Raw genomic sequence first — 66,703 nt, forward strand, 5'->3', positions numbered from 1 at the left:
CTTCGCTCGGCACTGGCCACCCGGGGGTCAATGAAACCCTCTCGTTGCTAAGGGAACGCTTCTGGTGGCCGAGTATGGTATCCGATGTCAGGAGGTACGTGCAGGGCTGCAGGGAGTGCGCCATTTCCAAGAGCCCTCTCCATCTCCCATCCGGCAAGCTCCATCCTCTGCCCGTTCCTAACCGACCCTGGTCACACCTAGGAGTGGACTTTGTAACGGATCTACCCGCATCAGAGGGCTGCACCTGCATTCTAGTAATCATCGACCGTTTCTCCAAGTCATGTCGTTACCCACTGCCATGGAGACAGCTGAACTTATGTTCAATCACGTGTTCAGGTACTTCGGAATACCAGAAGATATCGTCTCAGACAGAGGACCTCAGTTCATCTCCCGAGTGTGGAAAGCCTTCCACTCGCTCCTAGGTGTGACCGTAAGTCTATCCTCCGGCTACCATCCACAGTCGAACGGGCAGACGGAAAGGAAGATCCAGGAAATTGGCCGCTTCCTCCATACCTTCTGCCACGACCACCAGGACTCTTGGAACCAGTATTTGGGTTGGGCCAAGTACGCACAGAACTCCCTACGTCAACCTGCCACTGGACTCACTCCATTCCAGTGCATGCTCGGTTACCAACCCCCAATGTTCCCGTGGACCGGGGACCGGGGAACCATCGGATATCCCAGCTGTGGATTACTGGTTCCGAGAGAGCGAGAGGGTCTGGGAGAGGGTCTGGGACTCAGCTAAACCGACCGTCTGCTAGCTGCCTCACGTTACAGAAGTCAGATAAATCCCAACACATAGAAACTCTTGCACCTAGATATTATCAAATAGAGACTGTGTCTGTACCCCGAATTAATAAAAACAAAAAACTTCCAAACCCATTTAATGGAAAAAATGTTATTGATGTTCAACAAATAAAAAATTGAGATAATAATGATAAACAAATGATAAAGCTTGGATTGTTAAATATTAGATCACTTTCTTCAAAAGCACTTATTGTAAATTATATTATCACAGACAATAATCTAGATGTGCTGTGTTTGACAGAAACCTGGCTAAAACCGGACGATTACATTACTTTAAATGAGTCTAGCCCTCAAGGTTATGATTATCGACACAATCCTCGACAGAAAGGCAAAGGGGGAGGTGTTGCTGTAATTTATAGTAATATTTACAGTATTAGTCAAAAGTCTTTCAAATATAATTCCTTCGAAGTGATGGTGCTTTACTTAACATTATGTAAGTTGACATTTGTGTTGGCTACTGTATACAGGCCACCAGGACACCATACAGACTTTATCAAAGAATTTGCTGATTTTCTATCAGAGTTAGTACTAGCTGCAGATAAAGTCCTTGTTGTTGGTGATTTTAATATCCATGTAGATAATAAAAAAGACTCATTGGGATTGGCATTTACGGACATTCTAAATTCTATTGGTGTTAGACAACACGTGTCAGGACCCACTCATTGTCGTAATCATACTTTAGATCTAATATTGCGTTTAAAAAAGATTAAGGAATTTAATCCAACACCATGGTACAGTGAGCAGACTCGGGCCCTAAAAACTGCAGCCAGAAAAATGGAGCGTAGCTGGAAGAAAACAAAACTAGAAGTATTTCGCATTTCATGGAGAGAGAAAATGATTGAATACAGAAAGGCCTTAAAAACTGACAGATCTGCCTAGAATACCTAGAATATCAAAATCAACTGCAGGCGGTAGATCCTTCTCCTATTTGGCACCTTCCTAGCATTGTTCGGGATGCAGACACACTCTGTCAGTTTAAATCTAGACTAAAAACGCATCTCTTTAACCTGGCATACACATAACACATTATATATTTATATTTTCAAATCCGTTAAAGGATTATTAGGCTGCATAAATTAGTTCAGCCGGAACCGGGAACACTTCCTATAACACCAGATGTACTTGTTACATCAGAAAAAGAATGGCATCTACGCTAATATTAGTCTTTCTGTTTATCCCGAGGTTTACCGTAGCCAACCGGATTCGGGGTCGTTTCCAGATGAGACCAAGGACCGGTGCCTTGACATGACCACAACGCAGCCCTGTATGAGCAGAGATCGAGTCGACTAGATCATTCATTGTGAAGACATCATCGACACGACAGCCAGTGCCACAGTTTCCTCAAAATTATAATCACGATTATTAATCATGTTTATTCTATCAAAAGAGTAATGTAACTATGGCTATTTTGCAAGTTCTTTACCAACCTACACTTCACCCAAAAGGCCTGTAGGTGGCACAAAGACTTAAATTTAACCAACTATGATAACTTCGTTAGATGGTAAATCAATACAAAACATGGTTTTGGTGAGCGCTTTGTAATATGTATTCACATTAGATTTTAAAGCAACACAATTCGTTTGCAATAAGACAAACCAGATTCAAATTGCCCGGAAAATTCGTAAAGCAAAGAAAAATCATTTCTAGCTGATCAACATTATGAAAATTGGTAAAACCTTTAGGAACTTCAAAAGATAAAACAGCGAAATTCCTAATATTACTTCCAATATTTCTAAATTATGTTCATTTTCATAGAGCGGGCCAATATCGTGACGATTATTTAAAATCAATCGAGAGAAGCAGATATCGTTATCGTGATAAAATACGATTAATCGTGCAGCCCTAATTTAATTTAATTTGACTTGACATTTGATATTCAACAGTATCCTTGACATTTATTCAACAGTGCTTTTGATCTGCCTGCATTGACACTATTCTTTAAAAGGAAAAATTATATACCAATTATCAATGTAAAGCTGCTTTGACACAATCTGCATTGTAAAAAGCACTATATAAATGAAGGTGACTTGACTTGACTCAGCACACCACCACCTGCAGAGAGCCCTGCACAGACGCAGGATGACGGCCGACCTTCGTTGCTCTCACGCTCCCACCTACCAGCCCGGACAGAAGGTATGGCTGTCGACAAGAGACATCCGCCTGCGTCTGCCCTGCAAGAAGCTGAGTCCCAGGTTCATTGGCCCGTTCAAGATCCTCAAGCAGATCAACCCGGTGACATACCAGCTACAACTCCCCTCAGAGTATCGTATACATCCCACATTTCACGTATCCCTCCTCAAGCCTCACCATCCCTCTGTTCCTTTCTCCACAGGGCCTGACGTGGCAGCCGCCGAACCCCCCCCTACCACTCATCGTGGAAGACGGAGCCACCTACGAAGTATGGGACATCTTGGACTCCCTGCGCCGTGGTGGCCAGTTGGAATACTTGGTGGACTGGGAGGGATATGGCCCTGAAGAACGCTCTTGGGTCCCCAGGAACGACATCCTCGATCCCAATTTGCTACTTACCTTCCACGCAAATCACCCGGACAGACCTGCCCCACATGCAAGAGGACGGCCACCTCGACGCCGGGGTCCTCGGCCCTCAGGAGCGGGCCGTGGAGGGGGGGGGTACTGTCACAGACACGTCAGGCTCCACCGCTCACCAATCACAGCGCACCCAATCACCAGAATACTGATCACCGGCACCTGCACCTCATCAGCACCTCATCACAGTCAGCAGAAAGAGCACTCACACACACCACTCGATGTCCGGTCTCGTTTGCATTAACATTACCTGTATGCTTACCTTAAGGACTCCTCGCGATCAACTTACCTGCTTCCAAGAATCTCTTTGTGTGTTCTCTTCCCTCCGTGTGCCTCCGAGTGCTCCCAACCTCCAGTGTCTCCAGCGTCTCCAGTGTCTCCAGCGTCTCCAGCTCCAAGGTCTCCGGTACCTGTTAACACTCTGAGGTCTGAAAACGCGCCGGCGCGTTTTGCAGGGTTTTTTTCACATTGCAGCAAAACAGACTTAAAATACTCCATCATTTTTTGTCATAGAGACATAAGTAATATATCAATTGAAACTATAGAATATCTTCTTTTATTTGTATACACTCAGAGTAAAAACACAATGTTGTGCTTTTTGTAAAATAAAGAAAACTAACATGATGCGTGATTTCTCCTCTCCCTCTGAACGAAGTCCAATCTGATAGTTCTCAGAAAATGAACTGTAACTTAGTGAATACTAATCACAGAAAAGTTAAACTTATGTCTAAAAAAACGTTAAGATGTCAGGTTTTAAATAATTTAAGTCAAATCGAAAACAAACCTTCTGTGTTTATGTAATCTGTATGAAAAGAGAGCCATGTCAGAAGTCCGTGATTCAGCTCATTATCTGCTAATGCGGCCACGCCCACGGAGGGAGCGCTATTCAGACGCAAATTCAGAGGCAATACATGCATTCATCGTCTCAATCGTGTATTTATTGTCTTGAAAAGTGTTTATCTGGATGTAAAAGTCATGGTTAGGGAGCTCTAGAAGACATGCAGTTAGTTCCTGTTTTCTTTTCTTCTATAGATGAATTTTTCTTTAGCGCCCTCCGGCTGCAGTATGAATTGGAAACTCCATTCATGGAATAGCCTCTTCTTCTTTTAGATGAATCTGTGGACTAAAAATGCACAGAGAGCACCCTCCGACTTCAAGGATGAATTGAAAACACCAGCGCTCATAGTAATGACAATGAATATTAAATAAATATAACTTCTCTGTATAGAAAATTGACATAAGCATATGAGAATCCAATATTTCTCCAAATGTGCATGCTTTTAAACTAAAAGCCTATATTCAGACTCTTTGCATCACAGAAATACATTATATTTTAAAGTATAATATAAAACCATTACTTTATATTGTAATAATATTTTTCTGTATGTTTCATATATCTTGATGAGCTTGAGACATCACAGAAGGTTTTTTTCACAGCCTACCTGACTGAAATGCCTCATTAATATGCAAGTCATTTCAGCTCATTACTATCCAATTCTTTTGTCTTCTCAGGTGAGAATGGCCCATTTTTCAGTGGTGATTCACGCCTCCATGCATACTGTGTTTCTTGGCAAAAAGTGTCTTACAAAAACTAAATCAATATATTGTTTTATATGAAGGAGTAGGCAGCATAATTTTTACATAATTTTGAAGCAAAAACTCTAGTTTACAACCTCCAATACCCTAAAGTCTTGTGAACACAGATTTAATATACTTATTTTGGCCTTATTTCAGTGACTTAAGTTTTTTGTTTTTTCAGTAACCACGCATAAACATTATTCCTTCAAAAACACAAACATGTACATACTTGTTCCTCACATATTATTGTAGCCTAGTTTGTGCTGAATACAGTGTAATGACACTTTTGTCATTTATATGTTTATGAACAACTGAAAAAAGCACAAATGTCAGAGCATGTCAAAACTTCTCCAGGCCCCAAATCAGCCTCAGACTCCAGAGGGTTAACTACAAAGAACTCTTTTATCATCCATTCATCTCAAGAAACCTCTCTACTGCACTGCTTACTCACCTGCACTTCTGCCACTGCTCATACTGGTTTTCAATAAAGCTCAAATACCTGTTCAAGTCGATCTTTGTCCCTTCTGTATTGTAACAATTGTGGAATACTTACCGAACTGTTTTTCTTGGAGTTTACTGCCGCCTCACTTGTGGAGTTTTGTCTGGGTGTTTTTTGGGACTTTGGACTACTTACCAGTGAGGATTTTTAACAGTTTGGTGATCACGTTGGATCTGCTCTCGGACATTCATTCATTCATTCATTCATGGACATTTTCCGGTGAGACTGATTCAATATCATACATACTACAGTTGGACTTTCACTTTCACATACACTTTTTTTTTTAACATTTTTTCTGGATGTATTGTGGGTCATGAATTTTTTTAAATTGTATAATACACTTGGGTGATTAAAACAAATTTTTGTCTGTCTTTTTTTCATATTTTTTCCTGAGGAACGAGCGGTTCCCTCAATTTAGTGTACTCTCTAGTCGGAGTGTTACAAAAGAAACGCAAAAGGTACATGCCAGCATGTTCCAAAAGGAGGCCCCGAGGGCCTACCCGTTACATGCAGCGTCAGCTAGCGGCCATTAAGAGATGGGCATCCTGGAGAGCAGAACTCAGCTAAGCGCTATGAACCCTCGTATTGAGGGGAGTAAAATCCACTCTTCCTAGGATCTACTCAGTGGTCTATAAAGCACTGAGGAGGCTGTGCGCTAGAAAAACCCTGGTATGGGGAGCACAAACCAGCCTGGGGCCAGTCTGAATGGGAGACTTCACAGAAGTCTACAACCAATGACCAGCTTAGGGAGCTAAGCACAATTACACAGTCAACCCAAAGGGAAGTACGAAGCTCAACCTAACAGACAGGCCGTACTGTGGGCACATAGTCATAGAGGCCGGAACAAAGGGCCTACAACATAACTAGAGTTCTTAATAATGAACTAAGCATTCCACAGAAACTCAACAAACGAGGTGACATTCCGGGATGGCCCATAAGGCCAAATACCTGGAACATAGCCTGCTGGAAGCATGACCACCTAGTAATTAAGTAGCTGTGAGTGCCCACGAAAACAGCCCATCCAACACAATCCAATGAGCAGTGTACTCCGTAAAAGCACCTTTCTACTCTTTAAGCAAGAGGAGTACAGCGTACGCCATCACGCGCTAAAGAAGGCCCCATGGGCCTACAACCTCAGCAGACACGTGGCATCAGCTCGTGGCAGTGTTATCCTAAGGAAGCAAATGCACTCGGAAATGTACTCGGTAAAAGCACCTTTTACTTTCCAAGCGAGAGGACTACAAAGCCAAACTCCAGCGTGATAGCAAAGGAGGCCTGTGAAAGCCTACGACTCATGAAACACGCGGCGTCAGCTAGTGCAACCACGATTCACCCATGGTGAAGAGACATACAAGAAGCCCACACAAAGCTGTGCCAACATGCAAACCGAAAGGAGGCCCTGATGAGGGCCTACGACCTCCATGAACACATGGCAACAACCAGTGGTAACTTATGACAAATGCCAGCCAACAGGCCAGTACTCAAAAGACCCATAGGTAGGAGAAGTACACACTACGCCACAGAACTCAACAAAAAGCCTGAACTAAGGCTTATTCGTATGGAGGGGGCGTGGCCAATGGTGGGATGTGACATAAGACATGACTCAACCATGGAAAGAATCTAGATATAACCAACCCAGCTGGGCTAACACAGAGGCTACAAAGGAGGCCTGGTAAGGCCTACTACTTTTAAGCACCATGTGGCGCCAGCCTGTGGTCATAACAGGGCCAATGCTCAAAGGGGACCAGTTCTAGACCCTACACGATAACTGTGGGGAACTAGCTACACAACCTGAGCTTAAGCCTACACATTCCAACAGGCAATGTACATATAAATATGCTATCACGGTCTAAGGAAGGCCTATAAGGCCTAACACCTCAAGTAACGTGAGCATAAGCCTGAGGCAGTGCTAAAAGCGTGACCAAACAAGTGATCGTAAACCAACAGCGCCCAAAAACAAGCTGTATTAAAGAGAGGCTATAATAAAGAGCCAACAATCTAACAGCAAGTGTAAAACAGCTGCTGTGGTCATGATCGACTGGGGGAAGTCGAGAATATACTATTCTAACCAGAATAGGACTCTCTACACTCACCCTGAGTGTGCAATCCAACAGGTGATGCACTCAGTGAAACATCAAACCCTAACCGGGGAGTACAACAAAACACCACGTTCATAGACAGAGGCTAGACACAGCCTGCTATCACAGAAACAGGTGTTAACCTGTGGCAGCACTAGAGTAAGCTCACATAAATATGTAGGGCTAAAGTCTAAGAACCCCAAAGCAAAAATGCTTTGAACACCCATGCCATCCTTACAAGGATAAATGTTTTTCACAAGACAAATCTGACATTTGTACTGAACCCAAGAAAAACGGAAGCTACGAAGCTTAGCACCGTTAAATCAAACTTGATAATACAAGGGGGTTCACGTGAAAACAAAGCATGAAGGGTTCTGAACAGCGAGGCCTAGCGTAACGCACAACTTATCTCCTCAGAGATAAGGGCCTGCCACCTGAGACAAACAGCACAAGGAAGGCTAATAGCAACCTAAACCTTAGCTGTTGATCTGACTAAAGCACCTACATACAAAGTATGAAGGGGATTATGGGCAAAAACGGCCACCAACTCCCTCAGGAGGAGGCCAGAACTAGGAACTATACAACCACAAGGGGATAGTAAATAACAGGGGAATGTAAACAAACAAACACCTAACAGGGGAATGTTAGGTGTTTGTTTGTTAGGCCTAGCTAGCTAAGGCCTACTGGGCCAAGCAAAGCTTGGGCTTCATCTAGAAACCTACAAATATGAGGAGAAATGAAGCACTGCAAGCTAACAGTGTCAGGCGGCCGATAAGCCATCCTGCACACAAATAACTGAAGCATGAGAGCCAACACAAACCAAACTAAAGTATTAGCTGAGAAGCTACTCTAACATAGGAGGCTACAAAATAGCAGCCATAAAGCGGCCTGCATGTTTTGAAACTAGCCAACCTAATGCTACAGTTATTTTGCCCAAAAAAAGTCCCCTCTAACTTTACTGACTACGTGCTCAGGAAAGCTATACAGGAAAAACAAAGTCCACACTCTTTTTTTAAACAAAAGTATGGACCCAGCTTATTTCCCTGCGGCTCGTAGAACAAAGCCTAAAAGGACTTTCACTATCAAGTCAGAAGGCGGCCTTAGAAAAAGGCCAGCCGACAGCTTAACTGTAAAACACCTGAGCAAGTAGATATATATATATATATATATATTTATGGGAGGTGAAAGAAGAAGAGGAGAGGGTAGATATAAATCGCCCTAAAATAGCTGGGGAATCGATTACAAACGCAACGGTGTTTACAATCGATCACCCATTACTCTCGTTTCTTCCTCCTCGCGTCTGTCTGGCTCAGATCCAAATCTGAACGGCCAGGGGTTTTTCCATGCCCTCCCGATCTCAAACGCGGAGATCAGGAGAGAATGGAAAGTCTATGGGAGCCGCAGTATTCATGGACAGAAAGGAACCGTTCGTCGAACTGTCCGTGTGCGGCTCCTTTCTTAACGCGCACTCACGGCAGCTGCAGCCTGCCGAAAAGCGCGTCCTAAAAACACAGCGGCTCACACACCCAGCAGCCAGAGGAGCGGTCATAGCACACACGGGGCTATAAACACAGATGCAGACACCTCCTCCCTCGGAAAGAGTGTCAAATGAGAACAGAGCGTCCAAACAGAAGAGACAAACACACATAGACGCTGCCCTCAAGCATCGTCTATGCGTCCGCTCCTCTCAGACAGAAAAACGCCAGAAACGTGTACATCAAGTGTCAAACCAGGGGACACGAATGAACACATTCTTCTGAACGTTTGCAGACAAAAAAGAAGTAATTTCCTACCGGGGTTTATGAAACAATGGCACCTACAAAAACAGTCCCGAAAAGACGAAAGGAAGTTGGCTGCTTCCCCAGGCGCTCCCTTTATACGTCACGGTTCACGCCGTTAGACGTGATAGGCTGTCGCCGGCCAATAGGATTGGAGTGTTGTGATTCTAGGCATTTCGAACATGAGTCACAAGTGACGTTCTCCATAGCGCGATCAGCGCAGAGTTGAAGTTCCCTTTCGAAAGGGAACGCACATTTAGGCATAATTTCCTTCGCTGTTGTAATAAACCTAGTAAATACTAAAGAAGACCATGTTCTCTGTGTGAACTGATTATTTTGTAGACATCTGTGGAGTATGAAACTGTGTGAGTGTGAGGGAATTAAAATAAATTGGTAAGGAAGTTAGAGTTATGTTAATATATTTAATGTTTTGTTTATTTTTTTTTTAAATAAATAATTATGAGAAGTGCCCCTATCCCCCACAGTGTCTGTGCACGTCCCTGTTAGGACATGTGGTCTTTACCAGTGGAAAATAATTGGGATAGGACTCGGGCAGAAATCATGTTCTGTTATGGACCGAAGGGGACAGAGCCACAGGTAAAACATGAATGATGTTTATTGAACAACCAGAGAGATATAGCAGAGTGCAGGTAATTGAATGTAGATACAGATCGTAGCAGGTGATAATCAGAGGGTTGATACTTGTCTTGATCTTTCCAGGAAACGTGGATGGCAGGCAGACGTGGAGCAGACGAGACACTGAGACACTCACAGAAGACACTGAGAACATTAGGGATCTTGGAGAACGCTGGAGACAGGTAAGTAGTCGTACAAGGAGTCCTTGAGGTAAGCATAACAGGTAGGTATGTGTTAACGAGACCAGACAGTGACTGTGTGTGTGTGCGTGTCTTTTGTGCTCGTGCTGATGAGGCTGATGCATGTCAGGTGTGTCTGATTAATACTCTGGTGAGGGAGTGCACTGTGATTGGGTGACTGTGGAGCCTGGCGTGTCTGTGACATTACCCCCCCTCCACGGTCCGCTCCTGAGGACCGTGGACCCCGATATCGTGGTGGTCGGCCCCTGCCAAGTGGAGCTGGTCTGTCGGGATGACTGGCATGGAAATCATCGAGAAGACTTGGATCGAGTATATCATTCCTGGGAACCCATGACCACTCTTCAGACCGTACCCCTCCCAGTCCACCAAATACTCCAGGTGACCACCACGGCGCCGGGAGTGCAAGATGTCTCATACCAGATAAGCCGCTTCATCGTCCACGATGAGAGGAAAGGGGGTTCCTCGGTTTCGCCAGGCTCTGTGGAGGGAATGACAGAGGGATGGTGAGGCTTTAGTAGAGAGACATGGAAAGTGGGGTGAATTCTATACTCAGGAGGGAGCTGAAGTTGATAGGTGACGGGGTTGATTCGCCGGATGATGTTGAAGGGGCCAGTGAATCTGGGACTCAGCTTCCTAAATGGCAGGTGCATCCTGATGTCCCTTGTTGACAGCCAGACCTTCTGTCCCGGTTGGTAGTTGGGTGCTTTGGAGCTGCGAAGGTCCGCTGTCATCCTGCGCCTGCGTAGGGCTCGCTGGAGTTGAAGATGGGCTGAGTTCCAAACCCTCTCGCTCTCCCGGAACCAGTAATCCACAGCAGGAACATCAGATGGTTCCCCGGTCCAGAGGAACAGTGGGGGTTGATAGCCGAGTACGCACTGGAAGGGAGTAAGACCAGTGGTGGGCTGTCGGAGAGAGTTCTGGGTGTACTCGGCCCAACCCAGAAACTGGTTCCAGGAGTCCTGGTGGCCGTGTTTACCTCCGCCGTGTTGAATTTACGGGAGAAGAAGGCACATGGGTGGAGTCTACGGGGATTCCCCTGCTGCTGGGATAGGACCGCTCCCGCTCCTGTGGTAGAGGCATCAATCTCAACGACGAAGGGGAGTTCTGGATCAGGGTGAACCAGGAGGGGAGCGGAGGTGAACGCTTTCTTGAGGGTGTCGAAGGCTTGCGTGGCGGTTGGAGTCCAGGAGAGAGACTTGGGCTTGTTCTTTAGTAGATCTGTGATGGGGGTGGTGATGATACTGTAACCTTAAATGAATCTTCGGTAGAAATTTGTGAAACACAGGAATCTTTGAAGTTCTTTGACGGAAATGGGAACGGGCCAGTCCTTGATAGCTGTGACCTTCCTCTCGTCCATGCGGACGCCACTGCGATCTATGATGTAACCCAGGAACTGCACTGAGGGCTGATGGAATGTGCACTTCTTGGCCTGAAATACGGAGGGGGCGTTGACGAGTCCATGCGACATCACAAGATATTCGTAGGGGTCACTAAAGCTGTCTTCCATTCGTCCCCCTCACGTATTCGAATGAGCTTGTAGGCGCTGCGGAGGTCCAACTTAGTGAACACAGTGGCGCTGCGGAGATGTTCCAGCGTTGATGGGACGAGAGGAAATGGATATCTGAATTTCACTGTGATTTTGTTTAAAGCTCTGTAGTCGATGCAGGGCCGCAAGCCTCCGTCCTTCTTCGCCACAAAGAAAAAACTGGAAGCAGCATGGGAAGTAGATGGTCGGATGTAGCCTTGAGACAGAGCTTTGTTGATGTATTCCTCCATGGCCTTCTCCTCCGGGATGGAGAGTGAATAGATTCTTCCTCTGGGCACTGACTCACCGGGAATGAGGTCTATGGCGCAGTCCCATGGCCAATGAGGAGGCAGCTTGGAGGCTTCTTTAGGACAGAAGACATCTCTGAAGTGGGAGTAACAGGCAGGGATTGCCGTTGAACGTTTCTCGAGTGGACTTTCCACAGAAGTAGCATAGATTTGGATTTCTTCGGAACTTGGAAGACTTGTAACTGGAAACTCAGGAAACCAGTCATTAAAACATTGGTTACCCCACTTCAGGATCTCTCCTGTCCTCCAGGAGATGATGGGGTTGTGCTGCTCAAGCCAGGGGCGCCCTAGAATCACGTCAGTCATTGACTCCTCCAGAACCAGCAGGTGGATCTCCTCCGTATGGAGAATACCGAATTGGAGGTGAAGATGTCCCACACTGTAGCGTACTTGACAAAGAGGTTTTCCCGTTACCGAGTGGATTTGGTAGACCTTCGGCGTGGCTGTTGTTTTGAGTCGAAGCTGGCGGCAGAGGGCTCCGGAGATTAAGTTTCCGGCTGACCCAGAGTCGAGGAGAGCATTAACTGGAAGACAGAAGTCGGCAGCAGTAAGGGTTACAACAGTAGTGAGTGGCTTCATCCTATTCAACGTAGGCATGATAACACTCACCATGGGTCGTACGGGGCGAGTGGGGCATTCAGAAATGTAATGTCCAACGCAACCACAATAGATACAGAGGTTCTGGGTCAGCCTCCTCTGCCGCTCAGCAGGGGTAAGACGGGAAATTTCAATCTGCATGGGTTCGTTGGCTGGTTCTGGAGGGCTGACGGATGCTGGGTGGCGGAGGCAGGATGGGAATAATAGTTGGTCCTGGTGCTCATCGAGACACAGCTGCATATGAGTGGCGAATCTGATGGACAACTGGATGAATTTCTCGAGCCTGATGATGTCCTCGTATGCAGCGAGATGCAACCGCACACGGGGATCCAGGCCATGACGATAGGTGGTAATAAGGGCTTGTTCGTTCCAACCACTCGCTGCAGCTAGGGTTCGAAACTGGAGAGCATAGTCAGTCACAGACATTGAACCTTGTTTTAGTTTACATAATCTCTCACCGATAGATGAATCCCAGGCAGGTTTTCCAAAGAATTCCTTGAAGTGAGCAGTGAAACTTGACAAAGACTGAACTTTGGGATTTTTCTGCGATCAGAGTGGTTCAGCCCAGCGAAGAGCTTTTCCATCGAGTTGAGAGATTATGAAGGCCACCTTTGCACTGTCATTGGGATACAGGTGCGGTTGCATCTCCAGGACCAGTGAACATTGAAGCAGTAATCCGTTGCAGTCCTCCGCCAAGCCAGAGAAGGGCGCCGGTTTGGCCATGGGACTGGCGACCGCAGATGGCGAAGGAGATGCAGCGGGGAATGCAGAAGTGGGCGCTGGTGAAGGTGTTGTTGTGGAGGTGCTGGTGAGCGTGCGGCGAAGTGCATCCACAAGGTCTTGGAATGGATCCTGAGTGCTTATTGTGGTTGTTCTGACGATTTGGGTCCGGTCTTCTGTTATGGACAGAAGGGGATGGAGCCACAGGTAAAACGTGAATGATGTTTATTGAACAACCAGAGAGATATAGCAGAGTGCAGGTAAGTGAATGCAGATACAGATAGTAGCAGGTGATAATCAGAGGGTTGATACTTGTCTTGATCTTTCCAGGAAACATGGATGGCAGGCAGACGTGGAGCAGACGAGACACTGAGACACTCACAGAAGACATGGAGAACATTAGGGATCTTGGAGAACGCTGGGGACAGGTAAGTAGTCGTACAAGGAGTCCTTGAGGTAAGCATAACAGGTAGGTATGCGTTAACGAGACCGAACAGCGACTGTGTGTGTGATGAGGATGATGTGTGTCAGGTGTGTCTTATTAATACTCTGGTGAGGGAGTGCACTGTGATTGGGTGGCTGTGGAGCCTGGCGTGTCTGTGACATGTTCATGGATGCGATTATTAACGTTACTGTAGTATGAAGCAGAGCAGGACCGAGTGTTGTGGGAGCTGAACGAGGCCACTGGAGCGATTGCGCAACATGCACCTCACGAGCAGTGGAACTTTTATTATGACACAGTCGCCGGCGCCGCTTCCACTTTTCCAGTCATGAGTATGCGGTAACGCAGCTCTGTTTATCATATTAGATCGATTTGACAGTGTTGAAAATGTTATAACGTTACTCTGTGTGTTCACTCTGTGGCTGCTGTGAGACACTTGTTGCACACTGCAGTAAGATAGATTGATTTTAGAATATCATATTAAATGCTGGATGGCTTGTGTTGGTAAATGGCATGCAATTGATTTTAAAACGTATTGTATGATGGAGAAATTGCTGTAGGCTGTTACTAAAAATAAAGCATAATCAGTCATCTGATTATGCTATGTAAGCTACTTAACAAAATAGTGTTTTTCTCTGAGGCATGTAAAGCATGGTACTCGCAAAAAATCAAGAAAACTAGATTTAAACAATAAGACTATGTTGAGCTATAACAACAATTACTTTTTCTGTCAATGAGTATATATAAACAGTTGTCCCTTGGCCATTGAAACATGTAACATATTAAAGTGTCTTTGGTGTTTCCATGGTTTCTACAGAATAAACCCTGAAACCGATGATAACGCGGGTATGACTCAATTGACAAGCGACTCCTCGCACGTCCCGGAGCCTTGGTTAAAATAGCAATTTTCTCACGATTTACAAATAGTTGCAAACATTTGGGATGTTGTCAGTACTCAAGTGAACAAAATATAACACCGGCCTAGTGGTTTTTGGATATTTTACTGCAAAATTCTTACATATTGTGCCTGTAATTTTGTCTATTTTAATAAAACTGGTCTTGATAGAGAACAATAATATGCCATAGTCAGTCAAACTTGCTGTCCGCCATTTTGGATTTAGTTTAAAATCTTTTTTTAACTGCTCCTAGACTGTTGATCCAATTTTCACCAAAACTGACTCAAATCATTGTGAAACCATGCTGGCAAAAAGTTAATAAAAGCTTTTTGATTGATGGCATATTGACACTAATCTCGGTATGTGTTATTGTCACCTTACTCTGACAACACCACATCAGTTTAGCGCCCGTCTACATGGAGACGAGTTTAGCTGTAGGGGAGAGTGGGGTAAGATGAGCCATTTTTTTTACTTGACCCCATCACCCCACGTGTCGACCCTAGTCAGACACCGCTACGTCACGTAACAGAAACAACAACAATAGTGGACTACATGCTTGTGTTCGTGCTGTAGAAATTACTGAGCCTATTAGCTTTACTAAAATAAAGATTTCTTAGCTTTACTAAAGTTTGTATACAGTGCGCAAGGTTTATGCGCATGCAACTCTGCAGTCGTATGATCCATGATATTAAAGCACTTGCTGCTTCTTTGGTGGATGTCCTAACATATCCTCTAATATGACTCAAGATACTTTTCAAAAAACATACCGCCAAACAAATTTCAGAGGCTAATAACATCAAATTTAATATTCATACATTGTCTGAAAATGTGTATTCCACATTTTTTGAAAATCGGTCACAGGGTGGCGCTATAACAAGCTAATAATTTTAGCTAATAAATCCGCAGCTGTGTGAATCCTTGCTTTAAGCCCGTTCAAGAATATGTCTAATTTTTTTTATGACTAAATTTTTATTTATGGGTGTGGAAATGCCCATTTGCACAAATCGTTCTATTGTTGCAGTGTCCAAACTTAACAAAAATGGATAGACATAGTCAACAAAACATTTTGAATAAACATGACAGTTTCATGAATTTCTGATGCTCGGGGTGCTAATAGCTATTTTTAAAATATCCTTTTATATCAGTGGGAATGATGAAGGTCAGGATACCAATGTTATCCACCAGAGGGAGACACATAATAACAATCCCTTTTAGGTCTCAAAGTTTAAATTTGTATAAATGGTTCACCAGATTAACTATGCATAAAACTCATTATAGATTCATAAAGTTTAATGAAGTCTAATCTAAAATCAAATGTCTAATCAGTTTGCAAAGAAAGTTTGCAAAGTGATCTCCAAAGTTGCCAGACATGACTGAATGTATGTCCAATTAAAATAAGTCAAGTCAAGTCAAGTCAAATTTATTTATATAGCGCTTTTACAATTGGTAATTGTTTCAAAGCAGCTTTACATATTAGAAGCACAGAAAAAAAGGGAAGTGGTTAAAAATAAGCTGTACAAACAAGCGTGGTAATATGTAACATATACAAGATGGTGCTACATTAAGCCAATGTCGGCTGACTCCCAGGGGTGGAAAAAACCCCCTAGGAGAAAACCCAGCGTGGGAAAAAAGTCCTAGGAGGGAAAAAACCCCTTGGAAGATATATATAATATATGTAAATGGATATGGAGATCAAAATCTGAATTATACATTTTTATTATAGAGATTAAAAATAGATTATATATATATATTTGTAAGCGGATACAGGGATTTAAAAATCTATGCAGCCAGAACTGGATCTGTAGGCCCATTGTCTCCTGGGCTGCGTTGTAGTCAGGTCCAGACACAGGTTCTCCATCTGATCTGGATACGGCCTGGATCCAGCACCCGGAAAACCTCGGGATAAGCAGAGAGACAGATATTAGCGTAGATGCCATTCTTATTCTGATGTACAGGTATATCTAGTGTTATAGGAAATGTTCTCGGTTCCGGCCGACCTAATTATTGCAGCGTAACAATCTTTTAACGGATTTGAAAAATGTTAATGTATTGATAATGTGTTATGTGTATGCAAGAGCAAAGAGATGTGTTTTTAGTCTAGATTTAAACTGACAGAGTGTGTCTGCTTCCCGAACAATGCTAGGAAGATTGTTCCAGAGTTTAGGTGCTAAATAGGAAAAGGATCTGCCGCCTTCAGTTGATTTTGATATTCTGGGTATTATCAACTGGCCTGAATTCTGAGATCGCAATAAACGTGAAGGACTATAATGCATTAAGAGCTCACTTAGGTACTGGGGAGCTAAACCATTTAGTGCTTTATAAGTAAGTAGCAAGATTTTAAAATCTATACGATGTTTAATAGGGAGCCAATGTAATGTTGACAGAACTGGGCTAATATGGTCATACTTTCTGGTTCTAGTAAGAACTCTAGCTGCCGCATTTTGGACCAACTGTAGTCTGTTTAAAAGCCGAGCAGAACAACCACCCAGTAGAGCGTTACAATAATCTAGTCTTGAGGTCATGAATGCATGAATCAACTGTTCCGCATTTGTCATTGAGAGCATATGTCGTAATTTAGATATATTTTTTAGATGGAAGAAGGCGGTTTTACAGATACTAGAAACATGACTTTCAAATGAAAGATTGGTATCGAAGAGCACACCCAAGTTCCTAACTGAGGACGAAGATTTAATGGAGCACCCGTCAAGTGTTAGAGAGTATTCAAGGTTTTTTCGTGAGGAAGTTTTTGGTCCAAAGATTAGGATATCAGTTTTTTCTGAATTTAATAATAAGAAATTTCTTGTCATCCAGTTTTTAATGTCAGCTATGCATTCTGTTAGTTTTGTGAATTTGTAGGTTTCGTCAGGGCGCGAGGAAATATAGAGCTGAGTATCGTCAGCGTAGCAGTGAAAACTAACACCATGCTTCCTAATTATCTCTCCTAAGGGCAGCATGTACAGAGTGAAAAGCAACGGTCCTAGTACTGAGCCTTGTGGTACTCCATACTGAACCTGTGATCGATACGACATCTCTTCATTAATTATTACAGACTGATAACGGTCAGATAAGTACGATTTGAACCATGCCAAAGCAATTCCACTAATGCCAATATAGTTTTCAAGTCTTTTTAAAAGAATGTTGTGATCGATAGTGTCAAAAGCAGCACTGAGATCTAATAACACTAATAGAGAAATACAGCCACGATCGGATGATAAAAGTAGATCGTTTGTAACTCTAACGAGAGCAGTCTCAGTACTATGGTACGGTCTAAATCCTGACTGGAAATCCTCACAGATTCCATTTCTTTCTAAAAAGGAACACAGTTGTGATGAAACTGCCTTTTCTAGTATCTTTGACAGAAAAGGTAGATTCGAGATTGGCCTGTAATTTACTAAATCTCTCGGATCTAGTTGAGGTTTTTTAATAAGAGGTTTAATAATAGCCTGCTTAAAGGTTTTTGGCACGTATCCTAGTGTTAACGATGAATTAATTATATCAAGAAGTGGACCTACGACCTCTGGAAGCATTTCTTTCAGTAGTTTAGTCGGCATTGGGTCTAACATACATGTCGTTGATTTTGATGATTTGATAAGTTTAGATAATTCTTCCTCTCCTATAGCGGCGAATGATTCTAGTTTTACCTCAGGGACACTACAGTGCACTGTCTGAAGCGAAACTGTAGACGGTTGCATGTTTTTAATTTTCTCTCTAATATTATCAATCTTGCAAGGTCTGATAATAAGGAGATAAGGAGATAATAATATTTGTCTATTGTAAAATAGTAGACTACATAAAATAATACTTCAATACAGAGACACTTAAAGACATGACCAATGTAAAACTGTATCGTCTTCATGAGTTGTTTGTGCTTGGACCCTGATAATTGCTGCTTGCGGCTATATTTCTAGTTTGGCATGTTCCTAACTGGATCTCTTTCTTATAAATATGTGCACACATATGGAGTTATTTTACTGACAAATGTCGAGAGCACATTATTGTGACGCAAGAGCACATCAATGTAATGCGCGAGCGCAAATCTCTCCACTCGCGCGTAGATTTCCTTTGCTCTGGCACAAAACTGGACGCACGCTCTCAAATATACAGTGCTCTCTTATGAACTGCCTCTCCTCTCGCTCAGATATTCTGGATTAAACACTGTCAAAAATTATCATCCAATCAGAAGAGACGACTGATCCATGAAAATGCTACGTGGAATCTTATTGCCTTAGAGTGAACTGCACATGGAATTCTTTTGACAAAAATGGATATTTAATTTCTTTACAATTTAATAATACAATTTGTCTGGCTATCACCAGACCAAGCTCAATTTAAAATTGAACATTGGTCTGGGGAGTCTGTATGTATTTTCTATTGCACAAGAGGCGTGATCAACGAGCATTATTCACACAATTGGATAGTCCTTCAACCAATCAGATCAACGATCCGAGTGACGTACTTTGCAGAGCGACGCGAAAACTCCAGACAGGTTTAGTTTGTATTGGTTTGTAGCATTGATCAGTGGTTTGCAGAAGCAGCAATGACATCGAGCGATTTTTGCAGGTTGTGAAAAAAAAAACCATGAAAGTGAGTGGTATTTACACCCACTCGAGCGATTTGTTTGCTACACTAAAGAAGTCATTCAGCATCGTCGAGAGGTTAAAAGGAATTGGATTGACGGTCGTGCTTGCTGTCGCTTCTCTATCATTATCGTGTTATACCTGCCAATAGCAAGGTGTTATACCCGTCGAGCAAGGTGGATAAAGCCAGTCTGTGATTGGTTCCCACAAAAGCGTAACAGACGCAGTAGAAATGAATGTACGGGTTTCCAGACTGAGTTGCTGGGCGAAATCAAATCGCCGGCAGATCAGGCTGGGTTTACCCAGTCTATAATACAATACAATTTTACAATTTAATAATATTAATTAAAATGTAGGCCATGTCTTGGATGGTTTCTATATTAATAAGCTTGTTTGTTTAACTGCATCCCATTACAGGTCAAACCCCACTGAACGATTTATACAAAACCATCATATTAGCCAATATCATGGACCAAAACATTAAATTAAACATTAATTTAAAACAAAAGATTAAACAACTAATTTAATGTTATAAATCAGTCTATTTAGAAATGTGTAAAATGTTATAAATTAGCCTATTAAAAAATATGTATTAATTTAAATGAATTCATTACAAAATCGTTTGAAATTAATGAAGACGTTTTGTCCAGTGTTTTTAAATGAATCTCTTGAACTAATGATTCTGATACATAAAATACATTTTAACAGTCACTGGTCACCACCTACTGGCAGAACAGTGTAATAACATTAGTTTCAAAGGTCATTTACTCGTTTTTATTGCTGAAATCAGTGTATATTCAGACAATAAATTGTTATTGCAATACTTGCATTATTATTTAATGTTTGTAACACAGAAGTAGCAATAGTGTGTTGTTGAAAACACTTTGTGAAGCTGTTTAAAACATATAGCTTACATGACCACTGCTTTCAGCGGCAATGCAAAAGCAGGTTTAAATATTCCGGTATGACTGTAATTTCAAAGGTTTAATAGACATAACCGAATCGTTGTCATTTAGGAATAAGATTGCATTCTTTTGATTAATTGTGCTTGCATAAGAGCTTATAGCCAAAGTATTTTTGTTTGTTATGTTTTACCAGACCTCAAAAGAAATTCACTATAGGTGGTATATTTGATCTCCACATTTTATGTATTTAGGGAATGATGATCTGACCCTGATCTTGTTCTGTCTTAAATCAGAAGATATTTTTTGGTAATACTTTACAATAAGTTTTCATTAACATTTTTTAACTGCATTAGTTAACATGAACTAATAATGAACTGCACTTCTACAGCATTTATTAATCTTTGTTAATGTTAATTTCAACATTTACTAATACATTATATTAAAATCAAAAGTTGTATTTGTTAACATTAGTAAATGCACTGTGAAGTAAACAATCAACAAGCTGTATTTTAACTAACGTTAACAAAGATTAATAATTACAGTAATGTATTGCACATTGTTAGTTCATGTTAGATAATACATTAACTAATGTTAACAAATAAAAACCTTATTTTAAAATGTTACCTATTTTTTATATAAATTTCAACAAGTACACAAAATGTACGACCACAATAACTTTAAGAACCTTTTTTTGTTTGTTTGTTTAGATAAATTGGGGTTTGACCTTGATTAATATTATTAAATTGTAAAGGAATTAAATATCCATCTTTGTCGAAAGAATTCCAGGCGCAGTTCACTCTCAGCCAATAAGATTTCACGTAGCATTTTCATGGATCAGTCGTCTCTTCTGATTGGTTGATAATTTTTGACAGCATTTAATCCAGAAGCAAATTCATTTCTGCAAGAGCACGGAGAGATTCGCGAGCGCACAGGTGCAGTTTGAGCGCGCAGGACACAGTTTGAGCGTGTACACGCAATATCTGAGCGAGAGGAGAGGCAGTTCATAAGAGAGCACTGTATATTTGAGAGCCCGCATCCAGTTTTGTGCGAGAGCAAAGGAAATCCAAGCGCAAGTGGAGAAATTTGCACTCACGCATTATATTGATGTGCTCTTGTGTCACAATAATGTGCTCTCGACATTTGTAAGTAAAATAACGCCATACGCACACAGCATGATCATTTCATCGCATTTGTTTTTGGTATTTAATTCAATCACCATCAATTCATTTTTCTTTATTTTCATCATTTAAAATTTAAAATGAATGTAATCTCTTGGAATATCAAACATGTTGAGCTGTTTGTGTATAATGTTTAATTCATGCATAATGTTTAATTTAGTGTTGTAACCAAGCAGCAAAGAAGGAACTGACTTTTCTGTGTTTATCATGACATGATACAGTTTCTTTTACCTGTTTGTTGGGTGGTGGTGCTGTTGTGGGGTATTTCCCTGCTTCTCTTTCTCTTCCCTTGTGCCCTGTAAGACTGCTGTCAATCCTTTTCCCTTCATCTATAATTGACCAACTCTCATCCCACTTCCTGGTGTTCCCACCTAACTTTTCCTTTCCCTCAAAGCCTCCCTCAAAAGCTTCCCTTCCTAGTAACACTTTTCAGTAAAACTATAATGGACGTTTGAATGTAGTTACTGTACATTTCATTCAGTTATGCATTGAATTCTTTATATTGTGACAGTTTAGGAAATAAGACTGATTATTGTCAGAATATATTAGGTTTTAGTAGTTTTAGTAGTTGTTTTTTTCTTCATTAAATACCCCTAAAAAATGTTTAAATTCATGTACATGACTCCATTTAAGCCTAATAAATGCACTCCCCCCATCAGATAGATAGATAGATAGATAGATAGATAGATAGATAGATAGATAGATAGATAGATAGATAGATAGATAGATAGATAGATTTGACTGCTCCGCAACTACCACTTTGAGGTTTCAAAATGTTCATAAAAAGATCGTAAAACTAATCTACAGTATATGAATTGAGTGGTTTAGTTCAAATTTTATAAAGAGACTCAATCGCTTTATATGATGAACAGATTTAATTTATGCATTTATTCACATAAAAAATGATCAGGGAACAAAAACAGAAGCTCAACTGAACCTGCGTGATGCACGAGAACAAACCTCATTGTTTCTTGTGGAAGCTCAAACGTGCTGTGTAACACACGAGAATGAACTTCACTGGTTCTCTCACATCAAGCAAACACATTTGAGCTTCCATTTCCCACAACTAATGTGTAAGTTGATAAATGTTTATATAAAAGCTTAAAATCAATCTGTTCATCATATAAAAGTGATCATGTCTCTTCAGAAAATTTGGACTAAATCACTAATTTCATATGGATTAGTTTTACAATCTCGTTATGAACTTTTTGAAGCGTCAAAGTTGCAAAGCTCTCAGATTTCATCAAAAAGATCTTCATTTGTGTTCTGAAGATGAACAAAAGTGATTAATGATATAATTTTCATTTTTGGGTGGACTATCCCTTTAAATAAATGAATATAGCATATTTACAGTGGCATACAGCTTTTGCATTATGCTGTATCCACACCACCAAGTTTCAACTCCAAGACTACCATATCAACCAATAACATAAAAAAAAAAACACATTTTAAAATACTTTACGAACTCTGATCAGACATATTCTTCAGCTGACCAAACTATTGTGTCCACAGGGGGAGAAGGGAAAGAAGGGCAAAAAGGGGCCTAAGGGGGAGAAAGGAGAACAGGGTGCCCCTGGATTAGATGCACCCTGCCCACTGGTATGTCCCAGCTGAGAGCTGGAAAACTGCCCCTGAAGTAAGACAGCGGACACTTAAGGGAAGAGTTGTCCCGTGGTCAAAGTGGCAACCCACCTCATCCTTGATATCTGAAATATATATTGTTTCGCCAAAATAAATACTTCCAACATCTTTTTAAAAATGGAGCCTCCTGAAAAATATGGAATTCCTAAATCTTACAAACCACGCAAGGTAATTTCTAGGAAAAAAGCCTGGACAAATTGGTCTCTTTTAGGGTAAAACATTGTTCATATTAAGGAAAGGTGGTAAACATGATTACCAAGAAACCACTGGGCCACTCCTCTCTGCCCTGTGCCGTGCCCTCTCAATGGGTGGCCGGAAGGGTGCCTGCAGCCTCTATCCTAGTAACACTCCTAGTTCCGTTTCTATGACACAGGGTTTCCGGGGCTTTAAGGGTGAAAAGGGCGAGCCAGGTCAGCCTGGCCTGGATGGGCTGGATGCCCCGTGCCAATTGGTACAGTATCCTGTTTTCCTACCTCTCCTGTGCATGCTTCCAATTCTGCACCCACACCGCTGAGCACCTCTCATCCATGCTTTTTTTAACCTCCATACATGGCTTTTAAATAGTGGAACAGAGCTTGTAGTATGTTGTTGCCATTTCACTTTTAACTGTACTGCATGCCTGCTTTCTACAGGTAAAGTCAAAGACATTTTAACATGTTTTTCCCAACCGTATATTAGCATCAATAGCTCTCATTTATTCCCTAATAGTTTAATTCACCCTTCTATGTAATATTTACTGAAAACTGCATTCACTAGCACCAATATCATATTTTTAGTCATATTTCTCACCTGCTGGAATAACATTAAATCTTATTCTGGTTTTCCTGAGTAAAAAAATTAAATACTACTATTCCTGCTTATTGAATAGTGTTTGCTCTCCTAAGATGAATTAACCAGTCGTAATTAACCTTAGATCCCCTAAATAATCCATCTTGTGCCAAACCATTCCTGAGAGGTTATTAAGTTCAGTGTCAGCATGAGTCTCTCTCCTCCAGCCTTTAACCCTCTCCTGTTCCCTCCCTGTTCCAATTGGGCACTCAATCCTACAGAAGAAGAAAAAAAATGACTCTTCAATCCACATCCTGAATCACCATGTTTAATGACTTCTTTTCTTAATGACTTAATAACTATACATTTGACTGTGTCATTTTCATATCTGAATGAACGCGTCATTATTAAAAGAAAGGTAGAACATTAGAGCATCTATGTATAAAGTATATGTGCAGTATAGGAGTCCTACTTCATTATTAAAATTATTAATGATATGAGTAGTTCAGTTTGACTTTTTCTTATGCCTATGTTTGATCAAAGACTAAGTGTTTGTAGAGTCAATAACACATCTGACTCTTTCAGTATAAATTAATATATGAAAGTGATTTGTTTGTTTATTTACTCATTGTCTCATTATAATATTGTCTCTGCATGCACCATTGACTGGCATTTTCACGAAGAACATGAGTTAACACATGGTTATGGTTATGGTTTCAGTTTAGTTAAACATAATACCTCAAAAGCCTGTTTAAACTTTAATATATTGATTTATTAAGGAAATGAAAAGAAAAACACGCATTCTTAAACATATAAACTGATGCTGCATATTTCCTGTTTTTGTCTGTTTTTTTTTTTTTTTTTTCTCCGCTACAGGGTCCAGATGGACTTCCAATGCCAGGCTGTTGGCAGAAGGTAAGTTTAAGAAGATCCTCATAAAGCTTATAGATATTTTGTAAAGTGTGGTTAAATATTAGGGATAACGAGCTTTCCACAGCTCCATTGACATAATAACAGCATGAAGTTTAAGTTATTCATTCATATATAAGCCACTGAGTGGTAACTCACATCCTTTGGCCATTGAAACTGTCTTTACTATTTCTCCGTACATTAAAACATTAACGTCTTTGTGTTTTCTTTTCAGTGATCAGTCTAACACAAAACGCATGGAATTTGTAAATAAAGATTTACTTTTTTGTATTTATATATTTTTTTTTTAATTCCTGAAACAATTAAGTGAAAAAAATTATATATATAAAGGAAAGTGGATGTATGTATACATAAAAAAAAAAAAGTCATGAAGCTCACACGTAGCTGCTCCTGTCACTTCTGTGTGCTCATGGCAATGTGTGTTATATTCACATCAACACTGTGGAAGACTTGACCAGCAAAAAACTCTTATTCACGAGGGCGTGTTTGCCCGGCTTTGCATGGCCCAGAATGAGCGTGGATACCAAAACAGACTAACAGGGTAAACCGAAAGGAAGACGAGGAAGCGACTAAGGGATCAGCTTTGGCTGTTAAACAAGATCTTAGTGTGTTTGCCATTTTTTCTCCACACCATACATACTACCAGCTTAAATGACTAAAGACTCTATCCACACACCCCGAAACAAGCATGATGCCAACTTGAAGTATGTATACATATCACTTTGTGGTGTGGTCAAAGTGAATGACTTCTGCAAATCACTAACTGCCTGTCTTTCAGATCGAATCAAAAAGATGTATTTATCTAGAGGGGGTTCATTTTTCTTTTGTTTTCACCTTATAAAGGGTGTCACGCCTTGGCTGGTGGCTTGAGAAACTCAGAAAAGCGTGATTGCTGGATTTCTTTATTGCAAAGAAGTCAGTGTGGCATCTGGCCCTCCTGCGCCTTGCTGTTGCTCTGCCTTGTAGTGAGAGTGACAACTTACAAATTCAAATTATCAAAAGAGCAGGACACAAGATGCATCCACCATCTGCGGCTGCTCCAGAGTAAGCTAGGCAGCTGAAACTCAGAAATCCTTAAAAAAGGATGGTGTACGTGATGCATGGGAAGTTGCTACATTCATCCCTCCACTGGTAAAGCTATATTTGTTCTCTTGTCAGTGGGGTTCTTTTCGTAGCAGTGAGCTACACAGATCTACTGAGAACAGCAGGATGGAATATCTTTAATTATGATATTTTTACTCATTTTTTGATTTGTTCATTTTGTATATTACAGTCTTTGTGCATTAAATAATTTGTCATTCCTTCCTTTGTTGAAAATAGTTATTTCTTTTGTAATTTTTGAGTTGTAGAGATAACATTTCAGCTATCTAGGCTCATACATTCTGTTCCTGTATTGTTGGAGCTGAAAGTGTTACATTTTTCATGACTTTCTTGGGGTGTCTAAGGGAATGGGAAAGTTGGGACACTGTGGTTTTGTGGCACTGAAATTCTGAGTAACCATAACAAAAACATTTGAAATCAATCAGTATTATTCGCCACAATCAAATACAATATTAATGTACAGTACAAGGTGCAAACATGCCTTAGTCAGCAGTGATTATCATTTTATAGCCTATAATATGCCAGCACCACTACATTCCAGAGTTCATTTATTTTTACAGCTTTAAAACCATTTTGATTATTACTTTGAACTTTTTAATGAGGCTTCAGCCAACAGATACATTAAAACATGCATGATCACAGCACTGCTGGTGTTATAATGGGTTTTCTGTCTGGAGGTGGCAGGATTATTGTCTCTCTCAACCTCTGATGGGCATTTAAGATCATGATAACAATACAGAAATGTTGTACTGAAAGAAGTTTTGTATATACTGAATTTAATGATTATTAGATAATTTAATTCGATAATTTTAATTTCTTTTTTGGCTGTTACTTTCTTCTTATTTTTTATTTTTATTTTACTTGCTATACTGCAACATTCAACAGGTATTGAAAGTTGAAATACCTTTCACCATAAGGTGTTTTACTTATGTTCATGCAGTTGCAGACAGTGTGATGATTATAGTTCTGATGACAAGATTTTGATGAAATATTGACTGGAAATTTGAAGGAATGAATCTGAAATGTAATGTCTCTACTTCTTTTTTCTTGTTTTCATTCTTTCTCTCCATCTCGTTGCATTAAATTTAGATTAATATATGTATAGTGAACTATAAATGTACAGTTAAATATTTTTCCTTTTTTTAAAGTGCAATTAATATTTCTTTTTTTATGTACTGATGTAATGTGCACCATACACAAATGTGTTTTGATGTCAGTTACTCTGCCACATTGTATAAGTGTGCATTGTATAATAAGAATATATTTTTATCGTTTTCATGTTTGCTCTGGGGATTTGTTTTGTTTTAACAACAGTACAGAATACAGTTGCAAACAAGACTGAAAACAGAAACAGTGTATTTGTTTTCAAAATGATAAGTGCCACTGTTAATGTACATGCATACCAGTCATATTTTCATAAATATTTATAGACATTTTCATAAACATTTCATTTGTATTCATTGTTACTATTATAATGTCACAAATGTTTTGTTTATGAGATAAATGTATATATATATATATATATATATATATATATATATATATATATATATATATATATATATATATATATATACAGTGCCCTCCACAATTATTGGCACCCTTAGTAATTATGAGCAAAGGTGGATGTGAAAATAAATCTGCATTGTTTATCCTTTTGATCTTTGATTTAAAAAATTCACAAAATCCTAACCTTTCATTGAAGTAAAACAGTTGAAAGTGGGAGGAAACTCACATTATGAAATAAATGTTTTTCTCCAATACATGTTGCCCACAATTATTGGCACCCCTAGAAATTCTTATGAGTAAAATATCTCTGAAGTATATTTCCATATTTACATTTTTTTTAGCACACCAGGGTAATTGCACACCAATTGTCCAGCCATGACTTCCTGTTCCACAGGAATATAAACATGAGGAAACACAAATGCCAAATTCCTGTAATCATTCATCACAATGAGTAAAACCAAAGAATATAGTTCTGATGTGCAGCAAAAGATTGTTGGGCTTCACAAAATAGAAAGTGGCTGTAAGAAAATTTCCCCATTTCCACTATCAGGGTAATAATTAAGACGTTCCAATCAACTAAAGATGTTACAAATCTGCCTGGAAGAGGACGTGTGTCTAAATCGTCCTAATGTGAAGTGAGGAGGAAAGTTTGAGTGGACAAAGACTCTCCAAGGATCACAGCTGGAGAATTGCAGAGATTAGTTGAGTCTTGAGTCTCAGAAAGCCTAAAAAGAATTATCAGACAACACCTACATCCCCACAAGATGTTCGGGAGGGTTTCAAGAAAAATCCTCTGCTCTCATCCAGAAACAATCTCCAGCATATTCAGTTGTCAGTCAAGACTGGAACTTCAAACGGGACCGGCTTCTGTGGTCAGATGAAACTAAAAAAAGAGCTTTTTGGTAGCAAACCCACCAGATGGGTTTGGTGCACACATGGATAAAAAGTACCCCATGCCCACGGTTAAATATACTGCTGGATCTTTAATGTTGTGGGCCTATTTTTCTGCTGGAGGTCCTGAACATCTTGTTCAGATACATGGTATGATGGATTCTATAAAATACCAACAGATAAATCAAAACCTGACCGCTTCTGCTAGAAATCCAATAATGGGCTGTGGTTGGATCTTCCATCAGGACAATGATCCAAAACAAACATCAAATCCAACACAAAAATGGGTCACTGAGCACAAAATTAAGCTTCTGCCATGGTCTTCCCAGTTCCCTGACCTGAACCCTAAAGAAAATGAGTGGAGTGAACTGAAGAGAAGCACCAGCATGGAGCGGGAATCTGAAGGATCTGGATAGATTCTGCATGGAGGAATGGTCTCTGATCTCTTGTCAGGTGTTCTCCAAACTCATCAGGCATTATAGGTGAAGACTCAGAGCTGTTATCTTGGCAAAAGGAGGTTGCAAAAAGTTTTGAATAAAAGGGTGCCAATAATTGTGGCCAACGTGTTTTGGAGAAAAACATTTATTTCATAATGTAAGTTTCCCCCCACTTTCAATTATTTTCCTTAAATGAAAGGTTATAATTTTGTGATTTTTTTAAATGAAAGATCAAAAGGATAAACAATGCAGATTTATTTTCACAGCTGTTTTTGCTCATAATTACTAAGGGCGCCAATAATTGTGGAGGGCACTGTATATATATATATATATATATATATATATATATATATATATATATATATATATATATATATATATATATATAGAAGGCATGGGCCAAATGTGACTTTGTTTATTCGTTTAACTTTCAAACAGTGCATTTCTGAAAACATTTTCTTGTTTTGTTTTCCTCTTTTTTTTTTGCCAAGATAGGTTTATTACAGAAAATTACTTTGTTTTCCTAATCTTTGTAAGTTATGACAATTTATGATTTTCTAGATATATGTTTGTACAATGTTTCAACTGCTTGTTTGATTCACCTTGTGCTCCAATTGATTGATTTCCCCCAAATGTATATACAGATGTTGCAGATGTAGACACACACACAGAGAGAGACAAAGATTTGAACAAAATATATTGTTCATAATTTGATCGTGTTATTGTAGTGAAAATTGTGAATTTGTTTGCCGTGATTATCAAATTATCAGTTAACCTCATTTTGGTATACAGTACCAGTCAAAAATTTGGAAACAGTAGTATTTGTAATGTTTTTGAACGAAGTCTCTTAAGCTCATTAAGGCTGCATTTATTTCATAATAAATACAAAAAAAAACAATAATATTGTGAAAATAATGGTTTTCTATTTTAATATACTTTAAAATATAATTTATTTCTATGATGCAAAGCTGAATATTCATCAGTCATTACTCCAGTCTTCAGTGTCACATGATCCTTCAGAAATCATTCTAATATGCTGATTTGATACTCAAGTTGTGTTGCTTAATATTTTTTAGGGAACCTGAGATACTTTTTTTCAGGATTCATTGATGAATAAGGTTAAAAGAACAGTATTCAAAATATAAATCTTTTCTAACAATATAAATCTTTACTGTCACTTTGTATTAATTTAACACATCCGTGCTGAATAAAAGTATTAATTTCTTTAAAAAAAAAAAGAAAGAAAAAAAAAAACACTGGCCACAAACTTTTGAACGGTAGTGTATATTGTTACAAAAGATTTCTGTTTTAAATAAATGTATGTATACACCCCCACTACTGTTCCTGTTCAAAAGGTTTTTTTTAGATCTGTAAGATTTTTAATGTATTTAAAAGAAGTCTTTTCTGCTCACAAAGGCTGCATTTATTTGATCCAAAATACAGCAAAAACAGTAATAATGTGAAATATTTTTTTACAATTTAACATAATTGTTTTCTATTTGAATATATTTTAAAATGCAATGTATTCCTGTTGGCAAAGCTGAAATTTGAGCATCATTATTACTCCAGTCTTCAGTGTCACATGATCCTTCAGAAATCATTCTAATATGCTGATTTGCTGCTCAAGAAACATTTATTATTATTATTAAATGTGGACAGTTAAACAATTTTTTCATGATTCTTTGATGAATAGAAAGTTCAAAAGAACAGTATTTATCTGAAATAGAAAGCTTTTTTAAAATTGTAAATGTCTTTACTGACACTTTTGATCAATTAAATGCAGCCTTGGTGAGCAGAGGAGACTTCTTTTTTAAAAACCTTTTAAAAAATCTTACCGATCTAAAACTTTTGAACTGTAAAAATCTCTTATTTCTCACGTTTCTCAGTTCTTATAGGCTATATGCTATTAATTTTTGTTGTACCATTTAAAGTACTTGCTAATTGCCACAAGATTGTTTATTGTTGTGCATGTCCATGTCTCTGGAAACTTCATTTCAAACTCATGTTATGTGATATTCTGTTGAAGCCAAATAAAATCTGTTTTCTCCAAGTGTTTGATCACTATAATCTACATTTAGAGTGGAGCGAACGGTCCATTTTTGCAATAATGATTAAACTGATATTGACCGTGATGATCATTAGGGTCTCTCTCTCTCTCTTTCTCACACACACACACACACACACACACACACACACACACACACACACACACACACACACACACACACACACACACACGCGTATATCAGTGGAGTTGACAGTACTCTACCGCGCGCGCGCACACATCTACATTCTACCTCTAGTAGCAGTCATAGTCGTTTGTGAGCTCCTACAGGCACAGAAATGGCAACGGAAACTTTCGATAAGCAGAAGACTATCGATCTCCGACAGAAACATGTAGGGTAAGGAGACATTACTGCAGTTATTACGTGCAAACTAATATCAGTTATTATGACAACTGTTTGGCCTATGTGCCGATTTTTATGTTAAAATGTGTCAATAGGGTAGACATTTTTGACGTGCCTAAAAATGTACTTTAAAAAAGAAACATAATTAGCGTGGCACAGAGTATGTCTTTTTCCTCACTAAGAAATAAAGCAACATTAATATTAGAAGACATTTCAAATGAGTTTTGAGATATGCAGTGTAGGCTATAAGGAAACTTTGTTACATAATTGCATGTTTATGGCTGGATCAAGTCTATACTGGCACTTGTCATGATAAAAAGAAGATCTGACAACAAGTGTTATGTTTCATCAGAAATCTTTCACAGAATACATGTCTCAAGACAAAACATGCTCTAATAATTCAAATGCTTTATGGCTTAAATTATTTAACATAATGGTTAATGTGCCAGTCAATACAAGTCTTTTGTTTCTGTCTTTTTAATTGTTTTTTTCTTTCTTTTTTTTTTTTCTCATTGCATTTGCCCCCATATGTAGTCCATCCTGCAAAGTGTTCTTCAGTCATGACCCTATCAAGATTGTGCGTGCAAGGGGTCAGTACATGTACAATGAAAAAGATGAAAAATACCTGGACTGCATAAACAACGTAGCACATGGTATGTAATTTTAAAGGGAAATTGTGGTTGTAGTAAATTTGTATAGAAGATTTGTGGAAAATATCCTCACCTAAAACACATCAACATACAACTAAAATAAAATAAAAGGCAAGTGTAAATAGCAATATATTCTATTTACACTAAGTGAAAATAATATATACTATTTACACTAAGTGACAATAGCAGCATTTTCTTATCAATATGCTATTTATAAAATAGTGATAGATTTACACCATGTAAAAGTATCAGTTCTATTTACACCATGTAAAAGTATCAGTCCTTTGCAATAAGAGTAAATAGTAATTAGATGCTATCTACTTTATATTAGCAGATACTATTTGCACCTTAGTATTTTTGTACATTAAAAGGATGCAATAATATCATAGAGTGTAAATGATTATATTTATTAAAATTATTAAATGGATGCTGCCTTATTCTGAGAATAAAAACCCTCCCTACACCTTCCCTTAACCCTACCCAATAAACACTTTTAATATTATTATTACTCGTTTGCAGTTTATTTCCACTTTTAGAACATTATTTTCATTTTTATTGAAAATAAATGTGAGCTTGTCAAAGGTGGATTCGAACCCGCGTTGATTGCATTAAAAGTCAGGTCTGCGAACCTCACTTTTTTTCTAACTTGAGTGGCCCAACGAGACATTGGTGGGTGGAGCTAATGTGAATAGCATTTGCCAACAAGGGACGCACTTATTTGCACTTAGTGTAAATAGAGACTCCGAAAATGGCATCAGATTTACAAAAGACTCTAAGTAGAATAGAAATGATCCACCGGGGATTGAACCAAACACTTGTGAACTGTACACCTGAAGCAAAGCAACCTTTAAAAATGTAAAATATTTAAAAGATCCCTACAGTGCAGCTGGTCAAAATTCCTCAAAACCTAATTGCACCTAAAGGCAAATTCCTTAGATCTAATGTAAGATATTGACTGCCAGTTAACCAGGGGTGTGAAAAGTGCAGAGCAAATAAGGTTTGAACACAGTATCAAAATGTTTGCTTATTTAAAAGTATCTAACCAGTCTTGAGTGTTTAAAAGTAAAATGTAAATCTTTGAAAAGTTCACATCTCCGGATTTCATCAGTTAATTTTTCAAGAGTAAGTTTCATGCGTACAGTATATCCAAGCTCGAGTTGAAGCTGCTTCCTCGAGCCCCTCCACAGCGGGCAGCAAGCCAAATACGCTTAACCTTATTAGCTTAAAGATTTTATGAGGAAACAAACTCGTGAAACAGTAATTGTATACATGTTGAAATAGAACCAACACAAACTCTTATTACATAAGTGGTTATAGGAAAAGATTAGCTGAAAAAAAGGTCAGTTGCACCCTTACAAAATGCTGCACAAAGCAGGTTTCAGTTGCTACCCAGGTAATTTTGAATTTTTGAGCAGTTTGAGCAAACTAGTTTTTCTAGCTCAAGAAGATGGATTGGTTTTTAGTGTTGTTCGTGGTAACTTAGGCTACACAGTTTACCTGCTTCTGAGGAGATTTTATTCTGCTTTATTTTACTTTTCAGATTTTATTTATAAACCTGAACTAGAGAAATCAGCCAAGAGCAAAGTGGCATATATCTGATAAACATGGTAACTAATGATAAAGCACTGCTGACAAACACGGCCCACAAGAATAACACTACTGTAATTCCTCCATTTAGAGAAGTATACCTCAAAAATACAATTTTGCACTTTCCATAAAATTTTTACAGATTTTGTCGGTAACACTTTACTGTACAGTCAGGGTGTTACCGGTGCTGGTGTTGTAGTGATGAGACGCATGCGGATCTCCACAATATTAGATACTTTAATGAACAAGGAGGATAACACCAAACACATATAACATAACATTAAGATCAGACAAGGAGTGAAGGGAGTGAGTCCATTATAAAGGGTGTGCTGACGATCAGGAACAGGTGCAGGCAATCCGTGATGAGGAGGAGAAGACGAGGGAAGTGAGTGCAGGTGTGGAGAACAGGAGGATCATGGGTAATGGAGTCCGGGAGACACGGGAACTGTGACACAGGGCTGGGGAGTAACGAAATACATGTAACGACGTTACGTATTTAAAATACAAAATTTGAGTAGCTGTATTTCGTTACAGTTACATTTTAAATAGATGGTAATCAAATTACAGTTACATTCAAAAAGTATTTTAGATGACCAAAGTGATTATTTTGAATTTTAATGTCATTTATTTCATTTAATAGGCTATTAACGTAAGCTGTTTGATGATTTGTAACCAACGAGCCAATTGTTGATTCTGAGGCTCTGTTTAAAAACACCCACGCGCAGCCTGTTCAGATATTAGCAACCTGCAGAGTCATCAGACATGAGATCACACGCAAAAAATGGACGGGAAAACAGGGCATAACGCATTTCTCTAGTGGAAATTCAAAGACAGTTTTACTTATAAACATGAAAAAGGACGTACAGTAACATCATAGTGCAATGCAAGCTATGTCTACCTGCAACAAAACTTCTGTCGGCTTCAAAGGATTCAACATCTAATCTGAAAAAGCATCTTGAGGTAGGCCTAAGCTGTTCTTTGCTGGTCTTTGAAAAGGTTATTTTCCTTATTTACTCCTTATTTTCCTATTTACTCGTACGTTGAGCTTTACATGGTTATCATTAGCCTACGGTTAATATTTATAAGAATTTATTAGGTCTTTGAAAAATAACTCAAAATCCTCATAGAATTAACATCCACTTAATCATGCATTAAATAATCTTTTATAAAGCCAATTTCTTGGTGTACTTTACAGAGAAACTTTAAATCTTAATAATTCACTCCAAATATTTAGGTAACTTAGGCCTTTATGGTGCATACTCGAGTTCATGATCAAAATAGAGATGCAGTAGTCCACTGGTCATAAAGCCAAAGGTTTTTTAGTTTTATTTTGGTCTATCTTTATTCCGGGCTTGCAAACAAACTGCTCTGTAATAATTTCCCAAAATTTCAGGAAATATTTACTAAGCCTGTCAACAGGACGTTAACACAGGCACACGCTGAATACGGACACAATGAGAACAGACGAACAGAGGAAATACTGCACCATGCACAAGCTCACTGTTCGCGAAATATAGGAAGAATAATATAAATATTAAATTGGGCTTGATATGAATGTATCTCTGAAGGGAATTGTCTTCAGAAAGGTTTTGGTGGTTTTTCCTCTTATCTCCAGCGCAGCGCTGCTGTGTATGTAGTGGTAACCATGGAAAGGCTATATCACTGCTGTTCCACAAGCGCCACCTACTGTCAGAGAGTGAATTTACATTTCATTCAGTCCGTCTGCTGATTGTGTTTTGTGCAGGTGTCTTATGTAGCATAATTTCACAAAGCTAAAGTCAGACCATGCTGTTTTTTCTGTTAATCTTAAAATTATACAATAATTTAACTCCCTTGGGTCGGCGGTCACACCGGCGTGACCACCGCGGTTTTTTTCTAACCAGTGTGAAAGAGACTCAAAATACTCCGTCAATGTTGCACATACAATTAAGAGCTATACACCATTTTAATCTGTGGAATATCTTCTTTTATTTGTGTAGACTCATAGTAAAAACAAAATGTTGTGCTTTTTGCAAAATAAAGAAAACTAACATGATGCGTGATCTCTCGTCTCCCTCTGAACGAAGTCCAATCTGATAGTTCTCAGAAAATAAACTGTAACTTAGTGAATACTAATCACAAAAAAATGAGACTTCTGTCTAAAAAAACATTGAAATGTCAGGTTTTAAATCGTGTAAGTCAAATCGAAAACAAACATTCTGTGTTTATGTAATCTGTATGAAAAGAGACACGTCAGAAGTCAGTGATTCAGCTCATTATCCGCTAATGCGGCCACGCCCACTGAGCCAGCGCTATTCAGAGGCAAATTCAGTCAATACATGCATGCATCGTCTCAGTCGTGTATTTATTGTCTTGAAAAGTGTTTATCTGGATGTTAAAGCCATGGTTAGTGATCTCTAGAAGACATGCCGTTAGTTCCTGGTTCCTGTTCTTCATTATATGAATTTGTGGCCTAAAGGTGTACAGAGCACCCTCCGGCTGCAAGTATGAATTGAAAACACAGTATCCAGCACTCATAGTGATGACAATAAATATTGAATAAATATTACTCATCTGTATAGAAAATTGACATAAACATATGAGAATCAATCAATATTTCTCCAAATGTGCATGCTTTTAAGCTAAAATCCTATATGAAATGCCATAGAGGTAACATAACTGTTCAGACACTTTGCATCACAGAAATACATTATATTTTAAAGAATATAATAGAATACCATTATTTTAAATTGTAATAATATTTCACAGTATTGCTGTTTTTTCTGTATGTTTGATATACACCATATGATGAGATTTGAGACATGATCACAGAGGGTTTTTTCACAGCCTACCTGACTGAAAGAGCTCATTATTTATGCAGGACATTAGAACTCTTTATGCAATTCTTTTGTCTTCTCAGGTGAGAATCACCCATTATTCATGATGATTCACGCCTCCACGCATACTGTGTTTGTTGACCAAAGATGTTTTAGAAACTTTAAATCTCTCTATTGGTTTATATGAATAAGCAGGCAGCATAATTTTTACCTCATTTTGAAGCAAAAACTCTAGTCTACAACCTCCAATACCCAGAAGTCTTGTGAACACAGATTTAATATATATTTTTTGGCTTTATTTCAGTGACTTAAGTTTTTTGTTTTTTTTAATAACCACGCATAAACATTATTCCTTCAAAAATACAAACATGTACATACATGTTCCTTACATATTATTGTAGCCTAGTTTGTGCTGAATACAGTGTAATGACACTTTTTCCATTAATATGTTTATGAACAACTGAAAAAAGCACAAATGTCAGGGCATGTCAAAACTTCTCCAGGGCCCCAAAAATCCTCAGACCCCTGAGGGTTAAATGAAAAACAATTGATCATGCTCATTTCATAACATCTTTGTTGGGACTGTGATAAAAATGCAGTGTTTGCCTATAATATCAAAGAGCTACACATATTTTTTGAACAAATAAACAACAAATAAATTTTCTTTAAAAAAAATCTGCAACCAGTATCAGAATCGGCCAATTTGCTTCTATTGGCCATGAAAAATCAAAATAGGTGCATCACTTTTTTTCCGCTGTTTGTTGTTTATATGGTTAATATTAATGCAGCTATCGGTGCACTAAGGTTAAATATTAGTATAAACATATTTATACTAGGGATAGTTCACACAAAATGATCATATTTTTTTTTTTCCAAAACCTGTAAAATGTGGTGGTGGAGAGATGCAAAAAACTATTGAGAAACCATAGGTGTGTCAGCTTTAAATATATGCCTTCTCTCGAGATTATTGAGTATATCATTTCATTTCATTTTCTTTATAAACATTCTAAATGTTACAAACAATCTTTGTTATTAAAACAATTTAAACCACTGTGTCAATTCGACTCTATACACCTATAAAACAACCTATATTATTAACATTATTTTATTATTGTTATTTAATATTTTGTCATCCCTCTGATGCACATCTTTACAAATATAATTTAGGAATGATATCAATAGTAATTATATGGATGTGATCTTAAAAGAAACAAATATTTTCATAATTTGTATATCAAGATATTGAAATTCTTTACCAACACATAGGTTATGTCTAAAAAAACTGTAAACTTAAAACAGAACATCAAGTTAATATAGTCCTTTGTGTGAAGTATTTCAAAGTGTTCCAAAGTATTTAGATTAAGTTACTAAACTTAAGTAATGTAACAAAATACGTTACTGATTACTTTTTAAAGCAGGTATTTTGTAATCTGTAGTGAAATACTTTCTAAAAGTAACCTTCCCAACCCTGTGTACAGTGTCATTGTTACACGTTACATGTAGTTATTGTAGTAATAACTATAAATTATGCATTTATTACATGCAATTAACCCTAAACCAAATACTCATCCTAACTTTATAAGTAGTATGTAATATGTAGTTAATTATTATTAATCAGTACTTAAATGTATAATTACACTGTAACAAGGACACCTTAAAATAAAGTGTAACCATGTTTGCCCTCTGGTAATCAACATTAGGCTACATATGCTGATGTTAGAACTTGTATTTAATTCAGAATAAATCATTCATGACCTGCTTTGTCATGTATTTTGTACTTGTAATGACAAAAAATTAAATTGTAAGTGAAGTTGTGAGAAAGAGTGCAATTTTGTTTCTGTTTTAGTACTAACTCGATTAATGTACCAATTTCCTAATATAATACTTGATTATGCTATACTGAAGTACACTTCATTGTACCAAAATGAAGTACTCAAGTACCCTTGCAGTTATTTAACTGTCTGCTTTGCTGCTTTGATGATGTGTGGAATAAAGATTTCCATGATGCATCAGTTCTGAATAAAGATTTCTGTCTGAAGATAAATTAAAAGAAAAATGTTCATTTATCTTTATCATTTTCACTCTAATCAGCATGCATTTTCAGAGCCATTGAAATAAGCAGATGTCCTGATTCATAACTTAAAGGGTTAGTTCACCCCAAAAATGAAATTTCTGTCATTAATTACTCACCCTCGTGTTGTTCCAAACCTTTAAGACCTTTGTTCATCTTCAAAACACAAATTAAGATATTTCTGATGAAATCTGAGAGGTTTCTGATCTCCCTGTACACAGCAATGTCATTCCAAATTTCAAGGCACAGATAGAAAGACATAATTAAATTAAAATAGTTCATTTTAGTAGATTGACATGCTGTCTTATAAACTTAACATGTTCAAGTTTATATAGTAACAAGTCAGCTTTGGGGTGCAAAGTGCAAAAATATATATTTATATATAGTAAACTTTAAGTATGATGTTAAGGTCACTTAAAGAGAACTTACTACTTACTTGCAGTATAAAAGTACTAAACTTGTAGTTTACTGAGAGTATACATCAAATTGTACTTTCATAAATTAAATATTTTATTTAAGAATTTATATCAGTATACCTATAAGTAGTATAGTTGCAGAACAAATGAAAAACTTAGTTTTAAACTAGTTGTGTACTTAAAGTATACTTAAAAGTGTACTTTTATACACTAAAACGTGGGCCAATTTAGTCCCAAGTAGCACTGAAATAGTACACTTACAACATAAAGTATACTAAAGATACTTGAACTTTACTTAAGTATACTTAATAAAATTAACTTATACTCATTGTTTGTAAGGGCTCATTCATTTAAAAAAAATATTTGAAATGATCTGGTTTAATAAAGTACTTCTGAGTTCATTGCCATTATTACGTCTACCTGAGTGCAATTATATGTGCTAATACATTCATCCCTAAAGTAATTATTCACCTGCTCTTTCTGTGTTTTTCTCCAGTGGGCCATTGCCACCCAGATGTGGTTGAAGCAGGAACAAAGCAAATGGAGCTTCTCAACACCAACTCTCGCTTTCTACATGATAATCTGGTCCTGTATGCTCAGCGTCTCCAAGCCACCCTTCCTGAAAAGCTCTCTGTGTGCTACTTTGTCAACTCAGGGTAGGTCTGTGAGCTCAGACAGTCTGTTCTCAGACAGTCTGAATAGACTATATACCACATGTTTGCACCAGGGGAATGCAGTAATGAAGAAGTTACTGCATTTTTGTAAACAGAAGAGACATATATTTTGTGTACTGTTCTGTTCAGCGTATACTGTAGATGCACATGGAGTTTTCTGCATGCTTCAAAACACACCCAGTTTGAAACAGGTTTTACAGATATGTCTTTAATAATACCTACACATGCATTGAGATATCATTACTAACCGGACTGTACAGACAGCTTTCATGTTGGATGGCTAGGTAGCACTTTTCAGTTTTAAAAGCAGTAGCTTGATTATTAAGATGAATTAAACCTGTGATCAACTTTTCCAATTTTACATATAGGTCAGAGGCAAATGATCTGGCCCTAAGGTTGGCCTGGCAGTACACCGGCCACAAAGACATCATCACACTAGAGAAGTAAGTCAACAGCACACTGGCTGTGTCTCCTCTTCCTTTGCACTGGGATCTAAACAGTAACCAAGTTCTTAGAAGCGTGAAGCTCATAGCTTAAATATTAACTTTATCTTAAGTCTTGTATCTGGACATACTGTGGAGAACATTCATATTGTTTTGCCTATGGATATACATAGTCAGCATCTGCCTTGGTATTCAAAACCAGTGCTGTGCAAAAAGAAAGCATCAACTCGTCTTTGGGTTTATTTGAATGAAGGCCATATACGTTCAGAAATGTAGCATGTGATTTATTGCTGCATTGTTTTGTTTCTGGGCCACTTTTCACTCACATAAGCAAAAAAATCATTAGAAGATAAGATAACTCAAGCCCTCTCAAACATGGTGAAACTTTGTTATGTTGATTCTTGTGAGTTTTGCATTCAGTGTGTTTCTCCTGCAGTGCCTACCATGGTCATGTGTCATCGCTCATTGATATCAGTCCATATAAGTTTCATCAGATGGCTGGTGCAGAGGCGAGCCAACATGTGCACGTGGTGAGTGTTGCAACATGAGACGTTTGACATATTGGATTTGACAAATGGTCACATGCACATAGTGCTCAGACACTATGCTTGAAGTCAAAACAACCTACGATTATTTTGATAATCGATTAGTTGGCCAATTATTTTTTCGATTAAAATTTTTTTTGGACAAAAAAAAAATTATTGCACGTCCTGCCCAATGTACTTCAAACAAATGTGCCAATTGAATGCTATGAAAATGTACAGTGCTAAATTTATTAGACTACCTGTCATAATAAAGAGAGAACACAAATATTTTATGAATCTATCAAAACTTGTTTAAAACTAAAAATACTGTTGCCTATTACTAGGCAAATAACAAACGGAAACAACTAAATAGTCATTATTCACTCATAATATCCAAAAAAAAAAAAAAAAAAAACCTTAATAACAGTCTGTTGTTATTGACTGTAATTGGGCATCTGAAAAAAAAACAAAAAAAAAACAACTATAAAGTGCTTTACTTTTTTTTCTGCCTTTCTTGTAAAACAGTAAAATTGAAAATTCATGGATAACAACAATAATTATATTGTAGCATTAGAAATACTGCTGTGACTAAAAAACACATACTGGTGGATTAACCATTACAGAAACATGAAAAATTATTTTGGTATTCACCAATACTGATAGTTTAGGACAGCTGTGCCAGAAACCTTACATTGGGTGGCAGAGGTCTAATAAATTTGTTAAGCACTGTATATTTTGAATATAGTGTAAATCTCTAAAAATACAAATGAAGATTTTTTTAAACAGATATTTCAGCAAAATAAATATTTTTTGTGCTGAATATTAATAGTCCCCATCCTAAAAGTTGCGCGCCAGCGGTCATCATGAATCTATTCTCTATGGCCACATATCAACAGGCAGCTTAGCTCAGGACCTGGTATTCAAAGAATACCTTAAAAGGAATATGGCCAAGGATAAAAATAAATCCTGCCTGTCACTACAGGGGACACACCCCTGATGAGTGGAGGTTTCACGAGAAGAGACCTAGTAACACTCAGAGGACTGGCATGATATATAGGTCTTGAAGGCTGCAGACAGTGCATTTGCCTCTCTGAATATCCTGACCACTGTCTCAACCGGCGCATTGAGGAGAAAGTTTCTCTCTTTCTTCCTGATGTCTGTCACCTTCACCCAGAGATGCCTCTCAGTAGCCACCATTGCCGCCATCGATTGGCTGATCATGGCCAATCAAAAAAAGCTTTCACTGCCATAACTGCCTCCGACATGTCACAAACGGCTCCTTGCGACAAGAAAGAGGATGATGTACTATAGACGCCTTTTTATACTCTGGTCGCACCAGTAGTGACATCATAGGCTGTTATTGTCAGGTTTTGACACATGCTTTAGATACCGGTCATGCCGGAGGCATTCCCCATTGGCCTAAGAAGGTCACAGTGTCTCGAAAGGGAAAGGGAACCTTGTGTAGTTTGGCATAATCCTTTATAATTTTTTCTCTAGAAAATTATTTTCTCTGTTTTTCTCTGTTCTCTGTCTCCATTTTCAGGACATATAGACACCTCTGATAACAAATAACTCTAAAGTGTAAGGTAGATGTGTATTGTGAAAAGTGCTATACAAATAAATGTGAATTGGATTGAATTGAATTTTGACCTTTTTATATGACTGCAAGGTTAGTTGAGGTTGTAAAATGTCATGACATTTGTTAAATAAATACCTTGAAATTTTTTAAAACTGGAATGCAGGGTAACAATAAGTTTGGAATCCATAAATTGACACCATTGGGGCTGTAGCTGATTGTGTAGTATGTGTGTGTGAACTAGTCTCTCAATCATCACCTTATTGTAAGGAACTCTGACTGTGGTGATAAGACAGTATCGTGTTACGAGTTAGTGAGCCACATCAGCATACGTAACCACTTAGCATGTATTTTTTATGGAATGCCTCTTTAAAGACGCTTGGTCTTTCTTTTCAGGCCTCTAATGTTAACATTATGCCGAATGCTTAAAGTCGGGTACAGTAAATCTAGGGGGCTTGTGACTTGAATGTAATCCTTGCTATGGCATTGAAATACCTTTCCACAAATAGTGATAAGACAACCCATAACATTATTTTGTTTACAGCCAGCATATTGTAGAAAGGGTTAAGCTCAGGTTCATCTTACTGCCCTGTCCTTATACTCCCTTATATTGTGAATTGGATACAGAGTATCAACGCTGTTGTTTTTTTTTTTTTTTCATCTAAATATTGATATTACTAAATATTGACCTAAATATTGATATTATATTTATAGTTGATATCCTGAAAAAAAAAAAACATATAATGAAGTTGATGTATCATATTTTCAGTGTGAAATACTTTATCCTATCCTAACTTAATATGCAGAGAATAGTAATCTTTTAATAGGCTGAAGTGTAAACACTGGTGTAATGCATTGCTCTGTGTTAGAGTATTTAGTCTGAGTAACATTGGCTCAACCAATGGCATGAGTTTGAGGCAGGACTGTCTGATTGACACTTGATATTCAACAATGTTTTTGATCTGCCTGCATAGAGTACCTCAGGGATGACGTGTTTTTGTAGGCCAACCCGGAGGTTAGCGGCGTACGGGTTCCCTCGATCGAAAGCCTATGCATTTTTCCCATAGACTTTTGGAAAATTGCAAAAAATAAGCTCTGTGTTTAACAAAGGGTTATGACACTTACACATTTTGTCTATCAAGATAATCTTTACAAGTTAACATGACATTTATACATTTTGAAGCCTAAATAAAGTCGTCAGATATAAAAAGCTAACAGTAGGCTATTAACAGACTACACCACACCATGGTTACGGATCAAAACCACCAGCAAGCTTCCTCAAACTTTATTTTAAAAAACAACTTTATTTAAAAACATGCTCGCTGATTATGATCTGCGCTGTGTATGAACACTTTTTAATGAGAAATGCTGTCCAAATGTCCTGTTTGTCATGATGATGTCTAAAGTCCCCGCCCAAGGAAGTAGTCCCTTTTAGCAATTTGTTAGCAACCGCCGTTTTTAAGACACAAAGGTTTAAAAAAAAAATAAAATAAAATAAAAAATCACAAACGGGTTATAACTGGTGTGTTTTATGTCATAGATCAAAACGTGAAAATATTTAGAGGATTTGTTAACCACAGACCTTATTTCAGGCAATTTGGCAAAAACCCATTCAAAAAACCCATAGACTTTACGGCGATGGAACCAGAAGTCCTAAAATGCTAACTCGCTTCCTACAAAAACACGTCATCCCTGAGGTACTCTATTGACACCACTGTATGCAAACTGAAATGAGCTGCACAATGACATCACGGTTTTCTCCAGAGCTGTTAACTTAGTTTAGTTAACTAAATTAGTAACTAATGATTTTTACAGCGGAATGAATCAATACTAAACTTACTTCAGCTGGCCAATGACACCATTTTCTTCTAGAGCTGCTGTACAGCCAAAATTATTTTCCTATTAACAATGTAAAGCGTTGACACAATCTGCATTGTAAAAAGTGCTATATAAATAAAGGTGACTTGACAAATGGTAAATGGAGCAGTGTTTGGGGGGAAAACAAAAGTCATTATGTTTGCAATTCGATTTAAAAAGAAAGGAATCTGCACACCAAACAAATTCAAAGTCCAAGATCCATTGAGAAAAGTATTTTACAGAAGATTCTCATTTAAAATGACAACAAAATTGTAACATAGGGGATGAAGTCCACTTGAGGCGAGTGCAGTTAGAACCCATGTGCAGTTTAATGATAACAAATCCAAAATACAAACACAGACTTGACCAAAAGATCCTCACACTCACCAACAACGGGTTACATATAAACAAAGCTAGACAAGATAACAATGGAACGTGAGGGCTATTTATACAAGGGGACTAATGACAAACAAGGACCACCTGTGAACAATGAAGACGGAGGACCAATGGCAAGACAGAACTGAGACAATGAGACAAATCACATGACAATGACAACCAATCAGAACATGACACATGAGACAGGGGAAGCACATGACATGAACACATGAGGGCAATGGAATCACATGACACAAAACATGGCAAACAAGGAAAACAAACAAAGCAATGAAACAAAGCATGACAATGAAAACAAACCATAAACAGTGAACATGAACCAAACCCAAAACAAGACATGACATGACATAACAGAATCCCCCCCTCTAAAGGGGACAAAAAAAACTATAGTTAATGGGGGTGGTCGTGGGGGAGGGATGGTGGGCCAGGCCCATGCAGGGGAATAGGGGGACCTGGGCAAGGCAGAGGCGGACCTGGGCCGTGGAGCGTGGGAGGACCTGGGCCGTGGAGCGTGGGAGTCCTGGTGTACTGGAGGACCAGGGCCATGGTTCGGTGGTGTACCAAGCTCCACAGCCGCAGGAGGGGGCTCTGGTGCGGCCACGGCATGGCGAGGCCCAGGCGTGATGTGGCGAGGCTCAGGCGTGGCGTGGCGAGGCTCAGGCGTGGCGTGGCGTGGCGAGGCTCAGGCGTGGCGTGGCGAGGCTCAGGCGTGGCGTGGCGAGGCTCAGGCGTGGCGTGGCGAGGCTCAGGCGTGGCGTGGCGAGGCTCAGGCGTGGCGTGGCGTGGCGAGGCTCAGGCGTGGCGTGGCATGGCATGGCATGGCATGGCATGGCATGGCATGGCATGGCATGGCGAGGCTCAGGCGTGGCGTGGCGTGGCGTGGCATGGCATGGCGAGGCTCTGGCGTGGCATGGCATGGCGAGGCTCTGGCGTGGCATGGCGTGGCGAGGCTCTGGCGTGGCATGGCATGGCGAGGCTCTGGCGTGGCATGGCATGGCGAGGCTCTGTGAACAATGAAGACGGAGGACCAATGGCAAGACAGAACTGAGATCACATGACAATGACAACCAATCAGAACATGACACATGAGACAGGGGAAGCACATGACATGAACACATGAGGGCAATGGAATCACATGACACAAAACATGGCAAACATGGAAAACAAACAAAGCAATGAAACAAAGCATGACAATGAAAACAAACCCAAAACAAGATATGACATGACATGACAAAAATACAAAAGTGCACTAACAAAAAAGTGACTGTGCACCAAAAGAAAAAAACAACCCTTTCACTCCATCTTGGTCTATCTTCAGTGCTTAAATCTTTACAACCTAAATTAATTATGCATTGTTCAAGGCACTAATTGAAAACACCAAATAATTAACACAACTGGTAAAATGCTGGTTAAATGATTATACAATGAATGGGTAATGGATGTGAATCCCATCCACATGGCTGAAGTAATTCTTGGCACATGCTCCAGCAACAAACAACAAAAGTTTCAGAGTGAACAAAAAGAGTCAAGTCAGTAAATAAATTCTTACCAACACTATCAACTGATAGCATATACCTTTTTATTATTGTTATTATGTTCTTTATTTCAGTACAAATGGGGATGTAGTAGAACATGTGATACTTTAAGAATGACTAGTCCTTGAAACTCTCTTCACTGAAGGGTCAAAAGGGAGTTTCAATGAGTATTCATTCAACGCTGGTAAGAATTTATTTACTGATTTACATCTTTTTGTTCACTCTAGAGGACTAACCATTAAAGACCGTTTGGTCCATACCGACTGTGGTGCAACTACAGGATGGATTTAGACTCTTGAAGGTCCTGATCTACGTACCCAGAAAATATATTTAATATACAAATTGGTGCATGACTTTTTCATATTTTTTTGCAATTCAATTTATAAATTACACCAAAATAAAATAATTTTTAATGATACCAATAGATAAATGAAATACTGCAGAACAAAACTGCAGAATAAAAGTATAAATGTACAGCTTGTATTTAAATTTACCAACCCAGTGAAGAGATTTATTTCTGCACTATAAACTGACTAACTATTCATAAATGTTATAAATCCTTAGGCTCTCAGTCCAGACATTTATAGAGGCAAATATCGTGAGGACCACCCAGACCCTGCTACTGCCTATGCTGAAAATGTCAAAGATGTAATCGAACAGGCCCATGAAAAGGGACGTAAGGTGAGAAATGTCCATCAAAGTTATTTAACATAAACAGAAATCAGCATTCTTTACTGACTGTACCTTTAAACTTTGGTCCATTACTGAATACCTTTCTTTTTAAAATTCAATTATTAATTTGCATAATTTGTGATAATTGTGTGGATTACTTTACGAATATAGTCAATTGACATTTTTCTATCTTAAGGTAAGACCCTGCTTAAAAAAAAAAAAAAAAAAAAACAACTCTTAGATACCACCATATGTCCCCAGTTATGTGATTACATTAACCCTTGTGTGTCCATGTATGGACTTTTTTTTTTTTTTTTTAATCATTTTGCCTATGTTAATGCCAATACATTTTGGCTCAAGTGTGTATTTTTTAGTGGAATTTTACCGTTTCTCCCCAATTTCCTTTAACAAATCTATTTTACACTATGTACACAAAATAGTTACACTCAGGACCTTAAGGACAAAAATGTCCCAATTGAAACCCATCAAAAAAATGTAATCTCAGGGCCATTTAACATTAAAATAATGCAGTCTTTGTTAACAGGCTTTCATTCTGTTGGCAAGGCTTCAGAATTTAATATTTTTGGTGCCATTTTCTCAGGTTTGGCCTATAAAGCAAATGCTCACTTTGTTCCTGTTTTCTGCTTCTGCATATTATAAAGCCAATTGGATAAATCATGCAGCTGTAATTGTGTGGGTGTGTTGGTATGGATGTCAGAGTATGGATGTCCGTGTGTGTGTGTGTGTGTGTGTGTGTGTGTGTAAATATTGAGAGAGAAAAACTCCACTGTACTGCAAATCACAAATCCAACCACTGTATAGTGGAGCTTTTCTTGCATCGAATGGGGAAAATTTGGTTCTGTGCCCAAACAAAATCTTAATAAAAGCTCATTTTTTTTTAGATAAAAAGCTGTTTTTGTTCAACATGTTTTATTAAATTTATATTTTATATAAAACAATCTTCATAAATCATTTTCATTAACTTAAACCTCTAATAACTTTTTTTTTTTTTGAAACTTTTTGTCTTTTTACTTTAACAATAATCTGCCAAGGGTCTTCTTTAAAATGAGACCAAACTTAATCTGTGCTCCCAAGCTTCAAATTTTTATGACAGTTTTTTGACATGGACATTTTTGTCCTCTAAGGACCTCAGCGTAACTTTTTTTTTTTAATTGACGCACAAGGGTTAAGTATTGCAAACTTTTTTTTTTTTTGTATTTGTCTCCCAAAATGTTATGTTTAGATATGCAAACTAGGCTTTATCTAATTAAATGCACTAATTTGCACACATTTCCAGAACAGAAATTTGAACATTGGATAAAGCCTGGCTCAAAATTGTTTCATTTGCTTGACATATTAGAGTCAATGGTTTTTATAAAGTGGATTTTGGATGTTTTTTTTTTTGTTGTTGTTTTCTTTTATCACTCCATAAATTAGAAAATATTATTATTGGCAAGGAAAAAAAAAGTGTTTTAGAAGTAAAATGCACTATAAAACCAGACAAATATTATATGAACAAACCCCACTGTAAAAATGTTCAGAATATAGATAGGAATAAAACTTTAAAGTTTGGTTTACATTATTACTTCTGAATTAGAGATTTCTTGCTCATTGCACGAGAAATAACTTGTTTTGAGAAACAGCCTTTGAGGATATGTACTGTAATTGAAATCTAAAGATCAAATAGATAAAGTGCAATAAATTAAATGTTAAAAGTGTATTTTAGATGTTTTCTTTCCACTAGTCTGAAACAACACTTTATGAAAAGCCAAATAGTCCAAAATCTCAAAATTGACCAGTGCATGAAAAAATGTTTTTGCCTGAAGTGATTTGCCTTAAATTCATTGACATGATCTTTCCAGTCAGTGATTTCCTGTGTGATCTCTATTACTGACTGATTTCCTCTGTATCCTTTCCTTTTCCCTCCCCACATTCCCTCTGCTCTCCACCTGTTGCTGTTTTCCTTCTCTCCAGGTTAAGCAAAGACGGGAATTATTCTTACCTCCTTGATGCCTAAAGGCTCAATGATTTGCAGAAATGCATGTGCATCTTCAAAAAGCCCCTTAACCTTCTGTTGCAGGAAAATAAGGGGTCATACACAGTCCCATTTCAGAAGTGAGAACTGACGTGAAGCTGTGAGGATCAGTGAATGAATTGCCCAAACATCATGGCAACTGTGTCAAAATGGGATGATGTCCTCGTATGTGCCCGTTTTCCTCCTGATTTTCTTTGTGAATGTTCTGTGCTTTCTTCAGCTGTGATCATGGCAGTGGCTGTTATAGTCATCTTAAGCAGCTTTTAAAAAGGACGCTTCCATCAGTAGGACCTTGCACGTATTGCCACTAGGGTACAAGGGACTCATGTGATCTTTTCCTGTGTAGATTGCCGCTTTTATCGCTGAGTCACTGCAGAGTTGCGGAGGGCAGGTCATTCCTCCAGTGGGCTACTTCCAGAAAGTGGCACAGTATGTACTACCAAGTGCTTTACTGGCTCTGATTGAAGCATTTTAGTTACATGATTGCAGCTCTTCTGCTTCACTCAGTCAGTGACATTGTTAATCTATAGGCTAATATACTATTTGCATTTGTTTTCCTCTTTTCTAAGCTTAAAGGTGCAGTAAGTGGTATTTGAACTATGCTGTTGTACATTGTTGATATTTGAAACCAACCCAAACAAACACACCCCTCTCTTCATTGCGCCGCCTCTAAAACTTACACTCCAATTCTAACCACCATGCTCCGAGTCAGACTCGAACAACTGCCCGTCCGATCGCTGCTGGCATGCAAGGCGAATGCACTACCAATGATGCTAAGCACCGCGTTCTCTAGCGATTGTCAGTATGCAGTGGTTAACCTGCTCAACTCTCACAATCTGGCTACTGTTACACACACGATGCGAGTGGATGTCTGTTTATCACAGCTGACGTGCAACAAAATGCTTCACGAAAAATAAGGTGCAATTGATGAACTAACGACAAGGAAGCACAAAAAATTAACATACAGCACACACGAGTAAATACAAAGTGTTCATTGTTAGTCACAAACAGCACAGCAGCTCCAGGGGCCCATTTCAATAAGGATGTTTAACCAACTCTGAGTTAAAACTTGAACTCTGAGTTGACCTACCCTGAAATGGGAAACTCTGAGTTTTCTGTTTCAGAACAGCTGAATTTAGTTAGTTCAATCAACTCTGAGTAGGTTGACTTGAGTTAAGCGCGTGCACCACGACTATGAAAAGCCATCATCAATGGAGCTCCGATATTACGATTTACCATGGCAACAGCACCTGACAAAATGACGTCCGCATACTTGAGTTAAATTCTTATCACTGTTATAATATCAAAGGTGAAAACTGTTAGAATGGTAAGTTATTGAACTAATATTAATTTTCATGGTATTCCACATGCAAAAAAATGAAAAAGAAAAAAAAAATATTTAAGTGCATTTTTTATTTTGCTAATTAAGTTCTATATATCATGTAGGCTAAAAGTAGCAGTTCTTTGCAATAAGTGTAAATAGTAGTAATTCGAATCTATTTATATTTTATACTGGCAGATACATAATATTTGCACCTCAGTAGGCCTATTGTAAATTAAAGGGATGCAATAATATCAGTGCAAATTATTTTATCATTATTAAACACTCGTTAGGCAATTTACTCCCACTTTTAGAATATTTTCTTCATTTTTATTGAAAATAAATGGCTTTCTGATGTGATATGTGATGGGAAAAGGGAAAAGAACGAGTTCGGCGAAGCCATTATTCACGTGCGTTGTTTTTAACCTTGTGTGATATTGGTGGGCGGGGCTACTGTAAATTTACTCTTAGTAATAGACGCTCCGAATAATCTTGTTTTCCGTTTGCGTTAAAATTATTTTTATTACATTTTCTTATATAAAATATCCATCTTGATTTAAGACTTTTTAGATATTTGTACTTGAAATAAGACAAAAAAAATTACAAATTTGCAGCGTGAATGAATGAATGAACTATTTAAACATCACTTGCACTTTAAAAAGGGGGAAGAGATCGAAAGAAAATGGGTTTACTGAAGAAAACCTGCTCGCGACCAGGTTAGGTTCACAGAGTAAGTTACCATGTTAACTGACTCTGAGTATAAGTTACCACTCTTTCAGAAATGGGCTTGACTTACCCTGCTTTCTTGGGTTTGACATACCTCCCATTCTGAAATGGAAAACCCAGAGTTTCCCTCATTTCAGGGTTAACATACTCAGAGTTCTCACTTAACTTCCTTTCTGAAACGGGCCCCAGACAATCAAAACCCAGTGTACTCGCATGATAACAGGGATCAAAGCAGTTTTCAGGCCTTCCCTCTTAGCTCTCTCCAGCGCTGGAAAGCTTTTCTAATATAAACTGGGTCCTAAAGCGCTTACCCAGGCATAAACCTTCATTCCAGTGATATTCTTTTGAGCTGTTTTATATTGTGTTCCATTTCTCGTTCTGCAGTTATTTTTTATTTTCAAATCACCCTCTTGCTCGTTCTCTCCTCGAACGTCATACGCCCCCTGATGCCGATTGGTTAGATGTTTGTTGTTGGACTCGGTCGACTAACTTCCAAACAGTGTATTTGAAATATCACTGAGTCCCCCTTTAAATTATGTCTGTAAATTCAGCACAATTTAAATTTGCTTGTTTATTGATTTTGTTTGTTTTATTAACTACTTTTATAAAGTTAATTTTAATTTGACTGGTGCAGGGTTTTATTTTTGTTTTGTTTTTAATTGGACCAAACAGTATTACAATTTTTGGCTGATAAAATTATACTGTTTTTTTCTGTGCCCATTAATGAATCACTATGTATACAAGTGTGCATTTGTCAAACTAGAGACATGTCTTATAATGCATGTATCATATGAAATATGTGTGTTTCTGAATATAAATATGCATACATTCCAATTTGTATGTACCACAACTCTTGCTTTACCACAGGCATGTGAGAAATGCAGGAGGCATTTTCATTGCTGATGAGGTCCAGGTGGGCTTTGGCAGGGTGGGCACCCACTTTTGGGGCTTCCAGCTACAAGGAGAAGATTTTGTACCAGATATTGTTACAATGGGCAAACCTATTGGAAATGGTCATCCAATGTCATGTGTGATCACCACTAGAGAGGTCGCCGAAAGCTTCATGTCATCTGGAATGGAGTACTTCAACACAGTGAGGACAAAAAGAAACCATATTTTGACAGTGGCAGGCACGAAATAATACAGTTTAAGACTAAAACAACAAATTTAAAAAAACTATTTGCATTGTTAACAGGGGCCTCGTTTATAACTTGTGAGCATGCACAGAGTTGAATTGATTTTTTGCGTACATTTGTTTTTTTTTGCGTTTTCACATTTGTTTTTTGCATTTCACATTTGAGAAATGATTGTAACAACAAATGTAGGTCAGTTTCTACGCAACATTTTATAAATGAGGCCCCAGATGTGTGAGCAGCTTAGAGCAGAAATTCTTATTAACACAAAAAGCAAAAGGCTGAAGAATATCCGTCCTTGGTGTCCTCTAGTTTGGAGGTAACCCAGTATCATGTGCTATTGGATTGGCGGTGCTAGATGTAATTGAGAAGGAAGATCTCCAAGGCAATGCCCTGCATGTCGGAGGTTACCTGACTCAGCTTTTGGATGATCTGAAGAAAAGACACTCCTTAGTGGGTGATGTGAGGTTGGTTAACTCCCTCCTAACTTCTAAAAATCATAAAATCAGTAAATGATGGACATGATCAGATCCATAATGCCATTGTTTATTTATTCATATATCAACAAATTCTGCAGTAAAGACTGTGAGTAATACTGTGCCATGGTGTAACCATGACTGTTTGCATAAGATTATTGAAGTTACATGACCTCTTTATGTTGCAAGTCTTGTGTAAATAATTTCCCTGGGGTTGTTTGTGACGGTGGTACACTTGTAATAGTGCTGATGAAAGTATGTCTGGAACACACATTGCCCGGAGGTTTAAAGTTGCAGGTCAAACATTTTGTTTTCTAGGGGCCGTGGTCTGTTTATTGGGTTGGAGCTGGTAAGAAACCGGGATAAAAGGACACCTGCCACAGGTGAAGCTCAGGATGTTATTTACAGGTGAGAACGAGTCATGCATTAAAAAGAGGATTTTTTTTTAAAAAAAAGTTTGCATACCATGCATAAAATTATTGAAGATATGCAAGTTACAAAATTACATATTTTGTCACTTTTTTCTTTGCTAACTATCTGTTATTTGTGTATGTTTCTCATACAATTTAGTAATAATATTAAACAAGTTGTACATAAAGTTTGTTAGCTTAGCCACAAAACATGGCAAGTTAAAGGTAGGGTAGGCAATTTTGGAGAGGCTAGCAATAGCTAGCTAGCTTTGAAAGTATTCTACCCTCTCTTCAGCGCCCTCCAAAGCCACGCCTCCTCCAAAACACCTGAACTCACACAGCCAGAACAGAGTCTACAAAGTGTCAGAAGTGTTAAATTACCTCATGTCTCAAAGCACATAGCTTTACAATAATGAACGTAAAGAACTGACTTGGACTACCTGACCTGCTGTAGATTAATTTCAGCGTTGATAGAGTTGCAATAGAAACACATAATTCAGTGTCAGTGGACGCGAACAGCTTTGAGTAGAATGTCACATCTCTTAATTACGGTTACGACATGGTGTGAACTCAGCATAAGTTCGTTGTTTTGATTCAGTAGAAATGGTAAAAGGAGGCTGCTGTTTGGCCATTTTTTTGGTACTGAGACTTCCACAGAAGATATGTACTTTTTTATTTAAACCACTTTTATTATTGCTTGCTAGGATGTGAAGGGAATTTCAAACACTATAACAAAAATTATGAAAAAAAAACATTGCCTACCCTACCTTTAAAATATATAGAACTGCACAGAAAGGGTCGAATTAGAATGGACCTTATATATTTTTTCTTATTTTATATATATATATATATATATATATATATATATATATATATATATATATATATATAAAATATATATAAATATATATATATATATATATATATATATATATATATATATATATATATATATATATATATATATATATATATATATATATTATTATTTATTTATTTTTATTTTTTAAGATTAAAAGAGCAGCGGATTCTGCTCAGTGCTGATGGCCCACACCGCAACGTTCTGAAGTTCAAGCCTCCCATGTGCTTCACGAGAGAGGATGCGGAACTTGCCGTGGATACGATTGACCAAATTCTGACAGGTACTTCTAGTAACTCAAAACCTGGTTTAATTAATTTTGGTTCATACTTCTCATGGTAATGTGTGCTTTATTCTTTTGTTCTAGACTTAGAAAAGGCTTTGGGCCTTCACGTGCATGAAGCAGTAATCTCAGAGAATGGACATAGTAAGAGAAAGGTAAACTTGCAGGTTATATAATAAACTACTTAATGCAGAATCAAACAACTAAGACCTTTTGTTCTTTACCTTTTGGTTCCAAGGAACACAGTGAGGAAAATGGCCTCGCCCTCGATCATACTTCAAATGACAGCAGTCACAAACACACCGGCACAATACCTCACAGCAAAAAAACCAACAAGAGACTAAGAACCTAATGAAACAGCGGGGGACACAACTGCTTTAAATTACTATTTAATTATGTCTGTAACATTTTCCATGTTATAATGGATCAACAATTACACTGTATGAAGATTACATTGCCATATATTTTAGTAGTGCCAGTCAGAACTGTATCAGTGTTTCTAATAATGAGTTTTGAAATATTACCTCTGGGTGAAATTAAATTATCCAATATGATAAAAGAATTAGCTTTCACACATAGAAAGCTATAAATTACTAAAAGAGCAAAAAGAAGCTAATAAATCATTGTATTTATGGCATTATCATTATCTGTGTTGTGACAAGTGAACTGAGGGACACTTGCTGGAGCTGGTTAGTTTTGTGGGAGAGACTATAGTTAAGTTTAAATGCATCTATACCAAATTAGATACAGAAAGTGCACCTTCAAACTGCTTGTTTTGCAACAGCCTGTTCAACTGTATACATACCTGAGCAAATGCACACTCAGCAGGTTCTGCTGATGTCTGCCACAGTAAAACAGCTGGAGAATCACTCATATCTGATAGTAATGGAGTGGAAAACACCCTCTAGATAAAAGGCAGCATGGAAAAAAACTAATGTAGAATGAAAGATTTAGAGAAATTAGTTAAAAGAGGGGTGCTGCTTGGGTATCTCCAAAAAGAAAAAGAAAAAAGAAAAAAAAAAAGACGACTCATATAACATTGTTTCAAAGTACAATTGTGTCTTCATTTAGGATTTTTGCACTCAAAGTGCTGCAGTAGTGACATTTTTGTAGATCAACCCAAAAGTTAGCATCACCCTGGTTCCCTAGCATTACCCAATAGGATTTTTACATTGGCATTGAATTATTGAAGAAAAAAAAAAAAAAAAAAAAAAAAAATGAATACAGCTCTGTGACCAACAAAAGTTCATGATTCTTACATGTTTTGTTCATCATGATAATCTTCACAAATAAACAACCTTTATCACTAAACAATTGCCATAAGTAAAAAGCTAAATATAGGCCATAAATGAACTACACTGGTTGCATGACTATTAGGCTTCGACAACACATTCTTTATTCAAAAACATTTTCCTTTAAATGTTCCCTTAAAATTAGAATAGTTTACCTGTTCAGCATGAAAACATTTAATGGCCATGACAACCTCTGTAGTCCCTTTTTTGCCATTTAAGTAAAAAGCTTTATTAAAAAATTTAAATCACAAGGTATTAATGATGTATTTCACGTTGTAGAACAAAATGTGAAAATCTCTTGAGCTTGTGTTATCCACAGACCTTTTTTCAAGCATTTAACCAAAAATCCTTTCAAAAAACCCATTGACTTCAAGATGATTGAACAGGAAATGCTAAAATGCTAACTCATTTGTGGGTTTTGTCATCCCTGCAGCACTGTTTATTTCAGGTCAGTCTATTCAGTGCTGCTCTCTAGTGTTTGAAAGTTATCAAAACATCTACAAGTCTTACTACATTTTAAATCTATTTCATAACTTTAAAAGAGCCCTTCATTGTAATTTTTTTTCTTGTTTTTTTTTACTTTATATAATTTTCATCAAATCATCAAATAATTCAAACTTAGAAAAGTTTTTGTGGTAAATACATTTGTTTATTATAGAAAAAAACCCACATCAAGCAGCCACATTTAAGGGTTTTACACAGAGCAGGCTTTCTGCAAAATAACAGTATAAGGAGATATTCAAAATGGATCTTGTTAGAGTCCAAGTTGCATGTCACCACAAAAAAATAAAAAACAAGAGAGGAAATTTCTGCCAGTGGCAATAACTGATCAGCATTTGATTGAGTCCTTGGCACTGAAATGGTTTTCTGTTTATGTTCTCTTTAATCTCTTCTGTGGCGTATGCCATATTGCAGCTTTAACCCATAAGGTAACCACTGCAAGATAAACACATTCAGATAATGATCAGAAATACAAAAAGTTCATCAAATGCAAAACAACAGAGAATAATCTAAAACTACAATATGATGATGCATGTAGCTTTAAAGAAACTGCTGAAACATTGCTGCTATATCCATGCTCTAACAAATATAATAACAAATATAGCTGCAAGTAGGGCTGGGCGATACATCGCATGCGATTGTCACGCGCATTTCGTCAGTAAAGCCGGTTCCCTGATTACCGCTAAATCACCATCACCTGCTTTCAAATGGAGCGGCATTTAATAAACAGAGCCGTAGTTCACTGATAAGCTACGCAATATCGCGTTCATTATCGAAGGCGATTCATCTGCGATATGAACGTGATATTGCGTAGCTTATCAGTGAACTACGGCTCTGTCTATTAAATGCCGCTCCATTTGAAAGCAGGTGATGGTGATTTAGCGGTAATCAGGGAACCGGCTTTACTGACGAAATGCGCGTGACAATTGCATGCGATATATCGCCCAGCCCTAGCTGCAAGCAGCAATTAATGGGGCCAAGCACAACAACTGCTACAATAAATAATTAAAGATATTTTTAGATTATTTTAGAAAAAAATGAAAAAAACAACGTTGGGCCAAAGGGTAAGGAAAAGTTCCAGTTATATTTCCAGCTTGGTTCGCACAACACAATTACAAACCGTTCTCGGCCCAGAATTCTCAGCATTTTTGTCTATGGTTGCTGAATCGTGCTGGTAGAATGCGTGTAGTGACATCGCCACTCAGAATTGGTTCCTTGACTGTTGCCTGGCTTCTCTTTAGCTGGCCCACTCAATCGGCCAAACGACGGTTTCTAACAGAGCAGATGAAGGTTTCCCGGATGTTTGGTCTTTTCAGTGTGTCAAAGTAGTTTAATTGCAATTAAACTTTTATCTGACTCTATTTTATTATGACCTCGAATTTAGGTTAGAATGCCAATTTATTATTGACCATTTACAGTGCATCCGGAAAGTATTCACAGCTCTTCGCTTTTTCCACATTTTGTTATGTTACAGCCTTATTTCAAAAGGGATTACATTCATTATTTTCCTCAAAATTCTACAAATAATACCCCATAACAACAACATGAAAAAAGTTTGTTTGAAATCTTTGCAAATTTATTAAATATAAAAAATGGAGAGGAAAATAAATAAATAAATAAATAAAAATCACACGTACATAAGTATTCACAGCCTTTGCCATAACACTCGAAATTGAGCTCAGGTGCATCCTGTTTCCAATGATCATCCTTGAGATGTTTCTACAACTTGACTGGAGTCCACTTGTGAATTCAGTAAATTCAGTAGATTGGACATGATTTGGAAAGGCACACACCAAGGTCCCACAGTTAAAGGGATAGTTCACCCAAAAATGAAAATTTGATGTTTATCTGCTTAACCCCAGAGCATTCAAGATGTAGGTGTCTTTGTTTCTTCAGTAGAACACAAATGATGATTTTTAACTGCAACCGTTGCCATCTATCAGTGGTATAATGCAAGTCAGCGGGAACTCGGACTATAAGAGTAAATAAAACACGACAGACAAATCCAAATTAAACCCTGGGGCTCGTGACGACACATTGATATCTTAAGACACGAAACGATCGGTTTGTGCGAGAAACCGAACAGTATTTATATAATTTTTTACCTCTAATACACCACTATGTCCAACAGCATTCATCACTCGATTCGTGAGGTCTGATCGCGCTCTGACAACGGCAGTGATGTCTCGCGCTCATTGAAGTATACACGCGAGACATCACTGCCATTGTCAGAGCGCGATCAGACCTCACGAATCGAGTGATGAATGCAGTTGGGCATAGTGGTGTATTAGAGGTAAAAAATGATATACTGTTCGGTTTATCGCACAAACTGATCGTTTCGTCACAAGCCGCAGGGTTTAATTTGGATTTGTCTATGCAAGTTTTTTCAACTCTTATTGATAGAGTTCCCATTCACTCGCATTATTTGACTGACAGACCGCGACAGTTGCAGTTAAAAATCATCATTTGTGTTCTAATGAAGACACAAAGTCACCTACATCTTGGATGCGCTAGGGGTAAGCAGATAAACATCAAATTTTCATTTTTGGGTGAACTATCCCTTTAACAGTGCATGTCAGATCATAAACCAAGACATGAAGTCCAAGAGTAGACCTCCGAGACACAGAATTTTGTATCGAGGCACAGATCTGGGGAAGGGTACAGAAAAAATTATGCAGCATTGAAGGTCCCAAATGAGCACAGTGGCCTCCATCATCTGCATCATCTGCAAACTGATCAATCGGAGGAGAAGGGCCTTAGTCAGGGAAGTGACCAAGAACCCGATGGTCACTCTGACAGAGCTCCAGCATTTCTCTGTGGAGAGAACCTTCCAGAAGAACAACCATCTCTGCAGCACTCCACCAATCAGTCCTGTATGGTAGAGTGGCCAGACAGAAGCCACTCCTCATTAAAAGGCACATGACAGCCCACCTAAAGGACTCTTAGAACATGAGAAACAATTCTCTGGTCTGATGAAACAAAGATTGTACACTTTGGCCTAAATAGCAAGCATCATGTCTGGAGGGAATAAGGCACCGCTCATCACCTGGCCAATACCATCCCTACAGTGAAGCATGGTGGTGGCAGAATCATGCTGTGGGGATGTTTTTCAGCAGCAGGAAATGGGAGACTAATCGGGATTGAAGGAAAGATGAATGCCGCAACGTACAGAGACATCCTTGATGAAAACCTGCTCCAGAGCGCTCTGGACCTCAGACTGGGGCGAAAGTTTATCATCCAACAGGACAACGACCCTAAGCACACAGCCAAGATAACAAAGGAGTGGCTACGGGACAACTCTGTGAATGTCCTTGAGTGGCCCAGCCAGAGCCCAGACTTGAACCCAATTGAACATCTCTGGAGAGATCTGAAAATGGCTGTGCACCGATGCTCCCCATCTAAATTGATGGAGTTTGAGAGGTCCTGCAAAGAAGAATCAGAGATACTGCCCAAAAATCCAGCGTTAGCTTCAGTTCTGGCAGGTCATGTCAGTCAAGCTCGCATCAGCTAACTCCCAGGTGACTACCTATAGGATACAACACCTATCACAGCATCCATATATAAGCTCCTCAGTATTATCAGTAGCTATCACGTTTCTCAGGAGCTAATTAAATGGCTAATTCAACAGGCTAAACAGCATCATCTTACTAGGAATTGTGCAATCGGGAATTTAGCGAGGGATTCGTTCCCCACGTGGATTTCACCTCTTGAACACGCGAATTCGCCGCATTGATCATAAGCCGCCTGATTTGTGACTGAGTTAGCATTGCTGCAATTAGACATGGACTCACACAATGAAGTCATACTATGGCTGAATCAAGAACAAGTTCAGATGGATCTGCATTCCCAGCATGAAGAAGGGTTTCAAGAGAAGATCAAGCATCCACGTCAAAGCCGGCTATTTCACTCTCCATGTCTGAATGTTTTCAGAAACTAAGCTAAGTTCCTTTTAATGCTCATTGTTTTACGCTATTAGGTATCGGCAACATGCTGTTGCTAAGGCTTTCACTTTCGTTTGTCAAGCAACATCATGCTGGTTGGGTCACCTTGTGTTTAGTGCTATACATCGCTGATTCAAGCAGTTTTGCGGTAGAGACAGGAAAACGATTCATGGTGCAAACGGATTTCTGCTGTGGCGCAGCACACAGTAAACATGCTCATTCTTAAATCTATAGTGCATTGTAAAAATGCTTGTTCTTAAAACTATAGTTGCTTTTTGGTACAAGCTGTTCTTAAAGCTACAGTTGCTATTGGAAAAATGCTCGATCCTAAAGCTTTAGTTGCTATTGGAAAAACACTCTTTATTAAAGCTATAGTCACTACTTGGGAACAAGCTGTTCTTAAAGCTTTAGTTTCATTTGGAAACACGCTCGCCAACGGGAGCAGAAATCATGTTCATGAATGAGGAAGAACACTGCATTTCATTGCTTAGCTGCACGCTGCATCTAAGCTATTGCTTTTGTATGCTTCCCCGACCAGACTACCACTAGTTTAATACTAGTGTGCGATTTACAACATGCTGCTTGTATCAGATTTGCTGCTGCTAGGGGTGTAAGCTTCCCCTAATAGGAAGGGGGGGGGGGAATAATTTATTTATTAGGCAAGGGGTGTATGCTTCCTTGACTAGATTGCCACTAGGGGTGTTAGCTTCCCCCAATAGATATATTTAAAATAATAATAATAATAATTTATGTCTGTTAGTTTAGTTTATGACTGTTGCTAGTTTAATACTAGTTTTATACTAGTCTGTGATTTACAACATGCTGTTGTATCAGATTTGCTGCCACTAGGGGTGTATGCTTCCCCCATTTAAAATAAATAAATAAATACATTTGTTTTTACAGGACTGGGCTCATTCAGTTCTGCATTTAAGGAAACATGGCATTCAGATTTTCGCAGTCAGTTTGTGTTGGGGGATATCAGCATATGGTTTTGTTTTGGGGAGTTACTGCTGCTCTCCCTGCTCTTATCCATGCTAGGCTGCATGGATGCGCAGGGAGTTCTTGCCCAGAACAGAATCATACCGCCATACAAACTCTATGTAATTATCAATTATATTTGACTATAGTGGTCCTGACAGAAATCCAGCGTTAGCGTCATTTCTGGCAGGTCACGTCAGTCAAGCTCGCATCAGCTCCCAGGTGACTCCCATGTGACTCACGTCTACCTATAGGATACAACGCCTATCACAGCATATCAATGCCTAGACAACCGATACAACAATAACAGACATAATGTGATCTTCATTAATGAACCTTCAAAAGTCAGCTATTATTCAATACAAATAAAAAAAATAAATAATAAATAAAGTAAGAACTCATCGTGCAGCTCTTTTGTCAGAAGCCGATTCAAAATTGAGCTCAAGCGTATAGAATGTGCGCGTCCGGTGTGAGATACCTGAGACGCGGCGTGGCGCTGCGCGGCGCGGCGACGAGCTTCGCGTCCGGTGTGCGACCCCCTTAAGAGTCTTTCACACCGGAGGAACCTTTTCATAGTCCTAAAACTATTGGCTTAAGTACCCGGACTTTGCCGTGTTCGCACCGCAGGAACTAGGAATGATTTTAGTTATAGGAACTTCTTCTGGGGGAACTAAATTACCTCCCACTTCAGAGTAGGGTCTAAACCAGCACTATAGGAACTATCAGTGACGTGAGTGTACATTGATTGGTCAAACACCAGCACCTGGCATCTTTAAAAAAGCCGTGTAAACACATTTACTTCACGAACAAGAACAACAGCAATAATGGCATTTACCTGTTGTCTGCAGGGTTCTTTTCTCCACCTCCATGATATTTAATACTGAAAGTTGTCATAGGATATTTAGTCTCTTAGCCCCCCTTTTTGCTCTTTCAGTCGCATAAATTATGTGTTTATATTCCATCTCCGTTATCACGAAACCCACGACACACAACAAACACAGCTCAGATCATGGCATCCTCCATCCTCGAGTTTTTAGGGTTTGTAAATGCCACACTTAAAGACGCCGCTGTTGGCCGCTTCACAGTTCCTATTCCAGGTGGGCCGGGGGAGAAATTAGTTCTCGGGGAACTATCCTAGTGGCTAGTTCCTATAACTGACTTCCTAGAACTATTTTCGTGTGTAATCCCCTATTATGGGCCGATCTGGCTACAGAACCATGCCTTGAGCCCATTGCAGCATTTCCTTAAATACTCAAGGTCCCATACTTGCGTAGTTTATACCTTACTGAGGACAGAAGGTAATTTGCATGAAAGACCCTGGAAGAGGTCGCACCTACTACAGTAAGCAAAGTACAGTGAAAAAGTATGTGAACCCCTTGCAGAACCTGTGAAAATGAGAATTATTTTAATTAAATAAGAGGGATAATAAAAATGCATGTTATTTTTTGTTTAGTACTGTCCTGAGTAAGATATTTTACATAAAAGATGTTTGCATTTAGTTCACAAGACAAAACAATAGCTGAATTTATTAAAATAACCCCATTCATAAGTATGTGAACCATTGATTCTCAATACTGTGTGTGGTTACCTGATGATCCACGACTGTTTTTTTGTTTTGTTATGGTTGTTCATGAGTCTCTTGTTTGTCCTGAGCAGTTAAACTGAGCTCTGTTCTTCAAAAAAATCCTCCAGCTCTTGCAGATTCATCAGTTTTCAAGTATTTTTGCATATTTGAACCCTTTCCAGCAGTGACTGTAGGATTTTGAGATCTGTGTTTTCATACTGAGGACAACTGAGGGACTCAAACACAACTATTAAAAAAGGTTCAAACATTCACTGATGCTCCAGAAGGAAACACGATGCATTAAGAGTCGGGGTGTGAAAACTTTTGAACAAGATGAAGATGTCACAATTTTTCTTATTTTGTTTAAATATCATTGTTTTTCATTTAGTACTGCCCTTCGGAACCAACAGAAGATACTTGCAATTTTCCCGGCAGAAAATTAAGTACAATTTACCTTGATATTTGAATTCAAAAGTTTTCACCCCTCAGCTCTTAATGCATTGTGTTTCCTACTGAAGCATCAGTGAATGTTTGAACCTTTTTTAATAGTTGAGTTTGAGTCCCTCAATTGTCCTCAGTGTGAAAAGATGAATCTCAAAATCATACAGCCACTGCTGGAAAGGGTTCAAATTAGTGTTGTCAAAAGTACCGGTACTTCGGTACCAAGTCGGTACTGAAATTTTGAAAATGTGACGATACCAGCATTTCTGTAGTACCGGTATATTCGGTACCCACTGATAAGGCTGTTGGCAGTATTTACTTGAATATGACACGAGTGAAGCACAAAGCTTTGTTTACAGAAGAAATAATAGGTTAGCAATTAAATGTGACATCGCAGCCATGGAAACATTTTGGTTAATGCCGAATAAGAGAGGTGTGTGAGTCCATACATTTAAGCTTCGTATTCTGTTTTCCGAATCGCGATCTGGTCACCTGATTAGCAGAGAATTTAACAATATTCCATTAGTTATTCCACTGAACATGGAATCTGTTTCTTTTCCCAAATCTTCACTCACGCAGGGGATTATAACGTTTCTTTCGTTCGCATTTAGGCCTATTATAGGCTATTCGCATTCTTTACTGTGGTAAAGTAGAAAAAAACACCGTAGGACAGAAACCTTTTTGCTTGCACGTCAGTTTCTATTTAACAGAGTTTGTGCTTGTTATTAGACTTTATAAGGCGCGTCAAGTTTATTTGTATATATCGCGTTTCATACGCTGGTGATTTTTACTTTCGTTTTTCTCTGGCAGCGCTAAATCAAACATAGCCTGAATGTCTTGCCCCTGCAGAGGATAAAACTCGCTCTTCAGACCTTTTGCAACAAGTGTCAGTTGTTTGTAACATCAGGAGATAACGAAGATATTATTAAAGAGAAATGGTCTCATTCCTGCTCGTGTCCCACATCCCTCTCAAAGCGCAAAGCGGCTATATCAAAGTAATAACGGGACTTTGGCTATATATGATGCGTCTTTGTGTGGAAATAAAAAACGAATGCTTTTTAAAATAATATTTAACTTTCTTATTATTTAGGTTACCATTATTTACCGATATTTATTTCATAGTTTTACAGGCTGTAGTGTGTTGTTTCTCTGACGGAATAGCTAAAATAAACACGCACGTCTGTTACCCCTGTTGAAAAAACGAGCATATGCTGGTAAAGTAGGTTTTGAAGCTGGTATGCTGGTTTGAGCTGGTTTATGCTGGTCCAGTACCAGCTTAGGACTAGTATGGACCAGCAGCACCTACCTTACCAGCATATGCTGGTTTTTTTCAACAGTACACAATGGATGTTTGAGCATTTAATTATTTTTTATTTATTTTTTTTATATATTTCAAAATTTATTTCATTGAGGTAGCCTATATATACACACACACTCCAAATCATATTTAATGTTTTTAAAATAGGCTATATAAAATAGTAAAATAGTTCCAATAGATTTAGATATCGGTACCGACTACTGGAATTTTGGTACCGTGACAACACTAGTTCAAATATGCAAAAATGCTTGAAAACTGATAAATCTGCAGGACCTGGAGGAATTTTCTGAAGAACAGAGCTCAGTTTAACTGCTCAGAACAAACAAAAGACTCATGAACAACCATCACAAAACAGTCGTAGATCAGGTAACCACACACAGTATTGAGAATCAATGGTTCACATACTTATGAATAGGGTTATTTTAATAAATTCAGCTATTGTTTTGTCTTGTGAACTAAATGCAAACATCTTTTATGTAAAATATCTTACTCAGGACAGTACTAAACAAATTTTCATTCCATTTTCATAGATTCTGCAAGGGGTTCACATACTTTTTTATGCCACTGTATCTCTAAACTCTTAAAACCTTTATTATTAGGGCCCAAGCCAATGAAATGGCAAAGGGCCCTCTTGATCCCCTAAGGATTATTATTATTATTATTATTATTATTATTATTATTATTATTAGGGCCAAAGCCCAAAGGGCTGAAGGCCTAATTGTTTTCTTTAGGATTATTAGGGCCAAAGCCCTGTAAAGGGCTAAAGGCCCTTTTGTTTTCTTTAGGATTATTAGGGCCAAAGCCCTGTAAAGGGGCTGAAGGCCCTTTTGTTAGGGCCCAAGCCAATGAAATGGCGAAGGGCCCTCTTGTTCTTCTAAGGATTATTATTATTATTATTAGGGCCAAAGCCCTGTAAGGGCTGTAAACCAACAGGAAGTCAGATATTTTGAATTTTCTTTGCAAAATTTGTGCAGTTTTTGCCATTTCCAGACGTTGTACTTTAACAAACTCCTCCTAGAGCTTTAATCAGATCAACATCATATTTGGCCAGTCTAATCTAAACGCCTTTGTGACATTAAATTGCGAAGATCTAGAGTTTTCACTGAAGGGTGTGGCCGTAGCGGCCTGCCAAAGTTCGATGTTTTGCCATGAAACAGCAAGTTGTTGTAACTCAGGCATACGATGTTGGATCTGCCCCAAACTTCACATGTTTTATGAGTCCTGACCTGAAGACATCTATATGCCAATGTTCAGTTAGTCATAGCGCCATCTGCTGACAACAGGAAATGGTATGCTTTACACTTTAGTTCACTCTCAGTAAAACATTTTAATATGCCATGATGTACCAAACAAACTAGAAATATGTTAAATCATGCAACACTTGGCTAAATGCTAATGTATGCGATTAAAGCCAAAAAACAGGAAGTTCTAGTAAATCAGGCATACAATGTCCGATCTGCTCCAAACTTCACATGTTTGATAATAGTCCTGGCCTGAGGACATCTACATGGCAATATTTGGTTACGGTCAAAGCGCCACCTGTTGGCAGCAGGAAGTGTGGCACGTTGAAATGACTTGGCTATATTTCTCCTGTATTCACTCGCTTGCATCCATGTCACCCACTGTTCACTGTTTTCCTAATGCCAACGGGTGGCGGTTAGCCCGGGTGTGAGGGCCCTTTTATCGCTGCTTGCAGCTTTAATTATTATTATTATTATTAGGGCCCGAGCACCGATGGTGTGAGGACCCTATTGGAATTGCTCCGTTTATTATTATTAGGGCCCGAGCACCGATGGTGTGAGGACCCTATTGGAATTGCTCCGTTTATTATTATTATTATTATTAGGGCCCGAGCACCGATGGTGTGAGGACCCTATTGGAATTGCTCCGTTTATTATTATTATTATTATTATTAGGGCCCGAGCACCGATGGTGTGAGGACCCTATTGGAATTGCTCCGTTTATTATTAGGGCCCGAGCACCGATGGTGTGAGGACCCTATTGGAATTGCTCCGTTTATTATTATTATTATTATTAGGGCCCAAGCGAAAATTCGCGCAGGGCCCTCTTGTTCTTCTAAGGATTATTATTAGGGCCCAAGCGAAAATTCGCGCAGGGCCCTCTTGTTCTTCTAAGGATTATTATTATTAGGGCCCAAGCGAAAATTCGCGCAGGGCCCTCTTGTTTTTCTAAGGATTATTAGGGCCCAAGCGAAAATTCGCGCAGGGCCCTCTTGTTCTTCTAAGGATTATTATTATTTTTTTTTTTTTTTTTTTTTTTTTTTTTTTCCGTCTTCCGGGGCTTTTTGGGGGCCTTAACATGCTCAAAAACTCTTGAAAATTGGCACACACATTGGAATCCGCGGCCATTAGGACGCCGGAGAGGCTGGTACCCGGGCGTGGCAGGGGGGCTCGACAGCGCCCCTTGAAAAAAGTCTGAAAATTTGGTCCATATATTAAACACGCTTGCACGTATTAGTATGAAACTCAGTACACATATAGACCTCATCGGGCCGAACAACTTTCGTGCTCTAAGTTAAACACCACGCCAACAGGAAGTCAGCTATTAAGGGTTGTTTGAAAAACGCATGCTCTGGAATTTGATATACTCCTCCTAGACGATTAATCCGATCGCCACCAAACTCGGTCAGCATGAAGTCAAGACACTGATGATTAAAAATTGCCAGGGATTTTGATATCTCGAACGGTTTGGCCGTGGCGAGGCAACGAATTTATGGCGAGAAAAAGGAAACAGGAAAATGTGTTATAACGTCTGCATACATATATTGATCTTTATGAAACTTCACGAGTGTGTTCGTTATAGGAGTCTGATCACATGGATGTGACTATTGTGAGTCAAAGTTATAGCGCCACCAACTGGCAGCAGGAAGTGTATCACTTTTTGAAATGTTTTGAGATCACCCTCTTATTTTTACCTGATTTGCTTCAAACTTCATCAGTGTAATGTCAATACACAGCAGATGTAGACCTATGACAGGATTTTTGATATTTGAAATATTGTTGCCATGGCAACAGGTCAAACTGTAATAATATTCTTGAGTGTTTTTGAGGCTCTTAACATGCTTCAAATTGCATGAAACTCGACACACACATCAATATTGTCAACCAGTAGACATGGACAAAGCCATAGAAATGGCGTGGTGGAGGGGCTCAGTAGCGCCACCTTTTGACAAAAGTGGGGGGGTTAGTTTTTCCTACAATCACCAAACTCGGTACACATATTGTTCTCATCAAG

At 38.4% G+C, this 66,703-nt stretch overlaps 1 protein-coding gene across 2 annotated transcripts; it reads left to right on the plus strand.

Annotated features, from left to right (window-relative positions):
• The first annotated feature begins 30,793 nt into the window (after positions 1-30,793).
• etnppl (ethanolamine-phosphate phospho-lyase) lies at positions 30,794-55,530 on the plus strand. Of its 2 annotated transcripts, XM_048179909.1 has the most exons (13): positions 30,794-30,950; positions 31,491-31,609; positions 38,993-39,152; positions 39,539-39,613; positions 40,050-40,143; positions 46,063-46,179; positions 48,552-48,634; positions 51,120-51,345; positions 51,698-51,852; positions 52,180-52,269; positions 53,283-53,413; positions 53,498-53,568; positions 53,652-55,530. In XM_048179909.1, exons 1-13 carry the CDS (start codon positions 30,892-30,894, stop codon positions 53,763-53,765), a joined length of 1,494 nt encoding a protein of 497 aa, XP_048035866.1. In that variant the 5' UTR covers positions 30,794-30,891; the 3' UTR covers positions 53,766-55,530. The 2 variants fall into 2 exon arrangements, with proteins under 2 accessions (XP_048035866.1, XP_048035867.1); XM_048179910.1 differs by lacking the exons at positions 30,794-30,950; positions 31,491-31,609 and adding an exon at positions 33,994-34,153.
• The last annotated feature ends 11,173 nt before the right edge of the window (positions 55,531-66,703 follow it).

This window comes from Megalobrama amblycephala, unplaced genomic scaffold (genome assembly GCF_018812025.1).
Source record: "Megalobrama amblycephala isolate DHTTF-2021 unplaced genomic scaffold, ASM1881202v1 scaffold398, whole genome shotgun sequence".
NCBI lineage: Eukaryota > Metazoa > Chordata > Actinopteri > Cypriniformes > Xenocyprididae > Megalobrama > Megalobrama amblycephala.

What these genes read in the sequence shown, in the direction of transcription:
- etnppl (XM_048179909.1), top strand. Translation starts at nt 30,892, where the DNA reads ATGGCAACGGAAACTTTCGATAAGCAGAAGACTATCGATCTCCGACAG. An exon ending in TCCTTAGTGGGTGATGTGAG is followed by an intron (nt 51,853 to 52,179) that starts GTTGGTTAACTC and finishes TTTGTTTTCTAG; the next exon opens with GGGCCGTGGTCTGTTTATTG. An exon ending in GATTGACCAAATTCTGACAG is followed by an intron (nt 53,414 to 53,497) that starts GTACTTCTAGTA and finishes CTTTTGTTCTAG; the next exon opens with ACTTAGAAAAGGCTTTGGGC.